Here is a 72089-nt window from a genome sequence, read left to right as displayed (position 1 = left end):
GGCAAAGGTACTGCTAGTGTTGCTAAAACACAGGCACTCCTAAGAAGCAGCAGAAACAGTATTTGTACGGTATGAACATACTCCAAAAGATTAGCCCAGGTACATCCTGACCTAACACAAGATAAGAGGGTTTGAAAAAGTGAACAGGGGATGTTTTCCAAGAGCCACCTGGAGCAAGATACAAGGGGAGGTAAACAACGGCTGTCATGAAACACGTAAGGTGGTACGCAAGTTGTTTGTCTCAGTCTATAAACAGCGGCGGCTCCAGCCACCAGCGCTCCAAGCACGTACCTGGGGCGGCAAGCCGCGGGAGGCACCCTGCCAGTCCCTGCGAGGGCGGCAGTCAGGCAGCCTTCGGCTGCTTGCCTGCGGGAGGTCTGCCGGTCCCGCGGATTCGGCGGCAATTCGGCGGCAGGTAAGCTGAAGCCACAGAACCGGCGGCCCTCCCGCAGGCATGCCGCCAAAGGCAGCCTGCCTGCCATGCTTGGGGCGGCAAAAAAAGCTAGAGCCGCCCCTGTCTATAAATGTCAGGGTACCTCATCTTTAACCTTTGTCTAGCTGAGAGGGCAGGGGAAAGTCCAGCTGCTGAATGAACTGGTCCATTATAATGGGCATATATGTGTTAGTGTCCCTGTAAAGTCTGTGGGGTGCTAGCACCATGCTTCATTGACAATAAACCTGGCTGAGCATCTTCACTGCTGAACCAAGTCTCTGGTCTTTCTGGGCAGTAGTACTGAGATCTGCAGGGCTGTCTGTCTGCAGGGCTGGTACAGCAGATACAGAGAGCACACACGCACGCCAATTGACAATGCATGGCAAAGGAAAGTTTTGAGCAGGGTTTTGAAGGAGGATAATGAATTTGTTTTGTGAATGTTTGTGCTTCTCCAGGGCATAAGGAGCAGCAAGGGAAAAAGCATAAAGGTGCTTGTTTCAAAATTTAACACAGTGGAGATGGAGGCAGACATCCTGGGCTGCCTGGGGGAAGACATCCTCTGTGTATCCCAACCAGAGTTTCATGCCTTCCTGTTGGAGAAGTTAATTAGTCTGAAACTTCCAGCCATACCCTCTTCTCTTCCTTCTGGCCCTGTGTAGAGACGACAGGGGCAACCAAGCTGTAAGTTAACCCTCTGTTTGCCAGTGGTAGTGTCCCTGCCACACAAAGTTGTTTAAGCAGTGAACAGATCTAGTTAAAGAAGTTTAAGATTCAGCTTGTAGGTAATGGATTTTTAGAAAGTAAAGAAAACCCCCACCTGTCTCTGAACAGCAGGCACCTATTAAAATTGTACTAAAAATAGTTAGGGGACCTCCTCCCCGCCCCCCATTAATGCTATTGGGGAAAAAATCAAGAGCAAGAGATTCCATTAGTTTTTCAAATGGAAAAAGTATTTGCTGTGCCAGCATTCAAGTCTGTAAGGACTAGTTATAAATTTAAACAAGATACTAGAGTGTTTTAGGAGTCCAAAGATCAAGCCCTTTAGCCATGCTAAGTACAACCGCACTGTACTTTACCCTGTAAGTGTTATTACTATAATGATTTTAAAAGAGCATTCCTTCATCACATTTCAGATATAGGGTAAAGTTTTCAAAAGTGCCTATGTCCCATTTTCAAAGGTGACATTGGCAATATTACAAACCTAAGTCCCACTGACTTTCAATGAGATTTAGGCTCTTAAAGCCCAGATTCTCAAAGGGTATTTAGGCACCTAATTCTCATTGCAATCAATAGGAGTTAGACAATTACATACTTTTGAAAATCTGGGCCCTAAATGCACAAGTCATTTTTGAAAGTGGGACTTAAGTAACTTATCAGCCTAGAAACTTACAAAAATGTTACCCAGTGTCTTAACGTCACTTACTCTGTTGCATTTTGAATTAGCAGAAAGGTAACTTAACTCAGCAGCAGTGACAGCAATCCTCACACACTCCACCATAGGTTTACCAGAGTGTACTTTAACTACAATGTCTTATTCAATTTCATTGCTCATCACCTTAAGGCATTTCCCAAGCTTCAACTTATACCTTAGACACCAGGGAAGGGAAATCTTACCTTTCTGAAAGCCTGAGCTTTTTAGCCCTTCCTTTCAGCCTTCCCTTCTCTCCCTTCCTGTTTCCCATTTCACAGTCCTCAGCTGACGAGCTGACTCCCTTCACTAACAGTTAATCACCCCGTCCTAATCGATTATCCCCCAATGTGGCTCATGCAGGGAAGCGGTTGGGGGAGAAGCTTATGTATCAAGGACATTCTTGATCCTCTGCCAGGGCTGGCCTAAGGGAAAATGGTGCCCTGGTTGAACTTGTATTTTAGTGCCCCTGGCCACTGTGTGTGCCCCCCTTCACCCCAACCCTTGCACTCCCCCCTTGCCCCTAACCACTGCACTGTGCCCTCTTTGACCCAACCCCTGCACTCCCTCTTTACCTCTGCACCTCCCTCCTGCATCCCAACCTCTGCATTCCCCTTTTCACCTCTGCACCTCCCTTCTGTGCCTCCAACCCCTGCACCTCCCTCCTGTGCCCCTAATTCTTGTACTGTGCCCCCTTCATCCCAACCCCTACACCCCCCTCCTCTTGCACCCATGTGGGAAAACTGACCTGGATTCACGGAGCAGCTGGCATTGCTGCTCACTTCCCCACACCCCCCTGCAACACTGTTCCTCTGGGCACCCCAACGGAGGAGAGACATCAGAGTCCCTTCATCCAGGTCACTTTCCCCACTTGGGCTGCATAAGGGGAGGGCAGGAGAGCAGCAACTCCTGATGCTCGCTGCACAGCACAGCCCAGGTGGGGAAAGTGACCTGCATGCACAAAGCACTTGGTGTTGCTCCTCGCTCCCGCCCTTGCCGCCCCCGAGGGGGTCGTCGGGCGGGGAGGGTGGGTAGTATCTGTGCACCACTGCTCTTCGCACCTCCCGTTCCTCTGCCAGGAGGAAGCAGGGAGAAATCTGGGTGCCCCCCCCCCCCATGTAGTACTCCCCTGGGAACAGTTTCTGACACTTCACCGGCAGCGCACACCTCTGTGCTGCCGCACGGTGCCCCCTTGACCATTGGGCTCCCTAGGTGGCCACCAGGTGGCCCACCCCTAAGGCCGGCCCTGTTCCCCAAAACAAGCATGCATTAATGCTCCAGTACAGGTGAGATGTCATGCAGTCAAACTAGCCCCATGAGTGCTGTGCTTCCACATACCGCAGGCAATCAGATCCTACAGTCACAACCACAGTTTAAGTAAATACATAGACAACAGACATAGAGCTGCTTGACTGATACCCAGTACATGCTGATGCTTCCCTGTGTGCTGCTGCCAGGATCTTGCCAGTCCCTCTCCCTGCACTGAGGTCAGGCAGGAGACATGGGTAAGTGACCCCCCACTCCCTTCTCTATTGGCCCAAACCTGCTCTCACTGAAGTCAGTGGAAAGATTCATAATGATGTCAGTGGGAGTTGGAGCAGGCCTTATGGCAGCACAAGGAGAGATGTTGGTGCACAGTAGTAGGTGACTGGTAGACAGACAGGCAGCTCTGTGGGAGGGACCAAGAGCCTGGAACTCAGTTTTGAAACAAGCTGATTTAATTGAATACCAGTCTGCTGATCTCCTCTGGGGCACACTCCTTGCCTCCCTCCATCCAACGTTGGCTCTTTTTTGAGGAGTGGAGGGTGCTTGTCTCTTCGCTGCATTGGACCCGGAATTAGCAACAGAGCTTTTCTTCTTGCTGCCTCTACTGCTTATGATATCATCAGCAGAGTGAAGATTGTCTTCTTAGAAACAGGGAAACAGAAAAACTATTAGCAGATTGGCAAGTTATCACATCTATTAAAGGAATTAAAATAAAAGTAGGCCAAGATTGGTCTGTAACTCATTCTAGTCCCTTTTTCAAAGTGAGTATTTGTGAGTAAGGCTAGTCTCTGACGCAACAGCCTCAGCTCGTCCTTGTGATCTGATATGTTTTCGATTCTAATCTAACTACTACTCTTAACATTTGGAGCAATTCCCCCATAAGCAATGAGGGGAGGAAAAAAACAGCCAACAACAAAACCCACAAGATTTACTTAAACTTTAACGTTTGTCCCTGTGGCTCATTTGTGTAGGCAGGTCGGTAAAACTGAGTTTCATCTGTCTTGCAAAGACAGTGGAAACTCTCCGGACTTTGCGTTTGCTGACCTTCAGCACAGAATTGCAAGGCACACCTTTCTGCTTACATATTTGTGAGGTTATGCGATATCACTCACGTGGAATTTTTTTTTTCTAATGATGGGTCCAGAGTGCTTGTCTTCTGTGGACAGTTACATGCAATGTATTGCTTTTCATGTATGTCATGGTCCCAAATGCCACAACAAATAGGATAATTAAAAAATCATTAAAATAATAGAGATACGCTGATACTCTCTGATCAGACACAAATGAATCAGCTTGAATTCACAGAGACTTTCAGGTCACAGTCTGTCAGATTTCCCCACATGATATAAGAGGTCATTTCCCTCCTTTCTAGGACTGGTAATACAAGCATGACATCTTAAGCTAAGCTTTATATCTCTTTCCCATTACCTCTGGGCAACAGGTCTTCCATTTTATATCCTGATGGAGTTAACAAACCACATCTGCCAGAATAAGTCACCAGAATTTATTCACCAGCTTTATGCAGGAGTCTAACTTTTGCCTCAGGGTAGATCAACAGAAGAGATCTACACTCTTATATGAGGTTGTAGATCCAGCCAGTGTGCTGAGTGACTACTATTATTCAATAATTCAAGGTGGGTTGCATCAGCATGACTACTAGACCATGCCAGTTAGAAGTGCTTTAATGCCCTCTTTCCCCTTCTCTAAACCTGATAAATGTGGGGACCAGGAAATGATCTTTGTTCTTATGGGGATGTGGGTGATAAATGGGCACCAGCCTTAACTGGCCTTTTTACCAAGCAGGCTATAGGTCCACTATGATTAACCATCTCAGGCAGTACTTTATCTTTATGTGACTGAATGTTCCTAGAAAATAACAAATGAATTTGGGAGTTCTGTTGTTCATTAAAATTACAGATACAAATACCCTGTGCAATTTAAAATGTTTTTTTCTATCTAGTTATATACAATACAGGCACACTAATGAATTGCTACATATACATAGTGAAATATGCGTGGGTACAATTAAATCTCCAGAAACCATTAGAGTTAAAAGTCACTGATAATCTTCATGCATGGCAAGACTGGGCTTTAAGATTGAACCCTAACTAAATATTTTGAAACTGATTATTTCTAACTGAGTGGAAGTGGAAAATAGGGTTTCCTCCAAGATTTCACGGAGGAGGGGGTTTAGAGAGGGCACACCAGTGTGCATCCTCATGACTGGGAGATATTCAGAAATGTATTGCAAAGAGAAACAATTTATGCTGTATATTTTATCACTGTGAACTAAGGCAACCTGGAGAGGGGGATAGGACTTCAGAGATGGGACAGCATGAGGAAAGAAAATTAAAGTGTAGTGGAGCTGACATGCTTTAGATCTTTTGGGAAAGTCCTTAGAAACTCAATTATTTCTGTAATTTTTTTTTGTTTGCAGTAGGAGAAGGGAAATCTAAACTCTAAAACTGTGTCTGTCTGTCTGTCAGCGCATGGTATTTTTCATATATTTTCCCCGGTAGTAAAGTGGTTCTAAAGCTTTAATACCTAGCGTACTACATCTGAAACTCAAAAGTGTTTGGTGTGCTACTTTCGTAATTTTAATTAGGATAGTTAAAATGAATATTTACTCTGCCAAATCAACCATTCACCATCTGGTGGAGGTCAGCATAAAGACATGTTGCCAACGTGTGTGATTTTATCGCAAGTCTTGTGATGTGTGATGTTAACTGGGGAGTTGGGGACAAGTTGGAAGCTCCAGATCATTTGGTGGCACTTAGTACAAATGGTGCAATTTGACCTCAGTTGGGTCTTCCAGTGAGAACTCCTGCAGTGGGTGACAAAATCACCTTACTCTATAAATTTGGGATTGGACAACTCTGTAATTAACTCAGACACACACTGGAGGTGGGCTGTAGCAGTTCAAAAATCAAAAGATAGGCAAAAAATGAGTAAATATATACACATTAAAAAAAAACTCATAATTTTTGGGCTAATCTTGATGGGGGAGTTGACAGATGATTTTTAAACTTTAGATTAGCAATATTGCTAACCACACTTTTTCAATATTCAATAACTCCATTATCTCTTTTTAATTCTTAAATTAATAAATTGATTGGGTTTCCCCCCCCTTTGTCTCCACTTCCAGAATTCTGGTCCTGCTATCTCTACCTGGAATTGGACTGAGAGAGGAAGAACTCAGGGTCCCAGGAGGAGGCTAATTTGGAACAGTCCAATTCCATATGTGCCTGATCCTGCAACATGTTGAAAGCCTCCTGGAGGCTCCAATTACTGTATGCACAGCTAATAGAGTGATGGGCAGCATTATAAAATGATAAGATAGATTTAAAAAAAACAACTGAAGTCTGTAGTTTTCCACAGTGCTCAGCACCTGGCAGGATTGGCCCAAAGTATTAAATATTTCTTCTTCTCTGCCAGGATCTAACTTGGGGATGCTGAGAGGAGTTTCCTGGCCCGGCTTGCAGTTTAGGGGGCTTTGTAGGGAAGTATGTGATCTGGGCCTAGCAAGTCAGTCAGCATACAGACAGCCTACTGTAGGTTGGAGTGAGTTAGGCCTCTATGCCCTCAGGGAGCAGTCTGTTTTGTCTTTCCATGTTTTGTGGCTCTTATGTGTTATTCTGAATTCTAAGAAATAAAGCAGTGTTATGTTGCAATCTTCCAGCAAGAGTATTTATTTTATTTTATTTTATTTTATTTCTCTTTGTGTATGCCATGAACCATAATATGGGAAAAGGTGGAGACATAGCACTAAATGTAATGACAAAGAAGCTGACCAATTTTGGCATGTTTCCTTTTAGCAGTGATGACAAATTACTTTCTACCTTAACAGGAAATGTCAGAAAGAGATTGAGTAAACGGGGTTATAGGGTCTTTTGTAAATGCATTTTACCGGAACCTCTTTCTATAAAAAGCTAGCCATGGTGTCATAATGTACAAATCGGTTTTGCTTCCTATATTGCACACCTTCAGTTCCTAATTGCAAAAACACCCCACCCCTCATCCCTACTTGAAAAAAAAAAAAACCCCATGGTGGGGCTTTTTCATCTTCTTGTATTTATTCGGTCTAAGGAAAGAGAAGGTGATACCATGATTGTGTTGGGAGATTTTGAACCTCAATAGTCAGTGCTAGGGGAGTCTCTTGTGGAATTTTTTCAAATTCCTGTGTGGAGATTCAATCTGAAACCAGTCAGATAGAAATTTGACTGCATTCCATTCTGTGTCCTCTTTCTGTTTCTTTTTTCCCCTCTGACATTTTACAATTTTTCTTTAAAGTTTTGAAAGTTTGATGAACACAATTGCCCCTTCTTATACCTCCTGCTAGAGGTCCACTCTGTAGATGCTCTGGTGATATCTGTCCCAGCACTAGTAAGAGAAAAGCAAAGTTCATAACACTGCCAGAAAGAAGCTCTTCCTCCTCCCCAGCTCAGGGAGACAGAGGCAGTATTGCTAACTCCCAATGCTCAAAAATCATGAATCAGATTCACCAAAAATCATGAGATTGGCTTTAAATGAGATTATGTAATAAGATTTACATGATTATGTAAAGATAATAGATTTGGTATTCCTATATGCCTTCTGCTTTTTGAGCCTTTAGGGTGCACTGGGGTCACCTTTTGAAGTTTTCTACACAGCCACAAGGGCTAGAAACTTATGGTACTTTTTCTTCAAGAATGAAGGCTGAAATAATCACATATCCACTTGACTCCAGGAGCTGGGGCTAATTTAAGGAAAACAATAATTATTGTGAGACTCATGACAAAATCATGAGAATTAGCAACATTGCGAGGGGAGGAGAAAAGGGGCTGATTGTTAGTGACAGATCTCAGAAAGGGGGATGATGGTGGCACAGAATGAGGAGCTGCTGACAAGAGGCCAGAAGATTGCTAAAACCCTTATGTTTTAGGCAGGAGCTATACTATAATTTACTCTGTCTACTTACTCTGTCTCCCTTTCTCTCTGTAGCATTTCCCCTTAAGGAGTGATGTATGGTTGTGATCAGGATAAAAGGGAGGGATGCAAAAGCTGCTGCCTTCCAGTCTAATTTAACACACCCACACATAAAAGCAGGAAGTAGATCAGGCCTTTGGAATTCCCCCAGCGCACAGACGCACATATTTCTGCCGGGTTTCCCCTAGAAAGAGGAAAGTACCTAATGTTCCTCTTAACTTTGGTGGGAACAGGAGCAGGCCCTTATTCAGTGTGATTATGTGAATGAGCAAGAGGTGAAGGGGGAAAAAACCCTGAAGGAAAGTCTCACACATTTGGGGCCTGATCCTGGACCATTTGAGTCAGTGGGAGTTTTGGCACTGACTTTAATGGGAGTGGGATGGGACCCTTAGGGAGGAATATGCTTTTAGTTGGGATTTACCCACAGACAGGGTGTTTTGTTGGTTTTTTTTTAATTGTGCATTTGTGAGGAAGGATTTTCCTGTGCATTTCCAAGGAGATGTTTAAAATTGCCCTAAAGGAGATTACAGGTTGCATCTTACATCCATTGATATGGACAAGAGTTTTGATCAAAGGGCCTGATTCTGCTCTTTAATCCCCTCCCCCCTTCCCTTCCTGGCTTAATAAGATAGCAACACTTCATTCAGAAGCCTTGGGGGCCCTGAAGAGTTGTTATGTGGCCAGCCCCCTGAACATTCCCCTAAAAGCTGGCTCTACCTGATGCCTGACCATTTTGATCCCAAGTCCCCAAATTGTACATCAAACTAGGGAGCAGGTCTAGCTGTTCCTACTGCACTGACCAACCCAACCCCAATTTATATGCATGAGCACCGCATAACCCTGGATCTGGTAAGCAGGTATCTAGTGGATCCTGCTATTTTTTGGCCCCACTCCCCATGGTGTACTGCCAAAACAGAGAATGCAGGAGGCTATTCCTTCTTGACCCCTGTGGGATATGGGGCTGAAGATGGCAAAGGTCCAGGTTTGGTCAGTGCTTGAATCCAGGCTTCAGAGGGGAGCTGGAGTGTTTTGCGGGCAGTTGTAATGAGTTTGCTCGTTCTCTCCTCATGCCATAGACGGGGCCGGAGGGGGGGGCGGATTCAGGCTGTGAGGGTGCCTCGAGAGCGCTGGGGCGCGCGCTCTCTGGGCGCAGCCGGGCCGAGGACGGAACAGGCTCTGGGACCCGCGCGCCAGCCACACACTGGCAGCACCCCGCCGCCGCCCAGATCGCGCGCATGCGCAGTCCGTCCAGCCGGGGACTTTCCCCAGCGCGGGGCCCCGGACGCTGTTTGACGGGAGTGGGGCGGGGGCGGAAGGGGGAGTTTCCGCGAGGCGGGCAGGGAGCCTGGCCCGCCGGCCGGGGTATATATAGCGTGTGGGACCGGCGCGGCAGCGCAGAAGTACGCGCGTCCCAGTCGGGGTGAGTATCGCAGGCGGGGGGCGGCTCGAGCCTCGGCCGAGAGGCGGGGGGGGGCAGGCAGGCATACATGGGCGCCGCGGCGCGCCCTGCGGGAGGGGTGCGCCAGTGGCCGCGGCTCGAGATGGCGGGTACGTGCCGTGGGGAGCGCTGTGTGCGGGCGCTGACTGCGTCACTGCAAACCTCGCGATAACGGCCTTAGCCGGCGGGCGGGGACGCGGGTCTGGGCCCGGGCCTGGGGGTGGGTTTCTGAAGCGGGAGCTGCTGGCAACGGGCGGGATTGGGCTGAGCTGGCCGGTGCCAGGTACGTTGTTCTCTGGTGTGGGTGTGGCACCATCTTGCCAGCCCTACGCGTGAGTTGAGGCCCTCCAAGTATGATGGGTTTAAAATAATGATTTGGGTTTGGTCGATGTGAATTTTGGGTTGGCTTTTTTCTTTGAGCCTGCAGGCTGCGCTGGGGTCCTCACGTTTCCAAGCGCTCTGCAACCCTGAGAGTTAGTTAAAAAGCAGCAGCTGAGGTGCTTATGTAACTGCTTCTCTTCAGTAGTAAACAGTGTGAGACTTGGGATCATATTGGGATAACTGGCAACATTACTTTAGTCAGTCGGGGTATGGGTCTGGCTAGGCTTGCATAGTGTGGATGGTGCTGCCTGAAACTTGAGTTTAATGAGGGTGGGTGGATGAATAAGGAAGGGGTGATGTGCCCACACTGAGTGGTGAATTGTTTCCTATAATTATTCCTGTCTGTCTTAACTGGAAAGAAGGCCTAAAATTTCAAAAACTGCAAGAAGGATTAAGTATTAGTTTAAGCATATCGTTAATTTTAAACTTTATTAAATGCCAAAGGCTGTGTTATTGGGTATGTGCACATTTGAGATGTGGTTAACTTTACACACTGCAAGTAGTCCCATTGAAGTCAATGAGGCCATTCACTGTGGAAAGTTAAGCATGTGTGGTCATTGTAGGATATGATGGGCTCATGTTTGTATAGTTAAAACAGCAAAAAATCATAAACGCGAAAGCGGAGGTCTTTTCAATGTAAGTAAAGCTATAATGGACCCATTAAAGTACTACGGTTAGTCAAGTCCAGAGATGATTGTGAGGAACTTCAGGGGGATTTAACCAAACTCGGTGAGTGGACAAGGTGTTGCTTGATACCTGCAACATAATGCTTACTGGAGGGTAAAACTCCCCTTATGTACCTTCCACTAAATTTATGATCTCAACTCATTTATATGCCATAATATAAATAGATGGTATGTCCTCATCTGCAATACTGTGTGCACCACTGGTTGCCCCATCTCAGTACTATGGAAGTAGAGGGGATTCAGAGGAGGGCAATGAGAATGATCAAGGGTCTGGAAAAATACATGAAGAGCGATTTACAAGACTGGGATTGTTTATTTTAGGAGTGCCTACAAGGAGTCACTCAAGAAATCAATTGCAGGCGTGATGTCAATGCGCTTAAATTGAAGTGAGTGAAACCCCCATGTGATTCCCTTCAATGAGGATTTGGTGACAGGGAACTAAGACTACTTCACTCCTGGATAAAAGCATCCACATGACGAATTAAGCCACTTATGCACATTGTCTTCATACTTTCAGTTATTTGACCCTAACTTTCCTGATTGGCCCTGTGTAGGCATGCCCTTAGAAAGGAGATGAATAAGAAGAGAAGTTGAAGTTAGACTGGCGCATCTGTTGTCTATTTCATAGCATAAGAACAAGGGAATATTTTTTTAAAAAAGTGGCAAATTGATTAAAGGATACTTCTTTTACTCAGTGTGTGACTAGACTGTGGAACTCACTGCAACAGTATTCCATTGAGACCAAAAATTTAGCACAATTCAAAGAGGGATTGGATGATTATATGGATTACAAGAATATCCAGAGTTACAATATTTCTGAACTTCCTTCACTCCCCGCCGGATCTGCTTGTGTTTCGCCGCTTTCTTGACGCACTTGTAGAGCTTGCGGGTGAATAATTAATAATAAATGAAAAGATTTGGAAGAGATCTAAAACCTCATGCTCTGGGCATAAACCAGCATCCAATTATTAGAGATTAGGATTCAACGCTTATGCAAGGCAGACTGTCCCACAAATGTCTACTCTGGGGTTTCATGTACTTCCTCTGAAGCATCTGGTGTTGGCAGCTGTCAGACTGGATGCTAGACCATAGTTCTGATCTAGTGTGGCAATTCCTGTGTTCCTAGCTATTGTGGGGGGGATGGGGCAGAAGGGAGCTGTGGGGGGGATGGGGCAGAAGGGAGAAGAGAAGGCTGGTCTCCTGCTCCCCCAACTCACTGTGCCTAATCATTTAAATACCATGGTATCAATGAGCCATCAACAAACTGAAGTGAGTGGGGAGTATGCTGCTGCTGCTGTTTGCTTGGAGACAGTTTCTGTAGGGGCGGGGGGTGTCACCCTGGTAGCAGCATATTTGTGTTGTGTGTATTTAACACTTCAGAAAGCTTGAAACACAGCAAAAAAAAGACCTTAAAATTACAGACTCTGATTTCTATCTCCTGTTCTCACCTGGAATTTTTGGTTGTATTTTGTGGGCTTGGGATTTTTTCTTTTGTTTTTTTGGGCATTTTTAAAAGCATTCTATAAGTCATTGGACAACTCTTGAGGTTAGACAAGCCCTTGTTTAACTTGAATTGATGCAACTTTTGTATATGCTGTTTTATACCAGTTTAAACCTGGCTTGTATCTGTTTAGGTTGCACCTTTAAACTTAACTAAAGCTATGTAAAATAACACTTAGTCATATCAGTACAACTTTGTATGTAGCCCAGGCCACTTATCTATAGTCTCTATCTGCCAAATATTTGACAACTTGTAAAATTAAATCATTCACTTTTCCAAATTTTTCGGTACAGGGTGGGAATAGGTTTTGATGTCAGTGTTTATGGAAGTGACCTTCATTAACTATCCTGAAACTTGCTGGCCAACAATTAAAAAAAACTACCTTTGTGATTCTAGTGTTCAACAGGTTTATAATTTGAGAAATACTGTAGATGACAGCTACAACAAATATGCCTAATTTATCTTGTTTTATAAGAAAAATGTTTTTTCTCCTTTACAGGTTTTTGGCAGCACAAAGGAATTGGATGTTTCAGACTACAGATATCTACAATTTCTTCTTGTGAACTACAAATCTCAGTATGGAGGCCTAAGCCCCTTAAAAGGGACTTCAGTCTGAAATCTGGGAGGTAGTTTTGTGCACAAATAAAGAAACTAAAGATATCAAAATATTTCTGTATTGACCAGTGTAAGTTCTGTTTGCTTTCTGAACATGGCCTACAGAGGTCTTTTAATTAATCCATATAAAACACTAGAATGTTCTAACATATACAAATATATGGCTTTTAAATGTTATAAGAGTGCACTTGTACCCAAGCAACCTGGCTAAGTTTCTGATGCCCAGTGTTGAGCGTGTGATGGAAGAAAACACACTGGGTCTGTTCCAAGCCAGTGGTTATCTGTGACAAGTTGGTGGTATCACTGCTATGGTCAAGAATCATTCTTGCTGGAGCTATAGCTCTGCTGTATGTAAGGTAGTTGAGTATAACTTTTAATGTTGTTTGTAGTGTCTTGCATATCTTTGGGTGAGGATTGCTAAAACCAAGGGTATTTTGTTTTGGCAGTCTGACATACGAATATACCTTTAGAAGTTTTGGGGCTGTTTTGTTTGTACCTCTGTAAATGTGTCAGGTTAGAATTTCAACAGAAGTATGCGACACTCTTATCAAAACAATCTTTACAGATGTATAAAAGCTGCATTCGTATTGGCTATCTAGGATGAAATAAACACTTAATTTTAAATTGGAGCATGATATTAAGATGCAGTGTCTTCAGTTTTACCCATTTTAGTTTCTTTATTGGGGTGGATTTTGATCACCCTTACATATTTTTCTGTATCTCTTCCACCTCACCTCCATTTGCACCAAAGTGCCATTGACTGTGAGATGAGAAGTACAGTATACTAAGGAAAATGTGATGTATTGTGACAGGAAAGTCCAGTTGACCTACTTTCTGTACCTCCTAGAGTGTTGAGGTTGTATAACTTCTCCATTGAAAGCAGTTATGCAGATTAAAATAAAAGCAGGACTTCCCACATATATCAAGCCTGTTTATTAATCATAATTCATTCCTTTCGCATGCATTCAGTGTTACAAACCAAAATGTTTCACTTTCAGGTCCTTACTCTTTTATATGGCCTGGGAGTTATTCAAAATCACCTCCATGCACAAAACTACCTCCCAGAGAAAGACTTGTCCCATTCTTCCCTAATTTCATTATGAACCTAGTGGAAAGCAGCTCGTTCCTGGCTAATCTGATGAACAGCAGCACTGTGTGTGAACTGAAGTATGAGTTGTCGTGTGAACTCTACAGAATGTCCACGTTTTCTACTTTCCCTCTCAACGTGCCAGTGTCTGAAAGGAGTCTTGCTCGAGCTGGGTTTTATTACACTGGTGTGAAAGATAAAGTTAAATGCTTCAGTTGTGGCTTGATGTTGGATAACTGGAAACAAGGCGACAGTGCTCTGGAAAAACATAAACAGCTCTATCCTAGCTGCAGCTTTATTCAGAATTTGCTTTCAGTTAGTAATCTTGGATCATCCTCTCATTCAGCCTTCTCACCTCCAGCCACAATAAACAGTCTTTCACCATCTTTGCATTCCATAACTATTGCTCCAAGCTTAGAACAAATTGGCTTTTTCAGTACTACTTTCTCCAGTTTTCCTCAAGAACCAGTAACTTCTAGGGCAATTGAGGACCCATCACACCTGCGACCTAGCTTTAATAATCCTGCAATGAGCACAGAAGATGCTAGACTATGTACTTTTCAGACATGGCCCCTGACATTTCTATCACCAACAGATCTGGCCAAAGCTGGATTTTACTATACTGGGCCAGGAGACAAAGTTGCTTGCTTTACCTGTGGGGGGCAACTAAGTAACTGGGAACCGAAGGATAATGCCATGTCAGAGCATCGGAGATACTTTCCTAACTGCCCCTTTGTGCAAAATAAAACTAGAGACCAACCAATATTCAGCATTTCTAACCAGAGCATGCAAACCCACGTGGCTCGTGTTAAAACATTCATAAACTGGCCAACAAGAATTCCAGTTCGACCTGAACAGCTTGCAAATGCTGGGTTTTATTACGTAGGTAAGAAAAGTTAACCTATCTAATGTCTTAGTTTATATTTGTTTTAGAATTTGCTAAGCAATGGCTTGTGTGAACACTTATTGAATACTTTGTAAACTTGCTTTTAAAGGTCGTAATGATGATGTCAAATGTTTTTGCTGTGATGGTGGATTAAGGTGTTGGGAGTCTGGAGATGATCCATGGATTGAGCATGCTAAATGGTTTCCAAGGTAACTGTTTAAAAAGCTCTGTCAGTGGAAGAATTAGGCCAATGCAGAGCCCTTTCAGACCTTCCCCTATAATTTTTATCTTTAAATTTGTCAGTGGGAGCAGACTTAGGCCAATGTGAGTGCTTTTGAAATTGTCACTCTACAAGAGGGTTTTTTGTGTTCCAGATGGAAAGACTTGAGTGAGAACATCTCTATTGCTGAATAATAAAATGGGGGGAAATAATGACGCTAATAACGATGGGGGAGATTTTCAAAGACAGATGTCCGTAAGACACAACTGCTATTTGTACCTTTGAAAATATCCCCATATGTTAATGATTTTTAAATAGCTTTCATGAAGTTGAGAACAGCACAGGAAAAAGTGTTTTGTATGCTAATCTTTGACACAGTTTACCATCAGCTATTAAACTTAAGTTCAACATCCAACTTTTGCTTAGCTCCTTGTTCATCTCCCCCATTAACTTTATCAGTGTATTTTTTTTATCTTGTGTAAAGTTTAAATTGCTTTACTAGTGCAAAGTGTAGACTAAGTTTTAAAACCTTTAATTTTTTATATCCATTTCATTGTGGTGGGTTTTTTGTTTTTAAATTTAGACTAGTTTGTACTCACTGAGTGATTTGAGGGGAGGGGTGGAGTATTGGCTGAGATTAAAAGCTGTTGAGGTTGTACACTAAAAGGTATCTATTACTGAATGCTTTATATCTGATGCATACAGAAATTAGGCCATATTAAGATGATTTAGCAAAGCATCCCTCTTCAGTAAGGATACTTAAATATGTGCTAAAGTTCCATTGAAGTCAGTGGAACTTACTTAAAAGTTAAGCACATGGTTATGTGTGTAAGTGCTTCCCTGAATTGGGGCCTAATTGAGCACAGTATTGTAGGCTTCTTATTCTGTATGGCTCTTAACTAATCATATATGAGAAACAAATATTGTAACTTGACAAACATTTATATTCTGTTAATGTTTAGATGTGAGTATCTACTGCGAATAAAAGGGCGAGAGTTTGTCAATCAAATTCAGGCAAGATTCCCACATCTCCTTGAACAGGTAAACTAGAATTTTTATATAACTTTCTGGTTGCTAGTATCAGCATTAAATGGTGGTACATAACACCCCCCCCCCCCCACTTTCCAGATATTGCTCTAAGTAGTTTGGCAGGTATGAGTTTTAAGTTTCATTGATAGTTCATGAATGAACAGCTTTACATGAAAATGAGATAATTAGAATTGGTTTGATGGTCTTCAAAACTGACTCTTTGCACATCTTCCATGAGCAGTTTTTGTATTTTTGAGAATTGATATTGAAAATAGATCTGGTAGCATTGGGACTTGAGTCATTTGAAGAGCATCACAGCCATTTACAGTCAAACCTTGGGACACTCTGTGAGGCAATGAGAGCTCTAGACTGAGTATAAAGAAGTGAAGTTCTGATTACACAAGGCTTAGTGACTAATTCAGATTAGTACCTGCTAGTACAGAAACTGGTTCTGGGTGCCTCTCTTGTGGGACTTCTTTTTTTTTTTAACTAAGCTGTTTGTAACAAGGTATTTTTGCATAAACAAAAAGCATAGTGAGTAGCTTCATTTAGAAGAGAAGTTTGTGTTGGTATAAACTGCCCGGATTTACCCCAATGCATGTTTGCAGTACAAATTGTTGTAAAACTTGTATAATCCTATCTACAAATACTTCACTTAAGCTATTTGAGTTAAAATTCTTAATTGCAAATGTTTGGGTGGGGTGTGGCTGGACAGTGACGAGCACAACGGGGTCCTGGCTCCTGATTAGGGGCTCTTAAATGCTACAATAACTTCACTATTTGTACCAAGTTCTTCCTTTTTGTAAATAACTTAATTTTTGTGGAAAAGCATGTACTGGGATTATCAGTGTTGTATGCAAAGAGAAAAGGATGCTGACTGTGGTTTTTATTTAATGCTGTTCCTTTACATTCCATAGCTCTTGTCAACTTCAGATACCCCTGTGGACGAAAGTGCCAATCCACCAAGTATGTACATTTTAGTTAATGTCTTTCAAGCTACATAGTGATAAGACTTTCAGCACGCTTACAAACTTAATGTAAATATGAATAGAACTTTTGTATGGATGCTTTCCAAAATTAGCTTGCTAAGCAATTCATAGCATTTTAGAAAGTAGCAGCATTGGAATGCTTCCCAGCAAGTCAAATATTTTTTTTTTCTTTTTGACAGTTGTATAGTGGACTTAAAATGTCAGTGAGGTGTGTTTGAAATTTTATACTACAATATTCCCTTCAAGTTTGTTGCAAGAGAAATTTCCCATCTCTTCATAATTTCCACAATACTAGGGATTTGTATACATACTGTATAGATTCTGAAGAGTTTGACTCTGTTTGCATGTTCTCTAACTGGATTAAATGGACTCATTGTTGGTTACACCAGCTTCTGCTAGAGTAGCCCAGGGTATAGACTATCCTGGTATCAGCGCACCTTAGAGGGTGATTGGGGGAGGGATAGCTCAGTGGTTTGAGCATTGGCCTGCTAAACCCGGGTTGTGAGTTCAATCCTTGAGGGGGCCACCTACGGATCTGGGGGAAAAATCAGTACTTGGTCCTGCTAGTGAAGGCAGGGTGCTGGACTCAATGACCTTTCAAGGTCCCTTCGAGTTCTAGGAGATAGGATATCTCCATTTAATAAAAAAAGATACCTACAACCCTAACCTGCTGGGGGCCTGCAGCTATGTTAGCGACTTCAAAAGTGGGCAGCAGTAGCCAGTGAGAGGGAATGGCCAAGCCAGCTTGGGGACATACTGAAGAAGTGCAGCTTTCCAGACAACTTCCTCTGCGGCTGTAAAGCTGCTCTTCAGTGGAATACCCAAGTATGATGACACTACTGTCTGACTTCTTTGGGGGTGAATTCCCCATACTGGCAGTGGCCCCTGCTGAGGCAGTGAGATGAGTCAGATTTCCAACTATTACGCTTAGTTAGCTAAGTGCCAGGAAAAGGATGACCAATAGTAGAACTGTAACCATTCTATTAATGCAGATGCGACTCAAGAACTTGCTATACCATATGAAAGGGAGGTATTTCCATAACTAACTTTTTACCATTTTTTTCAGTTCTAATCTAATGATGCTATTCAACAATGGTGTGACCTCTGGTTTTTCCCTGCTTTTGCTGCTTTAAATTGGATCTTGGTTATTGTAACAAAGCTTTTTTTGTTTAAGTCCAAAATTCTAAACAGGAGTTCTAAGTAAAAATATCTTGATTTTTAAAAAGTTAGGCCCATGTCATTAAATGATTTTTTTATGCTAAATCTCATTTATATACTGAAGATGCTAAAAAATCTAAAGTTTTCAAATCTGAAGTATCTTTTCTTTTCTCTCCCCCCCCCCCGCCCCTTCATGCATAGCTATTCATTCTGAATCTGGAGAAAGCCATTCAGAAGATGCAATCATGATGAACACCCCAGTGGTTAAAGCAGCCTTGGAGATGGGATTTAGTAGAAGACTAATAAAGCAGACAGTTCAGAGTAAAATCTTAGCGACTGAGGAAAATTACAAGACCGTTAATGATCTTGTGTCTGATCTGCTTACTGCAGAAGATGAAAAAAGGGAAGAGGAGAAGGAGAGACAATCTGAAGAAGTGGCATCGGGTATGCATAGGGCAGTAGTAATACACTTTTATCTTTGTTCCATTGTAATCTGTTTGCTTTTTGGTCTAATTCTGGGGACACTTGTATTCATGAGCTTTGGTAATGGTTTTTTTGTTTTGTTTTTGTAAAGGTAAATATAAAGGATTAACACTGTATGATCTGGAAATCAGTGTGGAATTTAGGCCTCAATCCTGGAATTATCCTTACAGTAATGCACCCCATATTTCATTGGGGCTTGATATGGTCCATGAGTCCACCTGCACAATACTCTGCAGGATCAAGACCATATTTTTGTCCATATGCCTATATGTGGTGGTAGGTCCATCATATAAACCAAAACTGACTCCTCTATATAGTAAAACTTCCACCACATAAAAACGATTATAAATATAATTTTGGTCTCCTTATGTTACTACTGGTCAACTCTGTGACTTCTCAGCAACAATAAAAACATGGAGATTAATGTACAAGACCAGATATTTATTTTTTTAATTTCTATTCTTAGAAGTTAGATGTAGTTAAGTCAGCAGGGTCTGACAAAATTCACCCTAAGGTGCTTCAGCTAATTCCTTATGCAATCTTAGAACTACTATCTTCAAGAGCTCATGGTGGACAGGTGAGGTCCCAGAGGAGCAAAGAAGAAAGCTACTATGTTTGCCCACTTTTAGAAAGGCCCACTGGTCTATAATTCCCCAGGTCCTCAATGTTTCCCTAACTTTAATTTGTTCCAGTATCTTTCCAGGTATTGAACAATCATTTTGTAACCTCCTAGAGGATAGTAGGGTAATAAGTAATAGTCAACATGGTTTTGCCAAGAACAAATCTTGCCAAACCAACCTAATTTCCTTCTTTGGCAGGGTTACTAGCCCACTGACTTGGGGATAGGAGGGATAGATATGGTGGTAGATGTTGGTTGGTTTTTGTTTTTTAAAGTAAGGCTTTTAACACAATGCCATATGACAGTCTCATCAGTAAACTAGGGAGATGTGGTCTAGGTTAGTGGCTTTCAACCTTTTTTCATTTGGGGCCCTTAAACTTCAAATGGAGATATTATATTGCAAATCTGTTTTATAAAGAGGCAGAGACCAGTTCTCCATGTCCACTGAAGGTAGGGAATTAATGGGCTTAATCTGCAGTAAGGGAGATCTAGGTTAGATGTTAATTAATCTTATTGTTACAAAGTTTTTCTTAAGTAGTGCAACATCTTTCCAAAGGAGACTGGAATCCCTATCCCTGGAGTCTTTTAAAGAACAGGTTGGACAAACACCTATCAGGGATGGTCTAGGTATATTTGGTCTTGCCTCAGTGCAGGGGTATGGACTAGATGACCTCTCAAGACCCCTTCCAGCCCTATACTTCTGATACTTTAATATTTGCTTTTCAGTTTCAAAACCTCACAGGCATGCAGTCTGGCTTTGAAACTCTTGAAAACCAGTAGGAGCCATGACTTAATTTCTGTAGCACAGCATATGAATTATGTTCAGTGCTGTCTGTCTGTCCTGGCTCACTATATGCCAGCAGCTGAGATGTCACAACATGGTGCATTTCTAGTCATTAAACCACAGTAGAATTTGGACAGCCACAATCTGGAGAATACAAAACACAATTGTACAATAAGGTCTGGTGTGTGTGTGTGGTGGTTTTGCGCTGAGTGTTCAGTACTGTTTAGGTCTTCCCCATGGCATAACTCTGTCCTTATGGGTTTTTTTTTTTCAAAAAAATTTAGTCCACACAGATCTAACAGTATTTTTGACTGGCGGTGATTTTTGACTTTTGTTCTTGATAAGCCAGTGGTGGTGACACACGTAGACCTTTGGGTCTGTGCATTCCACTTGTGCAATGAATATACCTTTCACTGTTGTGACTTGGGAAATAATGTATAAGGTGGCCTTGCTACTTTGGAGGAGAAGGGGGACTTTGTAAAACTTCACAATACTCAAACTACTTGTCTGCCACTCATGTGATATGTGAAGTCTGTAGTAATTATTTAATAGTGTGTATTACTGACATGGAGTGGGAAGTGGCATGAAAAGAATCAAGGTATCTCTTATACTTTGATAGCACACATCAGTTAATAGTAACAATGCAACTTCAAATCTTGTAACTTACTGAATTTTCCCCTTGAATTTAAGATGACCTGTCCTTAATCCGGAAGAATCGAATGGCTTTGTTTCAGCATTTAACATGTGTGCTTCCTATCCTGGAGAGTTTACTATTGGCCAAAGTGATAACTGAACTTGAACGTGATGTTATTAAACAAAAAACCCAAACGCCATTGCAAGCAAGGGAACTGATTGATACGATTTTAGTGAAAGGAAATGCAGCAGCCCACATATTCCGAAACTGCCTGCGAGAGTGTGATCCTATGTTGTACAAAGATTTATTTGGTGAGTTTGACTGACAGATGTACTTTTTTTCCTTTTTCTTTCCCCAGAAGATTGATAAACTGATTTCCTAAGTCTAACAATCTTTATTTTCTTAGTAATACATAGAGCCCTGCGCGGATACAAAATTTATATCTGCAGATGGATATAAAGCGGATATCTGCAGGGCTCTACCAGGAACCACAACGGTGAAAGCTGCAGTATGTCGGGCTGCTGCTCGCAGGAGCCAGCCCCCAGTCTTACCAACTGGGGTGGGCATCAGGCTCACCAGCAGCTGTCCCTGGTTGTGCAAGTGGCTCTCACGCTCCCAGACAAGAATCCCTTTCATGCAGCGATCTGCCTCTCCTGGGTCCTGCAAGCAACGGCCTGACATGCTGCTGCTTTCTTCGCTGTGGTTCCTAGTAGAGCTCTGTGGATATAAATTTTGTATCCATGCAGGGCTCTAGTAATAGTCTGAGGTATAGTAGTAAAGCAATAATAAAAATTCTACTAGAGTGTAGATAATTCCAATGACTAAAATGTTCTTTTTGTCATTTTAGTGGAAAAAAACATGAAGTATGTCCCCACAGAAGACACTTCAGGTAAATCTTCAGTTTTATTCATTTGAGTGGTTTGGGCAATAACTCAGATTCTCAAAACAAATTTTTTTCTTTGACACTGTCACATTCTGGGGTGTAATCCAGACTAGTCAGGGGTTGTCACCACCTGCCCTTGACCTCGAGTGCCTCGTAATGCTTTGCTGTTGTAGTTCCCAACTTGTGCTGCTCACAAACCGCCTACGAGCATGCAGGTTACTCTGAGTGTCTGTGTATATAGCTACAGTCCTGGTTTGGCGGCTCTGACTCAGCCTGTTAGCAACACTCCTGTCACACTTTGGCTTCCACCAGCCTTGGTTACTACTTGCAGAGTGACCTCAACACAATCCCAGTCCCACACTTTTCCCAAAACTGTGTTCTGCACTATGCAGCCCTTCCCTGGGCAGTTCAGATATTAAAGGTCCGTTGCCCCTGCAAAGGGTCAATATTCAACAGTTTGCTACTTTAACTAGTTACCAAATACACTGGACCCTCACTAGAATGCGGGATTTGGGATCCATGCATGGTACCACGTTAACGCAGGGATCGCATTAAAATGAATTGCAATTAAAATAATTAAATTTGGGATCCATGGCCGCTACTGCGTTATATGTGAATTTGCGCTATGTAGACGGATGTTTTAGCGAGGGTCCGTTGTAGTTCATTTTAAACAATACTGTTTTCTTTAATTCAAACTAAACCAAGCTTATTTAACTAAAGAGATCTTAAGTGAGTACAACTATAAGGCATTAAAGTCAGAAATGGTTACAAGAGAAATAAAAATACTTACTTTCTAGTAGCTAAAACTTAACAAGCTAGACTAGGTTCAAAGTAAAATCCTTACCACATGATCCCAGCAACATGGCTGACTAAATTCTCAGGTCAGGGTCTCCCCCACTAAAGTCAAGGGGCTGGTTCCTTTGTCTTAGGGGAGAGAGTGAGCTTGGGGTGTTTTTGCCCCTCACTTTTATAGTCCAATCACCCTTTGAAATGCATTTTCCTGAAGGTTACCCCTAGATAAAGTTCATTCCAGCTCTGAGGTTGGAGACCTGAAATCTCATGGTGAAAGAGGTTCTATGTTCCTTGCTGAAATGCAGACCAATTTGTTTCTGCATCCCTTCATTGTCAAGTGGCCATTCTTTGGCAGGTGATTGCCAGTCAACTTTTGACCTCTGGCACAAGGCATCAGCTTGTCCTTTGTCTATCAGAAACTGGTTCACCCCTCTCCCCAGACTTGTGTGGTAAACATATTTTAGTCATAATTTCTATAACTCTTAAGACGCACTTCTGACATACATTACACAAGAATATCCATGATCAGTGTGGTGTTCATTTTTAAATGATACCTCACAAGGCATATTTTGTATTGGGTGGCAGTCATACTGAATTTTATTGCTTTTCCATCTCTAATCAGTTCTGCCATTTGAAGATTTCTTTGTGGTGTTAAGTTTGTTTGTTCTCTTCTCAGGGTTACCCATGGAAGAACAACTGAGAAGATTACAGGAGGAAAGAACCTGTAAAGTTTGCATGGACAAAGAAGTTTCTATTGTATTTATTCCATGTGGTCACTTAGTGGTGTGCAAAGAGTGTGCACCTTCCCTAAGAAAATGCCCTATTTGCAGGGGGACAATAAAGGGTACCGTTCGCACATTTCTTTCATGAGGAGAGGAAACCTGCAAACTCCTGTTCCTGTGCATCTTAGCAGTGCTCAAGACTAACCCAATGATGTGTTAAGAATGGAAAACTATAGTAAAGAAGATGATAAATTACTTGCCTAATGTGGCTTATGGGGGTAATAGTGGACTGTTGTGTGAGCCTTATGCTGCCAAAGATCTTTTTTGAAACCTGTGTAAGTAACTATTAAAAAATGATGGGAAAAATAGGTTTGTTTGTTTTGCTGCTGAAGTAACTTTTTTCCAAAAGTCTTAGATCTCATAAACATGTCTTTATCCTAATTTGAAAAGAAATCCTTTACTAGTGAAGCATTGTGTTCTAATACATTTAATTTTAAAGCGGAGTCTTAAATAACTGAAGCATTTTCATGAGACTTCATTACAAATGACACTTGATTGATACTTGTAAAACTACAGGATCTTCTACTTCAGCTGTTCTGGTTGTATCAAGACTTAAAAAAAAAAAAAAAAAAAAAACACGGAAAAAACCTTATAAGAAGTCTTAAGTCTTATTGTTAATGTGGTGTGTGTATAATTGATATTTAATTGTATGAAAACAGCATTAAAATGTTTTCAATAAACTATTTTAGAAGTGAAAACTTTTATTTAATACAAAATGTTCCCAGAGTTAGCTTAAATTTTTGTATAGGTTGCAGTGACAATGGAAAAGTTTTTGCAAAAAGAACAGGAGTACTTGTGGCACCTTAGAGACTAACAAATTTATTAGAGCATAAGCTTTCGTGGACTTCAGCCCACTTCTTCGGATGCCTATAGAGTGGAATATAGAGCACACACACACACACACACACACACACACACACACACACACACAGTCTTACCAACTCTGAGAGGCCAATTAAGAGAAAAAAACGTTTGAAGTGATGATCAAGATAGCCCAGTACAGACAGTTTGATAAGAAGTGTGAGAATACTTACAAGGGGAGATAGATTCAATGTTTGTAATGACTCAGCCATTCCCAGTCCTTACTCAATCCTGAGTTGACTGTATCTAGCATGCATATCCATTCCAGTTCAGCAGTCTCTCGTTGGAGTCTGTTTTTGAAGTTTTTCTGTTGTAAGATACCCACCTGCAGGTCTGTCATTGAATGGCCAGGCAGGTTAAAGTGTTCTCCCACTGATTTTTGAAAGTTATGATTCCTGATGTCCGATTTGTGTCCATTAATTCTTTTGCGTAGAGACTGTCTGGTTTGGCCAATATACATGGCAGAGGGGCATTGCTGGCACATGATGGCATATATCACATTGGTAGATGTGCAGGTGAACGAGTCCCTGATGGTATGGCTGATGTGATTAGGTCCTATGATGTCACTTGAATAGATATGTGGACAGAGTTGGCATTGGGCTTTGTTACAAGGATAGGCTCCTGGGTCAGTGTTTTTGTTCAGTGATGTGTGGTTGCTGGTGAGTATTTGCTTTAGGTTGGGGGGTTGTCTGTAAGTGAGGACAAGTGTCTCCCAAGATCTGTGAGAGTAAAGGATCATCTTTCAGGATAGGTTGTAGATCTCTGATGCGCTGGAGAGGTTTTAGTTGGGGTCTGTTTTCTTTGTTGGGCCTGTCTTGTAGAAGGTGACTTCTGGGTACTCGTCTGGCTCTGTCAATCTGTTTTCTCACTTCAGCAGGTGGGTATTGTATTTTTTGTTAGCTGTATTGGTCTGTACCATGAAGAAGAAAATCTCTTAACAGAGGAGCAGCCCCTAGTACTTGCTCCTGTGTTGTCCTTGGGGAGGAATCCAAGTCCTGGTGTAGGACTTGCACTCATGACCTTAGAAACCAGGTAGCTGGACAGTAGTGGTGGTAACCTTTTTAAGATGACAAGATCAGTTACAGGTAAGTAAAGGTTCTTCAAGATGTGTGGTCCTTAGCTGAATTCCACAGAGGATTATATGCATGTGCCATGCACCTGGTGCCAGAGCTTTTGAAAGGAGTACTGTTCAGTAGTCTGTGCATCTGGCCTTGTGGTCTTGCCCCAGGTGATAAAGGGCACATCGGGCTGCCAGCATTTCCAGTTCCTTCTCTACCACAGAGCTGTTGACTCTGCAGCAGATGGGAAGGAGGGTGAGTTTGGAATAGATAGGGACAACACATCGAAGAACCTTCAGTTACAGTAAGCAACCTCATTTTCGTCTTTGAGTGATAGTCCCTATTGTATTCCAGGGAGGGTGATTAACATGCAGTACCTATGTGGGAGGATGGTGCAAGGAGACTGGAATGGAGGTCTGCTGCTCCAAACAAAGCATCTGTCATGGAATTGTGCACTAGAGCATAATGCATGGAAAAGGGGTGTACCAAACTCCACATGGCTGCCTTGCATATGTCTGCAAGCGGCATGTTGTGGAGTGTGGCTGTAGTTGATGATTGTGCTCTTGTGGAATGTACCCAAATCCCTTCAGGCAGGGATCATTCTGATGATTGATTACGTGCTGTTATGTACTGAGATCCACTTGAAGATTCTCTGAGTGGAAATGGTTTGTTCTTTCATTCCCTCTGCTATGGCAACAAACCCTGGGAGATTTCAGAAAGGGCTTTGTTCAGTCAAGATAGAAAGCCAATGCCCTTCAAACATCTGAGTGAAGCCGCCTTTCCTCATTTGAGGTGTGAGGTTTGGGGAAGAAAGTAGATAGGTAAATATTTGGGTTGATTTGAGGTGGAATTGGAAAACCACCTTGGAGAGGAACTTGGGGTGGAATTGTTAAGGGACCTTTCCTCTATGGAAAGGGGGGAGGGGGAGCTAGCCATCATGGCTCCTATTTTGCCAACCCTCCTAACCAATGTAATGGCACAAGGAAGGCCACTTTCATGGAAAGGAGAGATACTGATCATGAGACCATAGGTCCTCAGCGAGGTGAAGACTAAGTTAAGGTCCCATGGTAAGGGGCGGGGGGGGGGGGCATCAATCAGTTGAATAGGAGGCTTATTTTTGCAGGAGGCAAAACTGCAGAGTTAACAGGTGGATAAAGATTGAACGACTATCCACCAATGGGTAAAAGGTGCTAATGGTAGCTGTATGCACTTCAATGGAACTGAGGGTCAGTCCTAAGTCCTTCCGATTAAAGGAAACATTCAAGGAGTAACAGGATGTGCATAGCTTCAGGGACAAGGCCTTGTCTGGTAGCCTAGGAAGTGAAATGTTTCCACTTGGCTTGATATGAGCATCTTGCTAACTCCTTCCTGCTGCTTGAGGCCATCTCCTACTGCCAGAGAACATTCTTGCGCTAGTGTAGGTGTCCATCCAACAACCAAGCTGTCAGGTGAAGAGTGTGGGGTTGGGGTATCCAAGTCTGCCATTGTGTACCTCTGGGAATGTTTGAAGCGTGATGGGGGGGAGGGTACTTCCACATGCAGAGGAGGAGCAGAAGCCAAAATTGGTGAGGCCAGAATGTGGCTATGAGGATGGTTGTTGCCTTCTGTCTTATCCTGTGGATCACTCGTAAGTGCGGGAGGGTGAAGGCATAATTTGTCCAGCCTGACCAATTGAGGATTAGGGCATCTTCCTATGATTGAGTTCCAACTCGTCCCATCAAACAATATTAGGGTACATTTGGTATTGGTGTGGGATGCAAAAAGCTCGGCACTGAGGGTACCCATTGGCCAAAGATGTCTGCAATTAGTCATAACTCCCATTCAGGGTCAGTTGCAATGTTTCTACTGAGGGCATAGGCAATCATGTTCTGGGTGTCCGGTAAGTAGGCTACTGCCAAAAGAACATGGTATGTGATGTACCATTCCCAAAGATATTCAGCTTCCACATACTGGGCTTGGGATTTTTGTTTTGTGTGTCTGACATGACAAACGTCTTGCTTTTGGATGGTTGGCAGGAAGGCCTGGCAAGTGTGGTGTACTGCCTGGACTTATCTTGCTGTCTTAATTGAAGAAGAAATAAAGGGGCTGCACAAGTGTTAGAGCTTATTCCTTCACTCTCCCACTTCCCTAGTCATTCTCACATGAACAGAGAGCAACAATACCTGAAGTCCAAAGGTGCAAACAATTCGATGTTTATTGGGGTGAACTTCCTGCAAGCTTAAATCAAAGTTCCTTTTGCCTTATTTTCAAATCCCAACTTCCTGTTTTCCCCTAATTTATATATTATTCTTTGCTATACCTTAACAAATCATAACATACTGTAACATGATTAGCTAACCAATTATATCCCACCATTTAATTAGTTTACACCCAGCAAAATTAATTAGACAGCAGCCAGAAACAATCTCAGAACCAGACAGAGACCATGCAAATAAACTTAGCAAAGTGGGAACTACACTGACAAAACAATACAGAAGTGAGGATTTCACAACTACATCTATACAGATAAGAGTTTCCCAGCTGTGTCTATTGATAAGTGAGTTCTTACTAAACAGAAAACTATCAAACTAAATTTCCTTTTACATTTTCTAGGCTCTTCCCTTTCTCTGGAGGTGATAAATTAGATCACCTTCTGAACAGCCCTAGATTGCCTTATTTCAATAGGGCTAGTTTGGAATGTGAGGATGTGACTGCAGGCTTCCCAGTTTAAGTCTGCCTCTTACCTAAAGGCATTAGCCTAAGAACAGGGCTTCAGACTGTCACAGTGAGAGAAGGCCCTTACACACATTCTTTCTTTTATACCTCTATAAGTAGCTAAATGAAAACATACCTAAGTTCTTAAAGTATAGGCCTTTACACACAGGCTTGAATATCTATATCCTAACAGCTATAACCCCTTTCAGATATGGGATTGTTCCGGGGCCAGCCCATAGGCTAGGCAAGTTGACTAGGATGGGTCTGTGACTTAGCTCTTTGAGTTGTGGTCAAGTGAAAAATTCTCTAGATTTATAAACCCAAAGCAGGGCCCATATTTTATACAGCATCACACATACATTCCTTAACAAACCAATTCTATGCACATAGACAACATCAGTACATTGTAGGCATCTAAAATGCCAGTTGCCCGTACATCCTATGTAGATGGGACCTTGAAGTGAGTTGTGGAATCAACTGCACTGGTATAGATTAAACCATGGGGTCTCAAAGTCCCAGCCCGTGGGCCATCTGCAGCCCGAGAACCTCCCCAGTGCGGCCCGTGGAGGAGAGATGCGTGCAGCCACACTGACGGCTCTGTCTGGTGCGGGCCCCGACTCCTACAGCTCCCATTGGTTGGGGGAGAGGGAAAGAGAGAACATCACTAGTCACCAGGCAGAGTCAGCCATGGAGGCAGCATCCCTTTTTTTCACAATGAATATAAACAAGTCAAAATATCAAACACAACTCTGATGCACACCTTGCTGCAAACTTGAAGGTTTCAACTGCTCAGTCACTGAGGCCAAACTGACAGAACTGAAGTATTGCCAGGTGTCTGGTAAACACTAAAAACTCTCTGGCCGGCAAAGAATTGTATAAAGTTGTATGACAGTTTTATTATTTCTAAGACATTTGAAATAAAAAATACAATAGAAATGTTTTCTTTTCTGAACACCATCTTCAGTGACATTATTGGCCTGCTGGGAGGATTTGAGGACTGGCACTGGCTGTAAAGTAAATTGAGTTTGGGACCACTTGATTAAACTCAGCCATGGCTAAACCAGGTTATAGTATTGTTCGGTTGCCTAATACAGAAACACCACTTTAACTGAAACTGTTTACCTGGCTTAAAAGGAGATTTATAACCTGACTTTAGCCTTCTCATCCAGGAGTGGCGCCAGGGTTTTTGCTGCCCTAGGCGGCAGCGCTCCTCCTCTGAAGCTGCGTTCTCGGTGGCGGGGGTCCTTCCACTCTGGCAACTGTAGGAGGGAAGAAACTTTAGCATGCTGGAGATACTGACTTAGAAATTACTGCTAGCTTGACTAAAATGCCACCTCAGAGTTCTTAGTTTTCATTTGAACGAATACAATATTGTAAGAAAAACTCTGTTCCTGCATCAATTGTTCCAGAGGCCCACTAGCTGTTGCTGGTAAAAAATTGAATGTAGTTAGAAAGACACTATGCTGCCACCTAGTGTAAAGCTGTTTTAATTTTCCATTAACATTGTGTTTTTTTTATTATGGAGCAGAGATAGCTCATCTATAGTTAAGGCTGATATATTTATTTCTATTTATATAAACCAGACTTTTTGTTCTTCTGTCTCTTCAACCCCTTTCCCCCACCTTTGCAATACAATTTTTTGCTTCAAATCTGGCACATAGGGTTATTTGGGTAAACCTCTTTAAAGTAATCGGCTGTAGAAAAATAAAATCAATTTGGAAATTCTTGTCATGCCCTTTTGCCCTCTTTGAGAGACTTCAGACAGTTTGTGAAAGAACTTTGCTGGTAGTAGTGCACAGGATTATATATGAGGCATTTAAAGTCTATTAACAGGTTTCAGAGTAGCAGCCGTGTTAGTCTGTATCCGCAAAAAGAACAGGAGTACTTGTGGCACCTTAGAGACTAACAAATTTATTAGAGCATAAGCTTTCGTGGACTACAGCCCACTTCTTCGGATGCATACCAGTCTATTAAGTTACTTAATGCCCAATTAGCAAATTAGAATTGAGGATTCTTTCATGGATCAGTGGAACCTCTACTGACCACTTAGAGTTTGCAGGAGTGCTGATGAGTTCAGCTGCCTTACCTATAGTATTCCAATTTGCTCACCAATACTGATTTTTATACAGGGCAAGCGGGTGTCTTGTCTGGAGATTAGAGAAATTTGGTGGTAGTTATTCATGTGCCTTTGGCCTCATAGTTTCAACATCTTGCAGACATTAAAATCTCTACAACTGGAAGCAGAAGCAGGATATATGCAGAATTTAGAAACTGTACAAAAATGCAAAATTTTCTAAGGGGTTGGGAGCATAAGTGTGGGTGGCAGATATCATAGGCCAGGGAAGACTAAGCCTACCCTAACCTAGGCTGTGGTCCTGGCCATGGCCTGAGGTCCTGCCCTGGCTCCCCTTCTCCCCTAAAGCCAGTGGGAGCTCAGCTTGGGCAGGTGGCCTGGAGCTGGGGCAGTTTGGCTGGGGCTCATCTGACTGTGAGGGGGTTCACAGTACTGGTGGGCAGGGCCTCCAGCAGAAAGGCCATGGGTGGGGGGGTCTAGCCTTCGCAAAGAGGGGTGTTTACGTGCTGGCCATGAGCATAAGAGCTACCATACGTCCGGTTTTCCCAGACATTTCCTTTTGTTTGATCCTCCACGCTCTGGGTTGATTTTTCAAAAAAAGAGGAACATCCGGGATTTTTACAGAGCAGATGTTGTATTTCAGAAAGAGCTGGCTCAGAGTCCTGATCAGTCCCTTCCCTGCAGCCCCAGGGCTCAGCTCCCGCCTGTGTGATGCAGGTGGTGAGTCTAGTTGATCATAATGGTCCCTTCTGGTCTTTAAGTCTATGAATCAGTGCAGTGCAGCTTGACATTGTGTTCAAGGGCTTGTCTAGACCAGTGGACTCCAAAGTGGGGTGCGCAAGAGGATCCTTGGGCGCGGCAGGAGGAGTGCTTTTTTTTTTTTTTTTTTTTTGCTTTGGCAAAAATGGTAGAGCTAGTGCGGCAGGCGGTGCGTGCTCAAAATGTTTTTACTGATAGGGATGTGCGATCAAAAAGGTTTTGAGCCCACTGGTCTAGACAACAGTTTGTGGCAAGCGGGGGTGTCCCGCTACCCTGTAGTAACCTGCTGTGTACTAAGTGTGCGTGTGGATCTTGCTGCTGCACACTAAATGTTCCCCAGTGTGCTTGGATCTACTCCCATTTCAATGCAGCATAGCTCAAAGTGCACTGGGGAACTTTTAGTGCATGCCCACAGGTTCCACCCAGATTCTTAATGTGCAGTATAGTTGTGCAGGGTAGATTTACACCCCAGCTTGCTGTGAACTAAAGGTTGGTGTAGATGACTGTGTGCCAGTTCCAGGTCCTACTGCTGTGAAAAGCAGTCAGACAGCACTTAGGCAGATATGCTCCTCCTGGTGACACTGTTGGCAAGCAAAGTGGTGTAAAATGAAACCAAAGCGGGGTGGTTGAGGTCCAGTGCACATAGAGCCCTAAGAGACTTTTAGTGTGAAGGCAGAGGGAGTGAGGCTTAATGACATTAATCTCTATATAGTGGAAAGTATTGTTCGGTGGACCCAGCGGTTTCTGTTCTTTTTATAAACCAATTAACTATTGTTCTTATTTCATGCCATACCCAACGCCTTGTTTGAAAGTTACCAGAGTCAGCTTTGAAAATGTTTTTGAGCGCTGTCTCTTGGCAGAGCTTCAGTTGCTGATACAATAATAGAGAAGAACAGTTTCTTCTCAGCATTGAACTTTCTTCAACCCGTTGTGCAAGAGTTTTGCAGCGGACAGCGGTAAACAAAAATGGGACTATAAACACTGACTTCCTATGTAACGCTGCTGCCCAAGAGAGACAAGGCGGTTGTAAAATGTCAGCATTCCAAACCCACTGCCCTTCTTGTACTGGCAGGAGATATGTTTGGGCTTTTGGGAAATTTTAAAATGATGTTAAACAGCAGCCGTTGAACCTGATGATCTGATTTGTCATCAGCTGAAGTCAGAGGGCAAGATTGTGCTGATTTATAGCAGTTCAGTGTTTAATTGACTTCAACGGAGTGCTGCCACTTTGTCAGCTGAGGATCTAGCCCAGACAACCACCAGGTTTTTCTGCTACTGTTTTGGGATGTTACTATCAGGAAGTTGCGCCACAAGTGTTTTGTGGGTTCCTGTAGTTGTATTGAACGTGCTCCTCATTTCGCCTGTGAATGCTGAACAAACAAGCCGTTGGCTCAGAATGTTCCATGCTGCTGTCCATGCGGCATGGGTAGCCCTGTACTCAGTTGGCCTGAGACCAGGAACAGCGAATAAGGTACCCCTCTGACCAGCAGAATCCAAGAGCCATGTGTGGAAACTGCTCACACAGACTGAGCATGCTCAGTAACACTGCTGAAACTGACTGCTCTCACTTTACCCCCTTCTCACCCACCCACTATCCGCAGGCGCAGGTCGTCTCTGTAAGTACAACCCTGGAATCATTGTATGATTTGATTGATTTAGAGCAAGTCTATGAAATATGACCCCCTGAGCTTAATATGTGGGTAGTGGCTCGAGCACCTAAGAATCCATGTAGTGCTGGCTGACTGGCACATCAGTTTGTGGACAGTAGGTCCAGATATGAAGAGACCACCAAGGGGACTGGCCTAAGCCTGGGTCCTGAGAAAGGGAACCAGTGGAGGCACCCCAGATATGGGATTCTGATAAACCCACAGGGGTGTGTGGTTGTGGGAGGAAACAGCTGACCCCAGTAGCCACCCCCCACCCCCGAGGGAGCTCAAGGACCTGCGGCGTAATATCTGTAGCTGAACAAGGATAGAGCAGCCACGAGGCTGCACCTGGTAACAGAGCCACCTGGTCCGAGGGGGCTGCCAATGAGGGAGAGGACCCTGCATCCCTGCTGCTCCAGACCTTGGGACACCAGCAATATGGCTTGGTTAACAGCTTTGCAAGGGGACAAACCTACACCAATGCCCCCCAAATGCTCAAAGGGGCACTTCTAGGGTGACCACCCATCCCTAATTGGGTGGGACAATCCTGAAAGGTACATTTGTCCCAGATGCCCTGCAGCACTGCCCTGAGCCTGCACAAGGCTCAGGGTGGTGTCAGCCTCTTCCCAGTGTGTGTATGTGGGGAGCTGAGGTAGAGCTTACCCCCACCCCCTTGCCATGAAGCCCTACTCCTCCTCTTCCTGCCCCCAAGCCCCGCCCCTGGCCAAGCCAGAGCTAGGCAGTAGTAAGAGCTGCCCAGGGAGCCTGGACCATTGTGGGGCGCCTTGGAGTCCTGGACCCATCCCCTGCTCTGGGCGGCATGCCCCAGCGAGCAGGGCCACAAGCCGGTGGCTGTTCTTGGATCGGTTTTACCATTGTCTGACTCCAGCTTTTGGCCAGGGGGCGTGGCCTCAGGAGGCCGAGGAGCAGGGGACAGGGCCATGGAGGGGGCAGGGCTCCTCCATGTGTCCCGTTTTTTGCATTTTGAAAAGGTGGTCACCCTAGTCACTTCCTACCCCAGCCTAGGGTAAGGACACCCCAGGCTGCAGCCAAGATGGCTGACACACGACAGAATGTGGGTTCACTAGTCTCCTTGCTCCCTGGCAGATGAGTGGGAGGTTATGCCACAATCCCATACCAGTTTCAAACCCAAAATTTTGGGTAACAAAAGGGCTCAGGAGACTGCATGAAAACTCCCTATGTGCATCCTGTTAGGTCAGACAAGACCTAAGAGAGGATGTGAAACTGCTCTATCTTGTGTTATGAAAACTAAGATTGATTGATTAGAAACTGTGCTATAAGAATCTTTAAAGTACCTGGTAGGTCAGCTACCAAGGATATTGGAAATATGCTGTGGCATCTATGCAGGGGCATGGAAAGGAATAAATATTTGACCGCTTCTGGAGGGGCATGTTCTGTACCCCTGCCACAGCACTGGGGCCGGAAGAGCTATCGGCTCCCCCTGTGGCTGGAGGAGCGCACTCTCCCCCTGCTGCCGTGGAGCCAGAGTTCTGTGCCCTCACTGATTATTTGGGGGCCCATGCCCCTGCTTGCCCCCTCCCCCTTGTCCATACCCCTGCATCTATGGATAACAATTGTGCATTCAGACTTCCCCAAAACACTGGTTAAAGTGACCCTGCTCAGCTCATGCTTGAACAGGCAAGACGTGACATGGGTATTTTTTGTAATATTGTTATGAATCCTACGCATGCCTCCATTTCTCCCCATACTTAGCATTGCCAGCCAATGAGGAGTGGGGGGAGGGGAAGACTAAAAGAGTGGGTGGGGGTGTCACTTCCCTGCCTGGGTGGAATGAATAGTGTCATTAAAGAACTGGCTGAAACCTACCCAGCTCAGCAAGGGGTACAGAGAGACAATGCAAACTCCAATGACTCATGCATCAACTTTCAACAGCGGGAAGCTCCGGCCAGGGAAGTTGTGAGCTCAGCACAGCACTGCCTGGAGAACAAAAGCCTGAGCTGTGGCCAGGAGTAGATATATAGTTGGCTTCTAGAAGAGGCTGGAAGCTCTGGGCTAGGGTCTAAGGACAGAGGGTCAGAAATAGAATCCATTATGGCTTGTCTGGCTGATGGCAATGGCTTGGCCTCTCTTTATAGAAACTGAAAGTTCTTAGGTTAGCAGTCAGGTGGCCAATAAATTGTTACCTTGATTGAAAAGGCTGCCTGTTGTCTCTGCAAATACAGTACTCACTGAGAGTTTTGTGCCCTAATAGGGTATATGAGCCTTCCACAGGAGTCTGGCGTGGCTGGATTCCCTCCAGGGAGTCATGGAGAGAGACGGGGATTGCTGGTACTGAAGGCCCCATCTCAGAATCTTGAACGCCACAGGGCTGCCTTGGTGGAACTGTGTGGGCCCTTGAGACCCAGCCCATTAAAGAAGTCACTCCCAAGAGACAGGTGACAGGCTGGGGCATAGACCAGACCCTCTGAATCCGTCACAGTCCCTAGAATTTCTTATTCTCCAGGGGTGTGAATCTACTCAGGTACTATGTTTTCAGAAGGGAAATGTTATTGACCTGTAATTCTATTTCCTTTGAAACCGTTCTGACAGGCTTCTTAGGCACGTGCCTTCCTCTCCACTAGAGATGAGTGTGGGTGTGTGGGTGGGGGCTTTATATTTATAGGAGAAATGCTAGTAGACTTTCATTTTCATTTTTTTAAAGAAGATCTTCAAGCCTTTGTTGCTGGTCTTACTTCCCTTGGGAGTTCTGACCCCTGCACCACCAACTGGAAAGCTCCAAGGTCAGAGGTTAAGCTGAACAGATGGTGTGCAACTGCTACTTAACCATTGTAAGAGTGGGGAGCAAGAGCCTAGTTTAGGGGCTCATAATCTTAACAGTTTGGGGATATGCTTCAGGTTTTGCCCTAGGAAGCTAAAACACAGAAGTGAGCATCCTGTTATACTATCTTCAGAGAAGCAAAGTTACAAGTCAGTAATTTTCCATTTCAAGAAGATAAAAATAGAGCAGCAGGGTGAAACAGCTATGCAAGTACATGCCTCAAGATTAAATAGAGGCCTACAAGAACCCTTGCAGTCAGAGGAACAAAAATCACAACAGCTAGCTTCAACTTAAGTTTTAGCCTGATAGATTTCATTATGATAAAGCTGAAGAACGAAAATTGCAAACAGTTTCTAAAAATCACATGATAATTCGAGTTAGAAGGGATAGCCTTTTGTTTTGAGGAAAGATGTCCTCTGAAACCTGCATAATGTAATTCAGTTGCAATCTTGTTCTCCTGCTGTGTATATAATGGAGAGCAGAATTTTCAGGCTATGACAAAAGGTGAATTTAGTTTAAGTGAAGCATAAACACTTTACAAAAGAAAAAATAAGGCAAACATGCAGGGGTTAAAAAAAACCCTGGAATAACTCATGAACTCTAGCCCTGCCCATTTTTTGTTGTTGGCTTTGAAAACTCTTTGCATTATTATAACATCCACAGATACCCATAATTCTCAGATTCCTTCTGTGGTCCAATTTTGCACTTTTGGTCTCAGTCCAAATTTTTTATTTTTATTTTTTTATTAAATGGAAGTTGGGCAAAAACAGATTGCCCTTTTGTAAGTTACCAGTGTGGGAAAAAATCCAAAATGTTGTTTCCCCCCCCATACAGGTAACTTGAATAATGTCTGAAGGTAAACCATAGGCTCACTTTGTACATCACATTGAGATCAAAAGCTCAAGCCAAGACTGAAGGAAGTCATTTGAATAGCTATGAGAATTTAAAATCTCAAATATGATGCCTGCACTGTAGTTTTCTCCCCCCCCCCCCCTTTTAAAAAGGCATTGGATGCTAGGCAGCACTTAAACTTTCAAGGCAACTTATTTTAGGGGGCCCTGGTGAGTATTATATAACAGATTCTGAAAGGCAAGAGTACTTGATGACAAAAGGAAGAACATCTTTCAACTTCTTATTCTCCTTCCAGGGGGAGGGAGGTCCAAAATAACTGTGCAGCGAGATTGAGCCACTGTTTATTCTAGTTTTCTTAGACACGGATTCAATAATGCATGTAAATATGTGCATAAATCCCACTGATGTTAAGCATGTGCTTAAGTGTTTTGTTGAATTGAGGCTTCAACATCTTGTATTTCATTATAAGGCAACCAGTTTTACAACTCAGAGACTACCTGCATATTCTGTATAACATTTCCAGAATGGATGCATTGTTAGATCTTGGGAACTTTCTATTGTATGCTCTCGTAACATTTCCAGAGTAGATAAGTTCAAACAGCTTTACAATAAGACAACACAGCCTAGAGGGCTAAGCACAGGGCTGGGATTTTTGCCACAGATCAGCTGCGTGTCCATAGCATAGGCATAGAGGGTTAGCAATGTTCAGACAATCAAGTTAGTTAACTAACTGTGAATTTTAAGGCGCTGATTCTTCAAGTTACTACATATGGGTAGACCCCTGCATCCACATGGCGTCCCACTGAATTCAAGTCCAGCTGCACCTGGGTACAAGTGACCACAAACATGGAGCAACTTGCAGGACTGAGGTCTATGTATGTACTTTACACATATTATGGTACAGCAAAGAGTTCTGTCATTATCTGACTAGTATTATTTTAACCGTCAACTGACCATAAGGCTGAAATCCATTTCCCTTTCATTAGAATTTAAATTCTGAACCTGAATGGTGAGTAGGACTCAATTTTCAATTCCTACAGTATACCCCCCCTCCAAAAGGAATTTAACTTTCCTTTGCATCATTTACTGCTACATCTTAACTGCAAACATTAATATTGTTTTCCACACACAAACTCCAAACAAAATAAAATGTATTTTAAACTGCAGAAGTTCTGGCAAAAAATTAAACTCTCATGTTCTACCATCTAAAAAGCGGATCATTTTAAACACCTGTATATTGTAAATTGACATTTTAATCCAACATTTTTTTGGGAATGATTCTTAAGGAATTAAAACACTGTTTAATAAAACCAAAAATACTTTGGACCTGACATTCTGGTAATAAAGGCAAACATTTCATTTTATTATTCATCTGCACAACAGAGGTCAGAGGATCTCAGTAACTCTACTGAGTAGCACTTAATACAGTAAAACTCTCGGTAACTACAAAAAAAATTCTGTAGAACAATGATTTGCAAACTGGTAAAGTTTAGCTGTACTCTTTATATATACATATAAAAAGAAAAAGACAGTGAAATTAACAAACACTTAAAATATTTCAATTTTTTTTTTTAAACAAGAGAAAAAAAAAGTTTTAATGGCATAGCCCTGCCAACCCTTTCTCCTGGGACTATTCAAACAAGTAATTGTACTGATTGCAAAGGGAGTGCGTGAGTAAGGACTACCCACAGCAGGAAGGGTTTGCAGGACTAGGTCTTATCATATACAGAAAGAATTTTATGTTTAGAACAGATTTTTTTTTATTTTTTTTAAATAAAATCCTCTGAAAGTGCAAGACTTAAAAGAGTGAAATATTTCTAAACAAAATAGTAACTGGTATAAGACCTGTTTCCACCAAAGTGCTGCATGACACAGTACTGTCCATCTTGCATGCAAAAATGCCCCTGGGCAAACTTTTCAATAGCTGTCTAATATTTATGTGGTTGTGTCTTGGATGGTGAATTATAGTTAGTAGTAATCATCAACGCAGCTCTCCATCAGAGGCACTTTTCCATACAGGGCCAGCTGCAAAGGGAAACTGACTGGGATTGAACATTAGCTCATTGCTGCTGAAATAATCTAAAGGAACTCCAAATTTGTAGTCTTTGAGCCTCACTCGGATCTTCTTATAACAGTGTAAATCAGGACTACATCCACTGAAGTCAATACAATTACACCAGTGTAAACGGGAAGGGAATTAGAAATCAGTCTCAGGCCTCTTGCATATGACTCCCAATGAAATAAAGATCTGATTCAAAGTCCATTGATATCACCCAATGGGAGTCTTTTCATTGACTTCAATGGACTTTTGACTAGATCAGGGGTGGCCAACCTGAGAAGGAGTCAGAATTTACCAATGTACATTGGCAAAGAGCCACAGTAATACATCAGCAGCCCCCCCCATCAGCTCCCACCCCCGCTCCCAGCGCCTCCCACCCACCGGCAGCCCTGCTGATCAGCACCTCCCCCTCTCTCCCTGCACCTCCCAATCAGCTGTTTCGGGGCATGCAGAAGTTTGGGGGGGGGGGGGGGGGAGCGAGGGCATGGCAGGCTGAGGGGAGGGGACAGGAAGAGGTGGATTGGGTGCAGGGCCTGTGGCACAGCCAGTGGTTGAGCAGTGAGTACCCCACAGCACACTGGAAAGTTGGCACCTGTAGCTCCAGCCCCGGAGTCGGTGCCTATGCAAGGAGCCGCATATTAACTTCTGAAGAGCTGCATGTGGCTCTGGAGCCACAGGTTGGCCATCCCTGGACTAGATCATAATGTGTTAGTACAGCAGCACCAGGTCCTGCAAACAATGCTAAGAATGTAGGGCATAGATATATATTTTACCATTTGCATTTGGAGAGTTATTCCCAACTCTTCCTAAAATCCTACTAGAAACCCTGTATAAAGCTTCCGAATAAAACAAAGCAGGGATTTTAAATTACATTCAAGCTAGAACAATTTTCAGTGGAAATCTTCATATTCACAGTAGGAGGCAAACCTTTAAAAAAAAAAATACAGTTTATCTCAATCATACCATTGTGACTTGCTGGATATGAACTACTAATTTAATTCTAAATAAAACCTGTATATTACAATGATTATCTAGCCCATTTCAACTTATAGACCACTTCATAAGAGACAAGTACTCGCATAGACTGTATCTCCTCCCCTTCCCAGTTCCCCACAGCTTGATTCTCACTATATTTTATTCTGCAGACCCAGAGACAATGTGGTGGAAGAAGCACATAGGGTCATGTGCCCCCTCAGATTTCTGCCAGGGTTGATATGCCCTGCCCTGAACCCCGCTGCATACCACCAGAACGTTTAAAATGTGTCCCCCCCACTATGAACAGTAGTCTCTGGGCAGACCCATCAAGGAATATGCTCACAGATCACCGATCATCGGTAGACCATATTTTAAGTACGTTTTCTATCATCCTGTTCTGGATAGTTTACAACATTATAAATTGTAATTTGATAAATTGGAACAATCTCACATCCCTTTACTTTCATCAGCACTGAACTGAAATATTTTTGTTAAAAAACAAAGTCTGAGGTTCCCAAATCATTAACAAAAGTTCATCTCAAGTTTCAAGTTACAAATAAATACATTTTAATACAAAACAGTAGCAAAGTCAGCCTGTTGTACCCAGCGTAGAACCATCCACATTTATGGAGTATGTAGGCAATAATCAAATGTATTCACAATTGTAATGTTACGTGGTATATTATGGTAATGATTTGGTATCTCAAAGTTTCTATGCATTTATTTTAAAAAGCATTTCAGTTCATCATTAGGTAACAAACTTTAAAGGATTTTTTTTTTAATTGCATCAACAACAGGGCATGTTTCTCAAAGTACTAACTTCCTCCAGCTCCCATTGAAATAAATGGGAGCTCAGGGTGCTTGGGAAGATCTTGACACTGTGCGGGATCAGATCTATGAATGAATTAGAGACTGGGACTATATGAAAGGAAAAAAACTTTTTCAAACAGATGTTCTAAAAGCAGTGATCGGGTGGAATTTCCCCATGTCTTCTCTGAAGTATCTTTAAATGATAGCATCATGTTCATCACTGTAACAGAAACACAGTAATTAATCATTTGCAAAAGCATCAATGGTCTACAACACAATATCAAAAGTTTCAGAATGTCATGACCCACTTTATTGCCAGCAAGGTTTATTTGCTACTGGCAAGTGCTGAGCACCCACAATGCCTGTATGGGATTTTCTGTTACTCAGTGCTTCTTGGAACCAGGCCTGATGTTAAAACACTTATCTTTCACCACATGCCTTAAGTCTTGCTCAACATATAAGACATTGCAGTGTTTTCATATTTCATTCATCTAGCTAAGTAACTACCAAAGTTCACAATGGGTACATTTTATTCTATCTTCCCTTGCCTATATTAGTGATTGAAGCTAGTCACTATTTCTCTCTCTTCTCTTTTACTCTCAAAAATGAAATTATTTAAAAACAAACAAGACAATTTTCTAGTGTTAATCCTACATGAATTTATGTACTGGATTGCATTTTTTTAATGGCTTCTGAAAACCCCAATCCAATGTAGATACCCTTTTTGGGGCAGGTAAACATTTTGAAACAAATGGCTAATAGTGTATTATTTGGCCAAACAAGACACTTGGGCTCTGCATGTCTTGTTCACCCAACACTCCTGTGACTTCAATTGCTATTACACATCAAATGTTTTACTTGGTGTTTTATTTACTACCCACAGACATTACCACAGCAGTTACACAAACTAAGAGAAACAACAAGTATGTCACCAGAACACAAAGAGAACATTTTTTCTTGCTGCACACAGGCCCAATCCGATATTCTTTGGATATCTGATGCTCCCTTTTTGGCTTTAGAAAAAAGAATCAGCTTTAGAAAAAGAATGGCTCCATTGACCCACAGATTATATACTCTTCAGGGCAGGGATTATCTCTCTGTTACGTTTGTATTGTGCCTAGTACAATTGGGGTGGGATCTATGGGTCTTACTGCAATATAAATAATTATTAATAACAACAGGATTTTAATATAGGGCATTCTGGTAACAAATTTCTTGATGTGTAATGATAGCCTGCATTAGCTGCTTTGCTAATGATGGAGAACTTGCAATCAAAATAAAATGTCTGATGTGTAATAATGGTTGAAGGCAATGAGAGTTTTGGTGGCAAGTCGTCATCTACCTTACTTCTCTTTAAATCAATAATTTTGAAATTTTATCAGAAAAAACAATTAAAGTTTGTTTAGCCTGATTTGTGTCTATAAACCTGCATTGCTTCTTGCTGATGGTTGTGTCACCCTTTTCGGCCTTGACTTTTGGAAGTGCTGAGCATCCAAAACTCCAATTGAAGTCCAGGAGGGAGTTGCTAGTGCCCAATTGCTCTGAAAATAAGACCCCTGATATCTGTTCTTTATATTTTCTCCAATTTCTTCTAGATTTTCCTAACATTTGTATTTAAAGATGCCAAATGGTAACTACCAGGACAGCACTTCTGAGAAACACTTGTTTTTTCCTCCTAATTGTCTAATGCTTTTTCAGTTATCCACACCCCTTTCAAAATAGATTTTACTCGTTTGATAGGTTCATTAACCAGCTCTTAACTTCCACGGTGCATTTCACTCAGATTCACTAATTGGTATATCACATGTTCCAACTGATCAAGTACCTCACTTTACCTGCTTTTTATCAATAGCAATTTTGACAATGTGGTCATTATTTCCTAAGTGTCCATACAGGTCTAACAAGAAAAATAAAGACAAGACAGTTTTTAAAAATGGAGGAGAGTAAAATCAGAGAGGAGTATTCCGTAGAGCGATTCTTGTGAAAGGACAGGGGCAACTAACACTACAGTTCTTTGAAAAGCAGCATTGCCAACTCCCAATTTCATGAAGACTTCCACATGATATGATGTTATTCTCAAAGCCTGGAGTCATGTGAGTACATGAGGCATCTCAGCTTTCCTTGTAAACAAAGATGTTTCTAGTCCTTATTGTTGTGGAGAAAAAGTTAAAAAGCACTAATCAAAAGACTCAAAAAACAAAAAGGCAAATAAAAACAATGTCCATTTTTTAAAATTATTGATTTTAAGTCAATCTTATGATCTTGGGGGGGAAAGGGGGCTGAAACATGACTTTTGAATGCTTAGGGTTGGCAATACTGGGAAAAGACTGGCTGAAAATAAGAGCTAGTTGATGACTCTTGTATGTGCTTCTTTGTTTGGAGGGGGCTGGTGGAGGCTGGATGAACAGTGGGGTGTTGGAAGAGTCAGTGTTGATAATGAGGGGGTGGAGCCATGACTCAATGGATCCTGAGACTAGCAAACAGAATTCAAAAGAGGGAGATGTACCAGAATCCCTTGACACTATCAAGTTCTAACAAACACCTTCAATTGACATGGAGAATGGAAACCATAGGGAGTAAGGCAATCCAGTGTAAAGACATTCCAGCTTCTGTCCCAGAGGGTCTAACACCCCAGGGTGAGATTACAGTTTGGACAGTAGTGCACAATGGAAAAAGAGAGAAGGCAGCTTAGTAAGAAAAGCAAAAGACATCCTCTGAACCTATACAGTTGAAATATGTCCTGACAAAATAACTATTGTTCCCCTACAAGAAGGAGTAACATACCACTAATAAACCAAAAATATGCAGTAGCTTGATCAGTGACTAAGAAACAAGTACTGCATGGGATTAAAAAATAAAGCAGAGACAAGTGATCCTAATTAGTGACTCTACAGCAAGGAACCCAGCCCAAGATGTGACCCATATAAAAAAAACAGGCACCAGGATGAAGGATCCTAATACTTAGTCCTGCCAAGAGTGCAGGGGACTGGACTAGATGACGTCGCAAGGTCCCTTCCAAGCCTATGATTCTATGATCTGGTAATGAATGTGATGAGAAACCTAGAAAATGATAGGGGCATTTCCACTAACTCTAACCCATACAGGAACAAGTGAAGGGAGTGTTAGGTAAGAAACAAAAGACCAAGTTATCTGACTTCAGGGATTTGGGAAGAGACCTGAAGGCAGACTCAATACATGTGATCTCTTGCAGAGTCAAAAGTAAGATAGGCGACAAACCAGGAGATGCGCCTGTATTGTAGAGAGGAGGATTTGAGGTTTACTTCAACATTTTCAAACATGAGTGCTCCAGGTTAGGCTTAAGTTTGTAAATGTTGGCTATAGATCATTGGAATGCTCTCTGTGATGAGGGGTGACTGATTTAGACAGTCTCTGCTTAAGCAGATGGGGTAATAAACCCTGGATTCAAAACTGGCTTGTTAGCCAGTCTATAAATTATGGTAGATTGTAAGGAGGAAAGAGGGATAATTTAATTCCAAGAATCTGATATGTGAATCCAACACATCCAGGATAACATAGAAAGTGGAATTGCTCTACTACAGAAAATGAAGAATAAGAAAAAATACCATCAAAAGAGTCTACACGCAGATGGAAAGGAATGAGAAACTAAGAAGAAGAAATAAAAGTGCCGACAAATGATTATTTATTGACCATACAGCTACTGGAATGTCACCACAGATAGGTACAATAAGTACAGGAGGGATAGAGAGGAAAGTAGAGGAAGAGTAGCTATATGCAGAATACCAAGAAATGATAGGACTGGTGAGTGTGCAGATGTGAGAGAGAGAGATAAGGGTCTGGGTGAGAGAGAGAATTCTTCAGGCATCAGAGTTCATGGAAGAAATATTCAGCAGTGAAGAATTCTAGTAAATATTAACATGCAAAATTCTGAAAGAGGACTGGAGGTTCTAAAAGGCAGCACAATTACAGCATAACAGTAATACGCAAAAAAAGAAAGCAGAGAACAAGAGATGATCAATATATCTTTCTGAGGAACTTCTCAAAAGATCTGAGGGTTAACCCCTCCACCCCCCAAAAACCCAACCCTAACCCTGTAGTGGAAATGGAGAAGGAAGTGGAACAAGATTAGAATCAGTCAGACATAAACAAGGACAACAAAAAAAGCAGAATGAATGAATTTAGACTAGCCAAAGGGCAGGGGAGTAAGAAAGGATTTTACAGAACAGATTAGAATTATTATTTATTTGTATTATTGCAGTGCCTAGCATAATGGTGCATTGTGCTAGGCACGGTACAAACAAGTAGCTTAAAATCTAAGCAAGAAAATCCCCAATAAAGATAGGCCCCATGAATAAATAAGGATCATTTGAGGAGGTGACACTGATGAAGGCTCCAAGCAGCTGAGATACTGACCTGCCTTTTTAAAAAAAAATCTCCATTGAGCAAGAAAGTAGAGCATTTTCTTCTCTTCATTTCCAACAAGAAACCAACAAATTAACAGGGGAACACGCCTCCAAAAAACTTACATGGTTCTGTACTGAACACCTCTTCTTGAGTGATATGTTTTACATCCAACGTAGAGAATGGCTAACATTCCAAGTGTCAGCACAATGCCACCGAAAAAACTGCCCACATCAAATCTGGAAGTTCTGGCTAGCACAGTTGCAGATTTGGGCGTGGCTAAGAAGAAAACAAAAAGACAGTTTTTATGACGTTTGTAACTTTGGATGTAATGTACTGAGAGTGTAGTTCTCTCTGTCTAGGTTCTTATATACTCTCTGCCCAATCATCACATCATCTGAGGACCTCAGATGACAACTTTATACTGTGCTGCTGGTAAAATATCAACCAACTCCACTGGAACCCAGAGCCACATTCCTAAGTGCCGGATTCTGGCCAGCTTCAGCACATACAATGAGTGAGGAGGATGGCACTAGAAGCCACTCTCCTCCCTTATACACTTGCACACGGGTTGGCAAGAGTCCAATTGGCAGGCAACTCCCTCTATCCCCACACCTCTTTCTGCCCCAGTCAGTGGAGCTGGCCAGGCATGGAGTGGAAAGCGTGACAAACTCTCTTCAAGGTTGGTGCTTTCCAGAGATCCACAGGAGAGCTGGAATTTTGGAACAGCAAACAAACCGATCATCATAATTGAATATTCATTTCCATAGATTCCTGCGCTATGATATATTTTTCCCCACACACTTTTCCTTAGAAACTACTAGTCCACCTGAATCAAGACTCATAGCATTAACTCCTAACTCAGTGGGTTAGGAAAACTGGGTTTCCCACCTGTAGATACAGCTATTCAGCCCAACAGAAACCTGCACAATCACCGTCCACCTATGACAGGTTCCTGCCCCAGAGATCATGTGCCTGGGTAACCCACCCCACACCTTCGCCCAGGCAGATTCTAATCCCCAAGTGGTTTAACCAATCGAACATCCCAATCAAAAGATGCAATTTGAGCTGATGTGGCCAACTAAATGTGCCATGGCACCTAATGAGGTTAACAGGCATTTCCCACGTTAAAAGGCTTCACCTAACTTGAAGCACATGATCTGTTTATAAGTGTCAATGATGAAAGTGGTTTGGATCAGCAGATGCCTGCTAGGAAACATTGACTGACAGCTTTATATTCATATGAGTAAAGGTTGTCAGATGTGAAGTGTAATTCACTCAGTGTGGCACTCTGTCCCCCTCTACTGGTGCCTGGCCACACACAGGGGTTCACGAGTCTGTTACAGTCTTGGCTAACAGATCTTTCAGCTCAGGCAGTAGAGGCTCATGTGTTTAGATCTAGCAGTCCCAAATTCAACCCTGCCGCCAATGACCGATCCAGGGACATGGTGTTAAATAAGCTCAGTAGGGCCTATACTTCCTAAATGGAATTGTTATGCACAGGAGCTGTATTGGGCAAAAAGAGGTTATTTAGATTATTAGTTGAGTTCAACTGGAAATTTAGATTTGGGGCTTATGATGAAATCCTCTCCCAAACTGAATTATTGCCTTCAAAGAAAACAGAACTGACGGAATGACAGAAATACAGAAAAGGAGTTCTTTAGCCTCCTGCAGAGTTCCTGCTGTCTTCTATAACAGGCTTTTACCCAACATGGCTCTCATTTAGAAGAGAGAATGGCTTATCTTTTTAGCCAACAAGTAGAGTCTTTCTTGGCTTCACTGCCAGCACACTAACAGATGTTAGTTAACTGTATAACTGTTGCAAGATGGTAAGATGGTGTTGTCGTTACAGTTTTTTCCCTGTTATAGGCACAGAGATAACTCTTGGAAATTCTTCTCCAGCATCTGGAGGTTGTAAGTCATCAACTAACTGAACTCAGCAAGTGTGACTGGCTTGGCTGGTATCAAAGAATAACAGAAGCTGGAGATAAGAGAGACTTATTATGTTATCTAATGTGTGTCACCTTTCCAATGCACAGTTGTTACCTATTATGTTTGTACTGATGTATTTGTTGATTTCAATTTCAATTTTCATAGCAGTAGAGAGAGGACATATTTTGGTCATATGAAGGTCTGATGAACAGCTGCTAAAAAAGTACCCTACTGGTAGGTCAGTATAAACGATCTAATCCATCATGAACAATCAAGCCATCATATCAGTTAACTGTTCTTGTAAAACACAAGTGTCTCTGAACTCAAAATACTGAGTCACCACTAACAGTGTATGAGATATAATTCCATCCCCTAATACCTCAACAAAAAAACAATCAAATCTTACATTAACCTTTGAGTACACTGTCCTTACATTAGCTTGAGGATTGGATTTTCAAAATGTCTTAAAGGAGTAGGATGCCCATTTCAAAGCCCCAGGTAACATTTTCAAAATTGACTTAGAGTCCTACGTTCTTAAGTCATCTTAACAAAATTTCCTTCTTATTTAAGTGTTGACAGGTCAGAATCTGACCTCAATTATACCTGTGTAAATCTTTCTGTGGAGTTACTCAAGATTTACATCAATAACTCAGTAGATTCTTCTTTCTTTTAAGGAAATTTGGAATGCTACAGTTCATAAACAATGGAAAAACAGGTCTAAAATGCCCAATCAGGTAAAACTACAATTAGCTGTAAGTCTGGCATGTTTATTTCCTGAATATGAATTCATAACCATGTTGTGCCATTTAAAAATCTCAAGTGCACATTGGGTCAAATGGCCTTTTCCTAATGCTAAAGTAACCAGAGATACTTAGAGCAAGCTTTCAAGATTGCAGAGCAATGCAGATAACAGAAGAATATAAGTTAGCACACTGTGGGAAATAGGCAGCAGTCTATCGTACGTACCTGTTACGGAGCTGGAAGGAGACATAGTCTTGGAAGTGGTCACTGTGACACTGGCTGTTGATTGTATGGTTGTTGTGAGTTTTGAGGTGGTGGTTGATATAGTTGTCAGGTTGGTGGTGCTGGTGGTGGTTGTCAGGTTGGTGGTGCTGGTGGTGGTGGTCTGGGGGGCGGTTGTTTTGGTAGAACCTATAAATAGTGTACAATAATGATATCACATGGAAAATTATATTTAAAAAAAGAAGATGCTAATTGTGAATGAAACTGCAGCTTTTGATTAACACTATTTTGAAAGAGTCCCTATGTCAAAAATAGCTATTTTTGCTCCTTTACAAAACTGTCCCTTCAGAAAGGAGGAATCACATTAATCACTTTGGGTGTTGTTCTGCTCCCACAGGCACCTATGCTCCAGCACGTTGTTATCGGGTCTCAGAGGCCACCTACCCACGTGCATTTCCTAAACTGCTAGTCCCCAGTGCTGACCTCCAGAAGTGGGTGACAGGGCCCTCTGCTGTGTAATCTGCTCTGTCCTGTGCCTAGCTAGAGCCCACATTTGGAAGTTCATTATGCATGATGCATTTCTTCATCCTGCTTTTTCTTTACTTGAGCTCAGAGCCATAACAGAAGAGAGGTGGGTTTGACTTCTGCAAATTATTAGCAACAATTGTTCACTTTCATCTGTGTCCCATTAACATCTGAATTCCAAAGCGCTTGTGAATTCAATTATGCTCATGTCCATTAGGTGAGAATATTGTAAATACAAACATTATGGTTGTAAGCCCCCTCCACACCCAAAAAGAGGAAAAATTCTGATCAATTTCACAAGTGTACTTCAGAGACTCTGCTGAATTCAATAGAATTAATTTGTATTTACAATGATCTAAATGCGATAGGAATCTGGCCTTGAAAAACAATTTTACTATAAAATACCAGTATATTTATATTGCTCCAATTAAAGTCTATGGCAAAACTCCAACAGGCTTCAGCGATTATTCCTAAATTCATAAGTTCCTCTTGAAGATGATACTCACTCTACTTACATAGCAGGTGTGTCAAACCCTGTTTATATACAGAGATTTCTGTGCCCAACCCTACTCCTAATTATGACCTCAATTTAGGAAAGTAACCCCAATCAGGAAAGCCCTTAAGCACATGCTTTACTGCTGAAGTTACGCAGGTGCTTAAGTGCTTTCATGATTCAGGGCTTTGTGCAAGTGTTTGCAGGACAGAGCTTTTAGAGTTTTCAACATGACAAATCTTAATTAATCATAGAACCATAGGACTGGAAGGGACCTCAAGAGGTCATCTAGTCCAGTCCCCTGCACTCATGGCAGGACTAAGTATTACCTAGAACAGGGGTTGGCAACCTTTCAGAAGTGGTGTGCCAAGTCTTCATTTAGTCACTCTATGTTAAGGTTTTGAGTGCCAGTAATACATTTTAATGTTTTTAGAAGGTCTCTTTCTCTAAGTCTATAATATATAATTAAACTATTGTTGTATGTAAAGTAAATAAGGTTTTAAAAATGTTTAAGAAGCTTCATTTAAAATTAAATTAAAATGCAGAGCCCCCCAGACCGGTGGCCAGGACCCGGGCAGCGTGAGTGCCACTGAAAATCAGCTCACGTGCCGCCTTTGGCGCACGTGCCATAGGTTGCCTACCCCTGGTCTAGAGCAGTGGTTCTCAACCTATTTACCGTTGTGGGCCACATAGGCAGCTCTCTGTGTTATGTGGGCCACATCCACACAATATATATACTGCCTGTACAGCTACCAAAAAGGTTTAGCATTTGCTATATGACAGCAATACGATATACATCTTTCATTTCAACGCTGGCAAATGTCTACCCAGAGCATTTTAAATCAGCAAAATGAGTCAAAACATTAACTGTTAAAATCAATTAATTTCCTGTAAGGGTCGCATTGCTTCGTGTATTACCACCCCCACTTCTGTGGGGCTTCTGGCAGCGTGGCTGTGCTGAGCACCCGGAGAGCATGGTTGCAGAGCCTGCTTGCAAAGATGGGGTACCCTGCTTGATGCAGGGTACCCTACAGCCAGGGACTCTCCTCCATATACCCAGCCCCCTCCACCCAGAGGCTGCCCTCAGCCAAGTAATACCACCCCATCACCCAACCCCAGCATCCAGACCCCACCGACACTGGGCTGGCACACATACCTGCCCTGTAGAGCCAGGGTGCCCTGTCCAGGGCAAAATGCCCCCCTTCATAGGGATTGCCCCCTCCAGCATCCCATCCCCCACCCAGGGACACCCAGCCTCCCCAAGGACTGCCCCTCAGCTCTCCACCCCCTCATTTAGGGACTGTGCACCAATATCTAGCCCCCTATTCAGGGACTGCTGCCAGCCTCCAGTCCTACACCTAGAGTCTGTCCCCCATGACCCAGCTGCACCCTCTTCCTGTGATCTTAGCCCCCTGCATCCTCCTCCCAGCTCCACAGCTCCCCGCCCCCTCCTCCCTACACCCCCGCGATCACTGGTCTCCTACCTCGGCAGCAGGTAGCTCAGCCATGCAGCCTGCCCGCTCCTGCTGTCCTAGGGCTGGGGAGCCTACTCCAGCCGATGTCATTGAACCCACGATTCTGCAGGGTGTGAGAGCGCTGGCCATACTAATGTTGTTACGCCCAACCCTGCCAGGATGGGGGGCTGACGCCACTGGGCCTGATCCTGCATCTCCGCATTTTTACACCCTCTCCGCCAGCTCTGCACCTGGGGCAGGTGCCCCTCATGCCCCACCCTAGTTTCAGCCCTGATGATGTCACATGAGCTGCAGCTGTGTGCTGATTGGGCTGTAAGTGGGTCATGGGTTGAGAACCACTGATCTAGATCATCCCTGACAGGTGTTTGTCTAACCTACTCTTAAAATCTCCAATGACAGAGATTCCACAACCTCCCTAGGCAATTTATTCCAGTGCTTAACTATCCTGATAGGAAGTTTGTCCTAATATTCAATCTAAACCGCCCTGGCTGTAATTTAAGTACATTGCTTTTTGTCTTCTCCTCAGTGGTTAAAGAGAACAATTTTTCTCCCTCCTCCTTGCAACAACTTTTTATGTACTTGAAAACTGTTACCATGTTCCACAATTTTTTCAATCTTCCCTCAAACATCATGTTTTCTAGGCCTTTAATCATTTTTGTTGCTCTTCTCCGGACTCTCTCCAATTTGTCTACATCTTTCCCGAAATGTGGCACACAGAACCAGACACAATACTCCACTCGAGGCCTAATCAGTGCAGAGTAGAGTGGAATAACTACTTGTTGTGTCTTGCTTACAACACTCCTGCTAATACATCCCAGAATGATCTTTGCTTTTTTGCAAAAGTGATACACAGTTGACTCATATTTAGCTTGTGATCCACTATAACCCTCAGATCCCTTTCCACAGTACTCCTTCCTAGGCAGTCATTTCCCATTATGTTGCAATTGATTGTCCCTTCCTAAGTGGAGTACTTTGCATTTGTCCTTATTGAATTTCATCCTATTTACTTCAGACCGTTTCTCCAGTTTGTCCAGATCATTTTGAATGTTAATCCTCTCCTCCAAAGCACTTGCAACCCCTCCCAGCTTGGTATCGTCTAGAAACTTTTTAAGCGTACTCTCTATGCCATTATCTAAAACATTCATGAAGATATTGAACCAAACCAATCTCAGAACTGATCCCTGCGGGACTCCATTTGATATGCCCTTCCAGCTTGACTGTGAACCACTGATAACTACTCTGTGGGAATGGTTTTCCAACCAGTTATGCACCCACCTTATAGAAGCTCCATCTAGGTTGCATCTCCCTAGTTTGTTTATGAGGTCATGCGAGCCAGTATCAAAAGCCTTATCAAAGTCAAGAGATACCATATCTGCCACTTCCCCTTATCCACAAGGCTTGTCTTTTGTATCACTTCTGAAACCACAGCACAAAAGAATACCTATCGGATATATATTAGACCCAGGATTCCACTCCTTGTTCAGCACCATATTACTTCTTACCGAATGTCATTCTTACAGAGAAGTTTTATTTAAAACTTGAGAAGCCACATTTTGATTTTAGGAATGAGGTTCTCCCAAAGATTGAGTAGCACTGCTTCAAATGCAGCTGAGAACAAGAAAAAGAATTGAGAGGCTGCAGTACAGATCTACCAGACTGTGAAATAAACTTTAAAGGGGAAGTGGTAGAAACCTTACTCCTTGAGAAATTTAAAACTGGACTCATCAAAATGTTAGAAAATATATGGTAGAGAACACTACACCATCCCCATAATAAATAAGATGTATCACTCTCCTTTGATACTGTGAGATGGCACATCATATCCCTCATATGCAGTTCAAAGGCAACATTCATTCAGATTAAATATCTGGCGCTGTTCCATTCATGTGCTTACCTTGTAGCAATTAGGAAATTCAGCTCCTCTCTGAAGCATGTGTAAAACACATTAAGTAAAATACAAAACACATTTTAAAAATGATATGCAAACCCTCCAAATGGCACAATCACCTGTAAATCTCAGAACAGCCCTTACCATAGGTAGTATTTAAGATTTCACTTAGGGCTTGAACCTGCAGGGGAGGGGACAAGGGTTGACAAAAAGTAGTGCTGAGCTACCAGAAGGGTTGCTGAGCTTTGTTCCTTATAATCCAGTACAGTGGAGTAAACTGGGATGAGGCTCATACTGCTGGTAGGTGGACTGGCAAGGACCACTGTTTCCAGTGTAAGCTATGAGATAGATACCTTTGGGACCCTCAGACTTTTTGGTCACCAGCTGGCTCTGGTCTTTGGTCACCGGCTGGCTCTGCTGGCCTTGTTTTTGAAGAGAAGGTCTTAAACACACTCGACAGAGCCACAACTACTGGGTGGTAGCATGATTAAAACAACTGGTGATAACACACACTTGCATTCACTGGATTGTCACCCATGCCCTTTCTCCTTGCCACATTACACCCTGGGCTCTGACAGTTGAGCTCGGTTCTTACCCAGCTCTTATATAACACTTTTCATCATCAAATCCCAAAGCACTTTACAAAATGAAAGCAGTATCATTATCCCCATTTTTCAGATGGGGAAACTGAGGCATGGGGCAGGAAAGTGATTTGCTCAAGGTCACCCAGCAGGCCAGTGGCAGAGCCAGGAACAGATCCCAGGTCTCCAGAATCCTAGTCCAGTGCTCTCTCCACTACATGCCTCCAGATACTTACATGGCCTCCATTGCCATAGTATCTGGATGATACTCTGAATTTATCCTCATAACACATCTGTATGGTACAGAAGTTGCACTGTCCAAATTTTACAGATGTGAAACCAAGGCACTGGTTGGAAATTGACTTGACCGTGGCTACACAGGCAATCTGTCACAGAGCCAGAATTTAATGTAGATCTTGAGTCAAAATCCAGAGTCAAACAAAAGCCCATCATTACCAGTAATAGATGGTCTGCAGAGCAAATTATCCCTGATGACAACTACACCTGCTTTCATATCATCAGTCTAAAGAGTGCACGGATGCCACTGAAGCTGGAGGCTATAGGCATGAGTCTATAGTGCTTACACACAACAGCCAGCAACAAATTCAGTCTGGCTATAAGCAAGGTAACTCTTCCCTCTGAATCAGTACAGACCCAATGCCCTAACCCAGTGATGGAATGCTTCTGAAGGTCCTGCCTTGTAAATGAGATGTGTCCAACTGTGGTCATTGAGGAGTGATATGGGGCAATAGTCTTCAATGTGGCTACCTAAATTTTGCCTAAATTTCCCCCGAAGGTATAACTGGCTACAATATTCTTCAGCTCATGACCCGATGTTCCTATGCAACAATAAATAACTGTGATGTCTCCCCCATAGATGTCTGAATTTCAGTGGTGGGTGAAGTGATTCTTGTGTTTTAAAAGTGTGCTGAAGTCATTTGGAATAAAAAATAAAACAATATAAAGGATGGATTTCTTATACTAATGCATGTCAGTTAACGATATTCACTGTACTTTTCACAACAGAGAAAACAGAAATGGAACATATTACTGATGGCAGTTATTCAGTCATGAAAAAGACAAAATTAACATACATTCCAAATTTTAAAATTATTCAACCATTTTCTTGAAACTTGGTTTATTCCTTGGATTTCAGTGAGATCCAAAGATACAAAAGAGAGCAACTCTGAACTTTGTAGCTCCAGTCATTTGAGTAGTCACTGTACAAAATGTTTAATCAGAACATATAGAGGGAAGCATGTAAGATTTTTCCTCCCCCCAATTAAAAACTCAAAAATAACTCAGCTGTTTCTATTCAGTGTTTCCCCACCCACACACAAGAAATTTGTTTGAGAAAATCATGAGCAACTGAAGGAGGCACATATAGAAGCTAGAGACCAATCTAGACTATAGTGTGCTCAACTTGCGGCCATTCTAGCAATACCATATGCTCTTTCACCTCCAAGATAATGAATCCTGTCATGAAATCACAGATTAATCCAAATCAGTAGGTGGTTAAACCAATCAAATATTACATAAACAAAAATAGAAAATCATAGCACTATTTATATGTAATTTAAAGGGCACAATATATAAACACTAACCAGATCAATTGTAGGATTTTTTTACAACAGCTAACTTAGTAATGATTAAGAACTTGACTGCACCGTTAAAAAGCTTAAAAAGTGTAATTAAAAAGGGTTATCACACAATTTAAAAGTTTAACTCACCCAATGTAGTCGTGCGAGTGACATTTATGCCTAAAAGGAAGAAAAAAATAAATAAATCCAATGCTTAGACATAAAAATCAAGGGTTTTTTGGTATTAAAATGCATTACAAAACCGCAGTTACCTATTGCTTACATCTTGTTTTGACTTGCTGATGGCAGAGTGCCTGGCTGCAGCTCCTTCTGCCACATAATTAATCCATGGTGAAACACTGGTTTAGAATCTACACTTGATGTCTTTGTGCAAGTCCCATTAACAGAAATTGGAGCTCTGGGTGTGTCCTAATGTCCTGATCCAACGCTCACTGAATGAATAGAAGGACTCCCACGGACTCCGATGGGCTTTGGATCAGGTGCTAAGGGAAGAAAATGCCCCCCAGATGCTGATTTTAATTCAATACCCACAAATAAACCTCTCCCCAACACGTGCCGCCACCTCAACTACTCCACTCTGGCTATGTCTCCTATACGATGTGCAGGCTGCACTCTTGAACCCCAACTCTGGGGAGAGCAAGACGATGCTGGCTGGCAATGCAGATTGTCCTTCTTTGAAAGAGCCATGTAGCTCCTTTTCAAATGAATGACATCTTTACTGAATTCTGGGGTTGAACTGGAGCAGTGTCTCGTAACTGGCTCCTTGTTACATGAAGGTTTCAGACATCCACCTAGAAAGATCTTCCGACATGGAGAATTGTATCAAACATCAATGCTAACTGCTCTCCTACTCCAAAAGATAAAACCTGAACAAAACAGGAGTCTATTCAAAAACAAGGAAAATCCCAGTGAAAGGGTTTCAAGTCTTAGGTTTTTATTTTTAAAATGTCCATCACTTCCAAACAGACTGTGTAGTAATATATATATATATATATATATGTGGTTCTGTGGGTCTGCTCATGGCCCAGGAACTCTATTTATCTATCTGTGTAATCCTATAGATATATACACCTCTACCTCGATATAACGCTGTACTCTGAAGCCAAAAAATCTTACCGCATTATAGGTGAAACCGCATTACATTGAACTTGCTTTGATCCACCGGAGTGCGCAGCTCCGCCCCCCCGGAGCACTGCTTTACCACGTTATATCCAAATTCGTGTTATATCAGGTCACGTTATATCGATGTAGAGGAGTACATGATTACACATGTGGTTCCTAGGCCATGAGCAGACACACTGAACCACGATATACAAACCTTGAGTCACCCCCAAAAACGTCTTTGCTCTCTTATTCAAAGGGATTTTGATAAAGTTCCTCAGCACGTTTGCACTCGCAGTCCCATTCTGAACTATCTTTTTTTTCTTATTGTACTAAGACTATAGTGCTCAGTGACACAGTAAGCCTTTTCTTTACAGAAAAGAGGTATATTTTCTATACACCGGCCTCTTGCAGTTTATTTAGTTTCAATAATTTCCAACATGAAGGGTGAGCTTTTCACAGGCACAAAAAGGAATTAGTGAAAGCCAGTGTGAGCTGGGCACCCAATTCCTCTTTTGTGTCTTTGAAGAAGAAAAAAAAAAAATCTTACCCTTCATATTTTACCAGCCAATCCAAGATGAAAGAACATCAGATAGCAACAGAAGAAAAACATCTGTCCTTTTATCTTTCTACTTCGCCTATTAATTTTCCCCTAGAAGACCAGCTGTACTCTGATATGCATAATGCTAAACATACCTAGATTGCATTATTTCATATTTATTACTTAAAAAGGGAAAACAACTAATAATGCAATTAAATGTCATATGTTTTTGTTTTATTTTTAAAAGATAAATCACAATTCTTATGATGGTATGAGCATGATAAATTACCTGCGTTGAAAGATATACTGGACACTTTCAGTCAAATATTTAGCGTGCATAAAGAAGGCATCAGTTCCGAATACTAATTTTTAGTGCATATTCCGACTCACCACAAGTGTAAAAAGATCTAGTGTCACATCCAAATGCATCCATAATTTTACGCACCACAGTATGGCATGTTTAATGATTATCACTGTGATTGCCTCTTAAAATAAAACAAATCCTATTTTCTCTAGAGGAAACGGGATTCTTCTACTTACTGCTAACAAATAGAGAAATTTTTCACCAACACTGTAAAAAACTTTTTCTAGCAAAAAACTAAACGACAAGATTTGGAGTTGAATCACTAATTAATTCAGGCAAGTTCTATGGCCTATGTTATGCAGGAGGTCAGACTAGAGGATGACAGTGGTCCCTTCTGTCCTTAAAATTGACGAATCTGTTTCAAATGGGTGTGTGTGTTAGGGCAGGTCTACACTATGGGGCTCAGTTGACCTAAGTTATGCAACTCCAGCTATGTGAATAACGTAGCTGGTGTCGACGTAGCTTAGGTCGACCTTTTGCAGTGTCTACACCGTGCTGGGTCAATGGGAGAAACTCTCCCATCAACTTACCTTATGCTTCTCGTTTCGGTGGAGTACCAGAGTTGCCGGGAGAGCGATCGGCAGTCGATTTAGCGGGTCTTCACTAGACCCGCTAAATCGACCCCCAATGGATTGATTGTCACGCATTGATCCCCCGGTAAGTGGAGACATGCCCTTAAAGTTTACTTATATTGTAAGCTGTTTGAGCAGAAACAGTCTTTTTGTTAGGTTTGTACAGTGCTTAGCACAATGGGACTTCGGCCTTTACTTGCTACCACAATACAAATAATAATAAAGCTAGTACCTCTACAGGAAACCTGGATTTAAGAACCATCTTGAGTGTGAACACAATCCACATTTGACAATGGTTTAAAATGTGACATCAAATTCTGTTGAGGACAGGGTAACTGTAAAATACTAATCTCTCTGTTCCCTCTTTCATTCATGCCTATGCTTGCATGCCTGAGTAGGGACTCTGCAAACAGTTAAATTAAGACGTGCACCATTTCCACCGCTACCCAAGGCTACCAGGCTTTGGTAAGATTATGTTCTGTTTTTTTTTTTGTACCCACTATTGAATCCTTAAGTCAAAATGCTAACGGCTATGGAGAGTGCAGATGGAGTTTCGTCTGTATGAATCACCACATTCTTCAGGGCAATATTCAAGACCCAACAGGAATTTCTAGGAATGAGCCAAGTGAGAATGTTCACAGCCCACTGGCTCACCTCCCTGATTGCTGCAGGTCTCCGGGCTACTTGGTAATCACCAAAACCCACAGAAATAGGAGTACTGGGTACTTATTAACTGATGTAGAAGTAGCTCTTACCAAAGATATAGCAACCACTTGATTTACACAGAGCACTCTGAGGCAGAGACTGTTTTTTTGTTCCATGTTTGTACAGCACCTCACTCGTGAAGGGGTCCTGGTCCATGACTGGGCCCCTACATGCTACTGCAATCCAAATAATAAACAAGTAGTATTCTACTTGTGATATTAAAGCAAATAATACGTGACAAAATAGACATGAGTGGAAGAAACTAGATTTCCTTCTCTTCCCTCTTTCAAGTGGGAAATTTCAGAGGGCCATGACAACGGATTATTTTCTAATGCTTGTTCAACACACACTGGGCAGTGGTATGACGTGCTAGCTCTCAACCAACCTTTTACTGACATGGTGAAACATGTCTGTGCCAAGCTCCCACAAGAAACGACTTTTGAGTTTCTCAGTTCTCTTGCCATGATTTGTTCTCTTTTAATAATGTCACGTTGCAACAACCCGAGGCTGGAATGTTGCAAATCAAATGAGATGGATAATTTGTTTTAGTAGTAGATTAAAAATTGCATAGAAAATTCATATCTTCAGCCCTGCTAAGGATGGAGCAGGGGTCTAGGGTAGGGGAGCATAGTTTTACAGGGTTCTACGTCTACAGCTCCCACACATTAATTTCTTTCACCATAATACACCTGGCAATATGAACCCTCTTGCTCCCTCTAATGGTAGAGCATTAAAGTCTGAATAACTTGTATTATAAATAAGGATTTGGAGGCTTTCAAGTATTAAGGCTCTTTCCCCAAGGAATGGGGGACGGAAACTGGTGGCATATCTTTAATAGAGTGACTCGCTCTTACTGCCAATATCTTGTTTGAACTGCAGTGTTTTGTGACATAAGCTCCAAGGAGACAGAGCACGTTTCCATGGCGCAGCTACCCTGGAGCCTCATCCAAACAGAAATTCCTCTCTCTTTCCCTGCCCCATGACACATGGATTTCCACCTGTTGGTTACATTCACAGGATACTACAGAGCAGGAAAATTCAAACAAATATCCACTCCTTGCATGGCAGCCTATTCACTGTTCTACTGCACTAAAATGGAGTGTGTTTGCTAAAGTTCAGAACGACCAAGAAGAAAATTAATCAAGGAGCTTTAGATTTTGCTTTCTTGACTCTTCTCTTCCTATGGCATTGGGGAGCTCATGGCTTGTGGCCAGCAAGTTACCTGGAATGGTGTCACCTTTCATTTTACCAATAAAATAAAAATCTATCTTGGGAGGTCTCTTAGTGGTGCCATCCCGTTGCAGAAAATGTTAATACCTCCATAAAATGCACTGTTTCAATCGCGGTCTATGGAGTGTTGTCTAATTTTTCTGTTTGGGTATTTTTGGTGCTTGCCTATATAGTACCAGCAGGAAAAGGGTTATCAGACACTTACCACTTGCTGAAGTATTTGAAGTGGATTGTGTGATTGTGGTTGGAATGGATGTATTTGTAGTCCCTTCAAAGAAAAAAGAAAATAGTGAAAGAATGAACTCGTCTAGCATTAAAAACAAGCCACTTTTGCACAATCATAATGTATTGTAATTGAATGAGCAAGTCCCAAGGGCATGCACATCTTTTCTTCATGACATCCAACTGCAGGCCACAACTAGGGTCAGGGCAGAAAGCACAGTCACACAAAGGGTGGGTCTTGTCCTATTGCAGGCAATGACAATTTTGCCATTGATTTCCCTTTCAGCAGGATCAGGGCCACATTCCTTAAGTCCAGTGATCCCTGTCCTTCCTGGGTTGGAGCCCTGCTCACCTGCCTTTTTACTAATTGCCTCCCCCTTCTCCCTTCACTTCATGGTCTGTCACAGCTGCTGCATGTGGCCACATTCTGACTGCCCGGGTCTGGATTTTTGCATTTTGGATTTTTCCCTGTTTCCCCTCCCTCAACCCCCCAGTTTTGCTTATGAGTATTTTGGTTTTGTTTTCTCTCATGGCCCCCCATCACATTCTCTCCTCTCCTGCTTCTGCATTTGATTTAGGCCACGCCTACAGTAAAAATAGTAAATAGGGGTGTGATTTTTAATGACATTTCTATATTAGCCTACAGTAAAAATAGTAAACAGGGGTGTGATTTTTAATGACATTTCTATATTAGCAAAAGCCTTAGTGTAAACAGTTATACTGGCATAAAAGAGTTTGTGCAATTACCATAGAGTTTATTTTGCTCAGGGAACTGGTATAGTTTATTACTTTTTGGCCATCAGAAGCTGAGTCTACATTGGAAAAGTTTGCTGAGATAGCAGTGCAAACCTTTTCTGATGCAGATTAGGTCTTACATCTCCATTTTCTCCTTACCTTCCTAGTCCCATTTTTAAAATTGATTTATTGTTTGTATTACTGTAGCATCTAGGAGCCCTAGTAATGGATCAGGACCCCACTGTGCTAGGCACTATACAAACACAGAACAATAAGACAGTCCTATTCTTTCAGTTTTTCTCTTCCTCTCTCCCAACTTTCTCTGCTAACCCCTTCTCTTCAGTTCTCCCGCTCTCTATATGATCTTTCCCATGGTCTCTCCAGCCCCCACTGTGGTGTGTTCCCTCTCCAGTCCTTATATCTTAATGGGGCTGTTACTCCCCATCTATGTTTGGGGCTGTTCCTTCCCTACCTTTCCCGACACCAGTTTTGGGCTGTCCCCCTCTCCTCATTTAAGGATCTCTGAAGTTGTGGCTACCACATGTTTTTTCTCTCTTCTCCCATGTTGCTGGTGTTACCCAACCACTGCCCTCCACCTCCTTCCATAATGATTGTAGTGAGAGAGCATATTGTAAAGAGCTGCCTAGGGGGGAAGGAAGGGCTAGAGGTGGCAGGAGCAGGACAGAGAACCAAACATGTCCCCCTTAAAAGATCCTGATGTTCCTAAGGTTTGGAATCTCTGCTCTAAACCTCTCCCTTCCAAGTGATTCTGTAACAGCTGCACACAGGCAATTAGCATGTTAAGGTTTAAAAACAGATTAAGTAAATTACACACAAGCAAGCCTATGAACATGCACACACAGTTTGCTGTGTAATTTTCATAAGACTGACTTCCAGGCATCCTGTTTGGCATATACAGAGCAATAAACAATGCTACAAAAATGCCACATGGGTATCTAATACTCAGAAAAATGATATTAGTTACTTGTCTAGTCTATGGCATTTGAGAAATAGTGTGTGATCATTAATAATTAAACATACAGGGCCTGATTAGTCTTTTGGCTACAATGATTTTATACTTGTGTAATTCCACTGACATTAGTGAAACCACCCCTCACTATCACAATATACTGGGGGGGCCGAGGAATGGGTGAGCGTGCATGCTCACTTGTGGGATTTCTTGATTTCTGAGTGCTTAACCTGTGCCACCTCGGTGCAATGTTCTGACATAGGTTACATGCCCATGCATGGGAGTGAGAATCACTGACACCACCCTACATTGCCTGCCTGGAACATGGACCTGGGAGAGCCACTATAACTAGAGTAGGTGGGTAGGGAGTGGTTGGGAAGAGCAAGGAAGCAGAGCCTTGGCTACACCGCCCTCCTTGTTGGCCAGCAATAAATTACAGCAGCAAGGAAACAGGGGAGGAACTGATTTTAGGGTGTGCCTCTGAGTCAAAATGCTGTGTGGGGTGGTGCAGCACATACACCACCCATTAGGGTGGATAAAAGTCAATGCTCTTAAAAAAAAAAACAAAAACAAAAAAACCAAGCAAGCCAGGAATTTTATTTAATTTGTATTTTTAAAATTTAAATTAAATACAGGTTTATTTAAAAACAATTTATTTAACATTATCTTCAAGTTAACAACTTACGTTAAGGCTTACATTTATTATAATCTATTCACATTATTTAATTAAATAAAAAAGAAAATTAAGCAGTAAACTACACTCCTGTTTATCCAGAACCCTATTATCCAAACCTCTGCATTATCTGAACCCCTTCCTGGTCCCCCAACATGAGACACATGCTATCGAGAGCATGCATCTCATGCTGGGGGACCAGCAAGGGATAGAGATAACATGGATGTTCGGATAATAGAGCAGAGATCCCTGTCCAGGATTGCAAGGAGGAGCAGGACAATGAGTCCCTGGCCACAGCATGGCTCCTGCCCTCTCAATTATCTAAACTCCCAATTAGTCAAATGAAATCCGTGATCCCCATGCTACTCGGATAATTGGCAATATACTGTACACGTTTGCTGCCAAGTTTTACAGGAAGTCAGACCACTGAATCGGTGGAAGTCACTGGCTAAGCACCTGGAACCAGGATCTGTTGATGTGCTAAAACCAGCTTTTGACTGCAGTAGCCTCGTCTAAAGTGCGGAGAGAATATTTTCTTCATTTCAGTTTATTTAACCAGTTCTGTTCAATGACTAGTTCAGTCAAAGTTAAGAAACCAAGTACTCAGGAAAGTTAAGACAAATCAACTAGCGCTGTGAAGTTAATGAGCATAAATTAAATCCTAAAGAGGATTAAGCTTCACAAACTAAAACCAGTTCTGAATCAGTTCTCCCGCAGAACTAAAACCAGTTCTGAATCAGAGCACCCACACAAGAGTTTAATTCACTTTAACTTCAAAGCTTTCATTGATTCGTTTTAACTTTTCTGAGCCTCTTCTCTGCAGCAGGGTCAGCCTAGTGCTAGTACATGGGCTACATACAACTGTTAAGAGAAAAGAGGTGAGAGAAAACAGACATGCATGCAATAGAAATTACTAAATTTGCACAAGTGACTTGGAGACTTGTGGTTACTGATTTTTGTGACTTAGCAAGAAAACAAGCACAACAGAAGAGATCAGTGATTCTGCATGGGAAAACATACTGTTTATTACTCTGACAAGGATAGTTTAGTTCTGATTATATATATAAAACAGGTTTCAGAGTAACAGCCGTGTTAGTCTGTATCCGCAAAAAGAAGAACAGGAGTACTTGTGGCACCTTAGAGACTAACAAATTTATTAGAGCATAAGCTTTCGTGGACTACAGCCCACTTCTTCGGATGCATCCGAAGAAGTGGGCTGTAGTCCACGAAAGCTTATGCTCTAATAAATTTGTTAGTCTCTAAGGTGCCACAAGTACTCCTGTTCTTCTTTTTATATATAAAACAATATATCATAAAATATAAGTCAATGTCCTGTAATCTACTTCAGAAATACAATACAGCCTTAGTAATAATGAAACCTCCATTCTTACTTCCCAGTAAAGATCTCAGAATGATCAGGCTTGCAAATCAGTGAGGTGAACTAGCTCCCACTGTATTTTAAACCTAAGGTGCCCCTACAGAGTGCAGTGTAGCAAGAGACTTTGATATTATGATGGGACTGATGTAATGGGTAGAATACTTGTTTATAATAACAGTGAAATTTCCCAGACTGGTAACGTTAACAGCAGCATGGGAGCAGAGTTAAAAAATTTTCCCCTAGAAAGGACCCAATCCTGCAGTTCTTACTCAGAGTATAAGGGGGTGGGGAGTTCGCCTGAGAGAGGCCAGAAGGATCAAGCTTCTCTTCCCCTGGCAGTCCAAAGAATGGATTTTAATTCTGTTAAAAGTTAATTTATTGCAATGGTTTGTGTCTCAGCTAATGTAATAACCACAATTTATAAGTTCTAGTGATGACATTTTATATGCGAATTCAATCGTGCTTTTTGAATGACCTACTTTTAATTCTGTTAAAAGTGTATGCATTATCTGATCGACCAGCTATTTTATCAGTCACTCTTCTGTTTCCCTTTGCTAGTGTCATCTGTAGATACATCTTGAAACATGACTGTTTGTGGTCTGCTCTGCTGAAGTGGATCAGCTGTATCAAGCTGGCTTAGCCTGAACGAAAGCACGTTTCCTGTGGGGATCTAAGATGGTGTCTGTCATGATGATTTATTCCCATCTCCTGAAAACACTTGTGGTCTATACCACATGCAGTGTCAAATCTCTGATACCAGCTAACTTGGATAGACCAGAAACAAAAACTTTCATACACAGAGAATCAGTCAGTTGTTCCAGTTTTATGTGGAAAGGGTCTCAGAGTCATTTCCAACGGCTATTTCTATGAGTGTATTGATGAAATTGAGTGTGATAGCGTATATATCAGGGGTCGGCAACGTTTGGCACACGGCTTGCCAGGCTAAGCATCCTAGCGGGCCGGGCCAGTTTATTTACCGGCTGACGCGGCAGGTTCGGCCGATCGCGGCCCCCACTCGCCGCGGTTCGCCGTCCCGAGCCAATGGGGGTGGCGGGAAGCGGCGCGGGCGAAGGATGTGCTGGCCACAGCTTCCCGCCACCCCCATTGGCCCAGGACGGCAAACCACGGTGAGTGGGGGCCGCGATCGGCCGAACCTGCCGCGTCAGCAGGTAAATAAACTGCTTACCCTGGCGAGCCGCGTGCCAAACATTGCCAACCCCTGGTATATATAGAAAGTGGGTGTGTTAAACCTATGCATAACTAGAGGGTTGTGCACTTTGTTGCTTCTGTAGGCTAAGCTCACAGCACACGCCTGGCTCCTGGCATTCTTCCATCCCCGCCACAACCTCCCTGTGTGTCAATCTGCCATCCCCCTCTATTTCAGGGACTCCCTGTAACCCCAACACCCCTCCCTTATACAGTAGAATTTTAGAGTTACAAACACCAGAGTTTCAAAATGACCAAGCAATCAACCATTCACCTCATTTGGAACCGGAAGTACGCAACAGCAGAGAGACACACAGCAAATACAGTATAGTACTTTGTTAAACATAAACTACTAAAAAATAAAGGGAAAGTTTTAAAAAAGATTTGATAGGTAAGGAAACAGTTTCTGTGCTTGTTTCATTTAAATTAAGACAGTTAAAAGCAGCATTTTTCTTCTGCACAGTAAAGTTTCAAAGCTGCATTAAGTCAATGTTCAACTGTAAACTTTTGAAAGAACAACCATAACATTTTGTTCAGAGTTATGAACACCCTCCACTCCCGAGGTTTTTTGTAACTCTGAGGTTCTACTGTACCACAGGGTCTGGTAGACAGACAGACAAAATGCAATGGAATTGCTTTGCTGGGCCAAAAAGGTCTGAGATACGCTGTTCTGTCACTTGCATAAAACGAAGAGGAGCAAAATTTACAATGTATTTTATTCTGCATATTAAAAAAGGCCCTGATCCTAAACTGTGACAGCCGCTATCTTGGCTGATACATGGGGATTGAACCTAGGACTTTGAGTTACAAGCATGAGCTGCTCAAACTAAGGCCTGGTCTACACTGGGGGTGGGAGTGTTGATCTAAGTTACGCAACTTCAGCTACGTGAATAACCTAGCTGAAGTTGATGTACTTAGATCGACTCACCATGGTGAGTCGACTGCTGCCACTCCCCCGTCGACTCTGCCTGCGTCTCTTGCGGTGCTGGAGTACAGGAGTTGACGGGAGAGCGCTCAGGGTCAATTTATCGTGTCTAGACTAGACACAATAAATCGACCCCTGCTGGATCGATCACTGCCTGCCGATCCGGCAGGTAGCGTAGACATACCTTGAGAGTGAGCTAAAGCTATGCAGTTGGGGCTATAATAGACTCCTTTCCACTGCAGATCACTCACCAGCACTTTGTGATAGAAGTTATGATTGAAATGATGACTGAAGGACTACTCCTGCGCTTAAAGTTAAGCATATATGGAAGTGTTTGCAGGATCAGGGTGAGAGTCTGTAGGCGTAATCCAAGTGTTGTATAGAGCTTGTGCTATATGTAATCTCACACTATGGGTAGTGAGGATGAAGTTAGCTTTCATCAGAATCCCAATCTAACTTTACCAAAACTAAAGCAATTGGTAGGAGAGACAATGGACAAGGTAGGCTAGGTTCAGCCCTGAGTCACTCAACTTCTACCAACATAACTCAGAATGCAAGGACCCTGGTGCTCCAAAGTCTAACCAGAACAACTTCTGATACTGTGACACCATGTAACAACAGAAAAAAAAGATATATTAGAATTGGAAAAGGTACAGAGAAGGACAACAAAAATGATTAGGGGTATGGAACAGCTTCTGTATGAAAAGAGATTTAAAAGACTGGGACTTTTCAGCTTGGAAAAAAAGAAGACTAAGAGGCGATATGATAGAAGTCAATAAAATCTTTACTGGTGTGGAGAAAGTGAGTAATGAAGTGCTATTCACTCCTTCCCCTAACACAAGAACCAGAGGACACCCAATGAAATTAATAGGCAACAGGTTTAAAACAAACTAAAGAAAGTGCTTCACACAACACACAGTCAACCTGTGGAACTTGTTGCCAGGGAATGATGTGAAGGCTAAAACTATAACAAGGTTAAAAAAAGTAATAGATAAGTTCATGGAGGACAGGTCCATCAATGGCTATTAGTCAAGAAGGTCAGGGATGCAACCCCATGTGCTGGGTGTCCCTAGCCTCTGTTTGCCAGAAGCTGGGAGTGGATAACAGGGGATGGATCACTAGGTAATCGCTGCGACGTTGTGCGGTCTATATGGTTTTATAAAAACATAATAAGAAGTGAATATAATGTAACTGGAATTTGCTTCATGCAAAAGGTCTCTTGTAAGGTATCATTACAAAGCTTATAATCTACTGAGTGTGATCATCCCATTTGTATAAATGTACCACTCTTGTAACTAAAACAAGAAATATGAAATATAACTCTGAGGGCCTATTGTAATTATGTAAAGTATGGGCCATTAATGATGGCTTGGAATCTTGATGACTCCCATTAACAAGGACCATTGTCTGCAGATGGCTGTGTTTACCTGTTAGTCTTCCTGTACATGTGTGGGCTGGCAAGTGGGCAATGAAGTCTTGCAGTGACATGTGATCATGTCACCTGAACTGGATTCCATCTTTAACCTGGTGCTTTTCCAGTGAGGGGGGGGTGGAAACCAAGAGGGACAAAGGGTTCCCGTCCTAGGCAAAAGATATATAAAGGGGTGGAAGAGAACAATGGGAGAGAGGAGCCATCATGAAGAATCCCCTAGCTATCACCTGAGCTGGAACAAGAGCTGTACCAGGGGAAAGAATTGTGCCCAGGCCTGGAAGGTGTCCAGTCTGAGAAAAACTTACTGAAGCATCTCTGAGGGTGAGATTATCTGTATTTAGTTTGATTAGACATAGATTTGCGCATTTTATTTTATTTTGCTTGGTGACTTACTTTGGTCTGTCTGTTACTACTTGGAACCACTTAAATCCTATTTTCTGTATTTAATAAAATCACTTTTTATTTAGTAATTTACTCAGAGTATGTATTAATACCTGGGGGAGCAAACAACTGTGCATATCTCTCTATCAGTGTTATAGAGGGCGAACAATTTATGAGTTTGCCCTGCATAAGCTTTATGCAGGGTAAAACGGATTTATCTGGGTTTAGACCCCATTGGGAGTTGGGCATCTGAGTGCTAAAGACAAGCACAATTCTGGAAGCTGTTTTCAGGTAAATTTGCAGCTTTGGGGCAAGTGATTCAGACCCTGGGTTGGTGTTGCAGCAGACTGGAGTGTCTGGCTCAGCAAGACAGGGTGCTGGAGTCCTGAGCTGGCAGGGAAAACAGGAGCATGGGTAGTCTTTTGCACATCGGGTGGCAGCTCCCAAGGGGGTTTCTGTGATCCAACCCATCACAATCGCCCTGTTGTGTTCATTCCCTCTGAAGCACCTGGCACTAGCCACTGTCAGAAGACAAGATACTAGGATAGCTGGACCACTGGTCTGACTCAGTATGGCCGCTCTTATATATAAAAACATTGAGGGGAGGGGAGACACCTATTTCTCACTCCCATGTAGAGATAAAGAAAGGAAAGGTGGTAGTGACCACTCTGGGGCCCTGAGCTCCCAAGTTGAGACTCCACGATCACAGGAGTGATCACAGGGCTTGGTACCAGCAACTCACGAGCAAGTGCACATGTCCATATGTCAAGCACAGCATTATACTGTAGGGTATGTGGCTGGTATTGCCAATATTGAACATTTATAATGTGTCAATGTCCAGTTATCTATCTTTGGATGTACGGTGGATGAGGACACAAACACAGAGTAGAGTTTTGTCTGATATAACTTAACTCTGCATTTCCACTTTTTTGTTTTTAAATGTAACCATATCTCTGAATCTCTGGGATTTCACACATTCATGAATTGATTTTTTTAATTTTTAAACCATAATTTTCTAATAAAGTTTTTCCCTTAAATATTTGATGCATATTCATAACTTAGTAGCAAATTAAAAAAACAACAACCCACTATCAACTTGAAATTACAATTCTGTCTGAAAATTTTGTACCCACTATAGTTACACCTATTTCTCTCTATTTTCTCCTAGCTCATTTACTTTGTGTATTTGACAACATTTTGAGTGTCAGTTTCACACTTTCCAGTGTATTGTCAATTACTGAATCATTTTCATCCTTTCTGAAATAGACAAACATCAACAAGGGAGCAGAAAAATCCTCAACATTTTTTAATAGAATTTAGTTTTTTAAAAAGTCAGAATATAATATTTAAGGGGTACTCTATTAGCAACTGGCCATGTTTTAAAATTACTTAATATAAAAATACCCCTTTAAATTGAGAGTGTCTTGGAACAGAACTTGTAATTTCATCACTATATCATACTAACGGCTTGATCCCAAGCCCACAGAAGTCATTTGAATCTTTCCAATGTCTTTAGATCAGCTCTAACAGCTTATTTTCTACAGTCAGTGAAGCACAGATCATAAATATCACATTTCTCAAAAAAGAAAATGCTACTTTACAGTGCCTGGAAAATACAGATAATAAAAACAGAATTATCTTCTTACAACATTTAACCAATATTTGCCAGTCAGCTTGCTTACCAGGGTCTTGTATTGGTTTACAAAGACAAACCATGCTGTTCCTTACATAAAACAGAACCTCCTGCAGTGTTTCATTGTATGACAGGGTTATAATGCATTAAACAAGACAATAGACAGGATACGGCATATGTTCCTTCAAAAGAGCATTTTTTTATCCAAGGGAGAGTGGTTTTCTACTGAAACTGAGACTTTAAAGCTTGTCACGTTCCTCCACCTGCTTTTTGAATTCTATTTTTCACTGCAGGTTCACCAAAGTAAACTCAGTGTAAAAACTTTTACTAACTGTGTATCTGTAACATGAGAAACAACTCAGGATTGCTAGACTAAGTGATATTTCACTTTAGTTTCTGATGTCAGGTTGCTTCTTTGCAGATTATTTTGGTTACTTATTTAAACAAAATTGTTGTGTTTGTGTGGGACTCCTTGAAAGTAATTTTTCTGGTATTCTGTCTAGCTTTTTATTGCGGTTTGAGTGTTTTCAGATGGTCATCAGTGTGGACTAAATCTGGTACCTTCACCGCTTGAGTTAAAGAACTCATCTGATGTGAGAAAGCAGCAATCTGTATTCTTGACAGATCAGCCACTAAAAGGAAACATTATCATAAGCACCAGATCAGTGCATGACAAAAAGGGGCCCTTCCTTGCATTAAAGAGAATCCCACAACCACAGAAAGAGCAGCAGATACCAGACTTGCACTGCCTTAAGGCATTTGCTGACCTTCAGCTGGGATCAGGAAAACTATTTCCCCCCCCTCTCCCAATTTATGACACTATACTACACAACTGGCCAGGAGTATTATGGCTGCCTCCTCTCCTTTCTCTGACATCTAGTGTAGGCCCCTAGGACAGTTCACCAGAAGGACCTTGATCTATGCGCCTTGTTCCATTGTTCCTGTTGCTTCTATCAGCTATGGTTTTGGTTGTACTGATCTCATATATAAGTATCATCTCTCCCTATTTTGTATCCAGATATATTAGTATTTTTCTTTGTTGAAGGGAAGAGGGGATAGTGGAATTCAAAGTTGAACAAGAAACAGTAAATCTAGGGGAATTGTTTCCTTTTCTGCTTTCTTGCAATGTACAAGAAGGTTTATGGGGATGAGAAGGGGGGGAGGGCTCTACTTGTTTTTTCATTTTAGAAGTATCAAGAATATCAAGTCTTGTCTTCCCTAGTTTGTTGGAGGTCTCTTTTAGAGGAATCAGAGTTATGGATTGGGAGCTTTCAGCTATAAATTGAAGGGGTTAGGAGTTGATTCTTTAACAAGCGATTGGAAGAGAAAGGTCTTTTGTTAGACAATTGAATCAAATGCATCTTAACAGAAACCAAAAAGAAAGTTTTAAACACTGTAATTAAGAGGGGAAGTGATTTTTATTCGGTCATGTTTCACTTCCTTGGTATCTGTGAAATCAAAGCCTACTAGTCATCCATAGGATCCTCCAAGAAAAACTGGGAAGATCTGACCTGAATTTCCATCGTAAAGAAAGCAGCAGACTTTCTTTAAAAAAACCCCAAAACAACAAAACCAAAACAAAAAAAAAACAAAAACACACATATTTTGGGCCTTTTTATACATCAAAACCAATTTTTTTTCCTTTGCAAGCCACCCTTAAAACAGATAGATGCCTATTCTCTCCAATATAATCATTTTTGGTCTGGTTTTCTGAGATTTTGCTTCTTCACTAACCCAATGACTAATGAAATTTTATTTTGATTTCAATTTCTACCCTAGATAAACATGTTAAATTATGAGATTATTTCTGCAATCTCAGTGCCATGGTCCAGATTTTATTAGGAAAAAAGTTTACAATGTAACCAAACAGTAAACATGATAAACCAAAGGTAAACTGTGTGTTTGAAAAGAGGGTCATTTTGGAAGTGTGCACAACAGATTCTCAGACTCTGTACTTGGCAAACCTGGTCCACTCCCTACATCCCTCCCTAAGGGAGTAAAATTTATATTGGGACATAGCTTGGCATGTCATCACTTACAGGGTGGATAAGATGTACACAACTGAGCCAATAAATATGATACCATCGCTCAGTAATTGCAGATCACAAACCTTTCTGCACACTGTAAAACTGTAATCCTGATTGCAAAGTGTGATTCTGACATAAAGTAGCCATCTACAGATTAGATTAGATTCAGGGGGTCTCAAACTTTTTTTTACTGATGACCTCTTTCACATCGCAAGCCTCTGAGTGCGATCCCCATAATAAATTAAACACCCTTTTAAATATATGTAACACCATTATAAATGATACTTTCACTCTATGCATCCGAAGAAGTGAGGTTTTTACTCACGAAAGCTTATGCCCAAATAAATCTGTTAGTCTTTAAGGTGCCATCAGACTCCTTGTTGTTTTTGTAGATACAGACTAACACGGCTACCCCCTGATACTTGACACCATTATAAATGCTGGAGGCAAGCGGGATTTGGGGTGGAAGTTGATAGCTTACGACCCCCTGAGGGGTCCTGACCCCCCACTTTGAGAACCCCTGGATTAGATCATCCTAGAAGGGTGAAAAGCATCTTTTGCAAGTGTCTTTGAAAGTCACAACACATTTCTGCTAGACCTGTATTTGATCCCTTATCTTAAAAAGCCCGAGTGCAAAACAAACGAAGATGATGACTGCTCCACTTAGAGACTAACACCCCGATTAGTATCCCTGAGGTACGGAAACATGCTTTTATAAGCCTGCATGACCAGCAGCTCCCAGGACTCTCATGAAAGCGGGATTTACATCTCACCAAGCTATGGAATTAAAAGACAGTTCTTAACTGGGACCTCAGGACAGCGATACCTGAACAGCAGCGTGGCAATTGTGCCAGGGCAATACACTAGATCTCTTAGCAACCGGCCCCTGGCATCTCTGACACAGTTTAGAAAGAACAGGAGTACTTGTGGCACCTTAGAGACTAACAAATTTATTAGAGCATAAGCGTTCGTGGACTACAGCCCACTTCTTCGGATGCATCCGAAGAAGTGGGGGGCTGTAGTCCACGAACGCTTATGCTCTAATAAATTTGTTAGTCTCTAAGGTGCCACAAGTACTCCTGTTCTTTTTGCGGATACAGACTAACACGGCTGCTACTCTGAAACAGTTTAGAAAGGCAGCAAGCCGGTCCCTGGTATAAAAAAGGTTGAGAAACACTGAGCTAGGTGACCTAAGGCCACTTCCAATGTCCGGGCAGCCCCGACAAGGAGCATCGCCAGCCCGCTAGGTCTCCCCTGTGATTTGCTCTGCCAGGGGCCCTTCACCCATGTGGGAGGGGAGCGCCGGTCAGAGGCCAGGGGCCGGATCGGGTCCCCACTTGGGGCAAGGCGCAGGCACACAGGGCAAAGCCTTTTCTGGGCGCCCCATTACCCGCGGCTCTGACTTACCGGACGCGGAGAGACAGGCGGCGGCGAGCAGCAGCAGCGCCGCAGCGTGCAAAGGGCTGGCAGCCCCCGCGGAGAGTCTCATGGTCCCGGGAGGAAGGGGGAGGCCTTGCCCCGTGTCTAGCCCGAGACACCCCCAGGGCAGGAGGCGAGGGCCGAGCGCTGCTGCTACCTAGACACTGGTCGGCTGCGCCCTCCCCAGCTCCGCGCCTCTCTGGAGCGGCCAGGCGGAGAGCAGGGACCCGGGGCAGGGAGCTCACGTGGAGGGGCGGAGCGGGCTGTAGCGGCGGCTTCCTTTGCGGCAGGGGGAGGGGGAAGCTGCTCCGCCCTAGCGGTTCCCTCCCGGCAGGGCCGTCCTTACCCACGGGCAGCTGCGTGGGGCACCAAGTGTCCCGCGCAGCTCCGGCTCTTCGCCGGCCCCGCCTCCGCTCCCCTGAAGATTGCAACCAGGCCCGACCCTGCACTCACCGCAGGGTAAGTGGAGCGACCCGGCCCCAGCCTGCTCCGCTCCCCTGGCTCGGGGGAACCATCCCCCTGCACTCGCCGATGGCGCGGCTGGGAGCCCGGGGAGCGGAGCAGGCTGGGGCCGGGTCGCTCCACTGCCCGCAGGAAATGGCCAGTCGTCGTCCCCCCGCTTCCGTGGAGGCCTGGGGTGGGACCCCACACAGCCCCGCCTGCAGTCCTGCCCCCCGCTCCCACCCGCCTAGGCCTGGGGCCAGCGCTCCCCCAACTCTCCCCCGTGTGGAGAGGCTGCGTAGGGCAGCAAAAATAGCTAGGGCCAGCCCTGCCTCTCATATGTAGAAAGCTTAAGTCTCACCTTGTGTTGTAGACAAGGGGTGACTTGCCTGGTTCTGAGATGGGATGCAGCAACTGTTTTATAACACAACAGTTTAGGGTAGGAAGTGATGAAGAATACATTATCTAATTGCAACTGCAGGAACACTTAGATTAAAATGTAATTAGCTGATTTGGAGCCTGGCTAGATCACTGGAGTTAAAAAATGCCTACTTTTACAAAATTCACCATGGGACCCTTACTGATCACACAGGTGTCAGTTTTACCTCTCATTTGAAACACACTGCCCCGACAGACACATTGTTGGGCACCAGTTCCATATTGACCCAG

At 42.6% G+C, this 72089-nt stretch overlaps 2 protein-coding genes across 3 annotated transcripts; one reads left to right on the top strand and one right to left on the bottom strand.

Annotated features, from left to right (window-relative positions):
- Nucleotides 1–9399: 9399 nt before the first annotated feature.
- On the top strand, nucleotides 9400–23722 carry LOC128829998 (inhibitor of apoptosis protein-like). 2 transcript variants are annotated; one of them, XM_054015581.1, is made up of 10 exons: nucleotides 9400–9492; nucleotides 12578–12763; nucleotides 13692–14666; nucleotides 14776–14875; nucleotides 15849–15927; nucleotides 16833–16881; nucleotides 18264–18506; nucleotides 20639–20893; nucleotides 21430–21471; nucleotides 22934–23722. In XM_054015581.1, the coding sequence occupies exons 3-10, from the start codon at nucleotides 13793–13795 to the stop codon at nucleotides 23125–23127; spliced, it is 1836 nt and encodes a 611-aa protein (XP_053871556.1). In that variant the 5' UTR covers nucleotides 9400–9492; nucleotides 12578–12763; nucleotides 13692–13792; the 3' UTR covers nucleotides 23128–23722. The 2 variants fall into 2 exon arrangements, with proteins under 2 accessions (XP_053871556.1, XP_053871555.1); XM_054015580.1 differs by lacking the exon at nucleotides 9400–9492 and adding an exon at nucleotides 10910–10963 and having other exon boundaries at nucleotides 12578–14666.
- A 13403-nt stretch (nucleotides 23723–37125) lies between these two features.
- Nucleotides 37126–71434, bottom strand: TMEM123 (transmembrane protein 123). Its single transcript, XM_054015579.1, has 6 exons — nucleotides 70968–71434; nucleotides 58184–58246; nucleotides 53595–53624; nucleotides 46906–47091; nucleotides 44133–44286; nucleotides 37126–39847 (listed from the first exon to the last, which is right to left on the bottom strand). Exons 1-6 carry the CDS (start codon nucleotides 71047–71049, stop codon nucleotides 39823–39825), a joined length of 540 nt encoding a protein of 179 aa, XP_053871554.1. The 5' UTR covers nucleotides 71050–71434; the 3' UTR covers nucleotides 37126–39822.
- Nucleotides 71435–72089: the final 655 nt, after the last annotated feature.

The sequence above is a fragment of the Malaclemys terrapin genome, chromosome 1 (assembly GCF_027887155.1).
Source record: "Malaclemys terrapin pileata isolate rMalTer1 chromosome 1, rMalTer1.hap1, whole genome shotgun sequence".
NCBI classification, from domain to species: Eukaryota; Metazoa; Chordata; order Testudines; family Emydidae; genus Malaclemys; species Malaclemys terrapin.
This window is presented reverse-complemented; position numbering and strand designations above follow the sequence as displayed.

Bases quoted from the DNA above. Each gene is read 5' to 3' on its own strand.
- TMEM123 (XM_054015579.1), bottom strand. From the start codon at position 71,049: ATGAGACTCTCCGCGGGGGCTGCCAGCCCTTTGCACGCTGCGGCGCTG. The intron at 58,247-70,967 runs GTAAGTCAGAGC...TTTTCTTTGAAG, and splicing joins CGCCTGTCTCTCCGCGTCCG to GGACTACAAATACATCCATT. The intron at 44,287-46,905 runs GTACGTACGATA...TTTTCTTCTTAG, and splicing joins TCCTTCCAGCTCCGTAACAG to CCACGCCCAAATCTGCAACT.
- LOC128829998 (XM_054015581.1), top strand. From the start codon at position 13,793: ATGAACCTAGTGGAAAGCAGCTCGTTCCTGGCTAATCTGATGAACAGC. The intron at 15,928-16,832 runs GTAAACTAGAAT...TACATTCCATAG, and splicing joins TCCCACATCTCCTTGAACAG to CTCTTGTCAACTTCAGATAC. The intron at 18,507-20,638 runs GTATGCATAGGG...CTTGAATTTAAG, and splicing joins ATCTGAAGAAGTGGCATCGG to ATGACCTGTCCTTAATCCGG.